This window comes from Triturus cristatus, chromosome 6, assembly GCF_964204655.1.
Source record: "Triturus cristatus chromosome 6, aTriCri1.1, whole genome shotgun sequence".
NCBI lineage: Eukaryota > Metazoa > Chordata > Amphibia > Caudata > Salamandridae > Triturus > Triturus cristatus.
In genome coordinates, this window is record NC_140589.1 from 1,187,449,516 (window position 1) to 1,187,521,604 (window position 72,089).

A 72,089-nucleotide genomic window follows, 5' to 3' on the forward strand; every position below is an offset into this window, starting at 1 on the left:
GTGCAGTTTGCAATTGCCATGTCGACCTGGCAAGTGCACCCACTTACCAGGCCCCAACCTTCCCTTTTTCTACATGTCAGTCACCCCTAATCAATCAATCAGTCATTTGTAAAGCGCACTACATACCCGCGAGGGTCTCAAGGCGCTGGGGGTGGGGTGTGCGCTACTGATCGAACAGCCAGATCTTGAGTGTTCTCCTGAAGGTCAGCAGGTCTTGGGTCTGTCGTAGGCTCAGTGGGAGGGTGTTCCATGTTTTGGTGGCGAGGTGGGAGAAGGATCTCCCGCCGGTGGTAGTTCTTTGGATGCACGGACGGTGGCTAGTGAGAGGTCGGCGGAGCGTAGCTGTCAGTTGGGGATGTAGAAGGAGAGACGTCTGTTGAGGTAGGCAGGGCCGGTCTTGTGGAGTGCCTTGTGTGCGTGGATGAGGAGCTTGAAGGATATCCTCTTGTTGACGGGGAGCCAGTGCAGGTTTCTCAGGTGGGGGTGATGTGGCTGTGGCGTGGTACGTCGAGGATCAGTCGTGCCGAGGCGTTTTGGATGCGCTGTAGTCGTTTGATGAGCTTGGTTGGGACTCTCGCGTAGAGGGCGTTTCCGTAGTCGAGTCTGCTGCTGACGAGGGCCTTGGTGACTGTCTTTCTTGTATCTGTTGGGATCCATTTGTAGCTCTTGCGGAGCATGCGGAGGGTGTTGAAGCAGGAGGAGGAGACGGCATTGACTTGCTTGGTCATTGAGAGCGTTGAGTCGAGGATGATTCCCAGGTTGCTGTGCGTGGTCTGTGGGTGTCGGGGCTGTCCCCAGTACCGTCGGCCACCAGGAGTCGTCCCAGGCTGAAGGGTTGGAGCCGAGGATGAGGACCTCCATCTTTTCTGAGTTCAGCTTCAGGTGGCTTATCTTCATCCGGTCGGTGATGGCCTTCATTCCTTTGTGGAGGTTGGCTTTGGTGGTGATGGGGTCTTTGGTGAGGGAGAGAATCAGTTGAGTGTCGTCGGTGTAGGAGATTATGTTGAGGTCATGCTGTCGGGCAACGTGTGCAAGTGGGGTCATGTAGATGTTGAACAGTGTCGGGCTGAGGGAGGATCCCTGGGGTACGCCGCAGATGATCTCGGAGGCTTCGAAACGGAATGGGGGGAGGCGGATGCTCTGGGTTCTGCCTGAGAGGAAGGATGTGGTCCATTACAGAGCCTTGTCTCGGATCCCTGCGGCGTGGAGGTGTGCGCGTAGTGTGCGGTGGCAGACGGCGTCGAAGGCGGCAGAGAGGTCTAGGAGGATGAGTGCTGCGGTCTCACCGTTGTCCAGCAGGGTCCTGATGTCGGTGGTGGCAATGAGGGCAGTCTCGGTGCTGTGGTTGCTGCGGAACCCTGACGGGGAAGGGTCCAGGATTCTGTTTTCTTTGAGGTATCGGGTTAGCTGTCTTTTGGGTCTGCCTTGGGTTTTTTGAGTAGGGCGTTGATCTCGGCATGTTTCCAGCTCTCTGGGAAGGTCGCGGTCTCGAGGGAGAGGTTGATGACGTTGCGCAGGTGGGGTGCGATGGAGCTGCTTGCTTTGTTGAAGACGTGGTGCGGGAATGGGTCTGACGGAGAGCCGGAGTGGATTGTGCTCATGGTCTTGATGGTGTCATTGATGCTCACGCTGGCCCATGCTAGCAGGGGGTCGTGGTCAGTGATGTGAGGAGAGTATGTTGTGTTGCTGTCTGTTGGGGCTGTCTGGGTGTTGAAGCTGTCGTGGATGTCTGCTATCTTGCGGTGGAAGAAAAGTGGCGAGGGAGTCGCACAGGGCTTGCGATGGAGGGATGTCGTTGGTATTGGAGCTGGAGTTGGAGAGTTCCTTCACGATGTTGAAGAGCTCCTTGCTGTTGTGTGCGTTGTTGTCCAGGCGGTCTTGTTGTCGAGATGGTCTTTGAAGGAGGTCCTAAGGTAGGCCCAAGGTACCCCTGTGGGCAGGGTGCTGTGTATGTTAGAGGTAGGACATGTACTGCTATGTGTGACATGTCCTGGTGGTGAATTACAGTGTATTTCATTTTTCACCATTGCAAGGCTATCTGTTCCCATAGGACAGAATGGGGGGTTTGTTTATTACATCTTATAAACCTAACTGGCCCTGGGAACAAGATAGGAAAATAAAGTGTAGTATGCCTGAACACAGAATGTTAAAATGCATCTTTTAGTGAGGGTGATTTTTACATTCCGTGTTTGAAAATAAAACTTTTATTTTCTTGTCTAACCATCCAGTGTGCCTCTGCTAGGCTTGTGTATTGCATGTCTAGCTTTTGGATGACAGGGGCGGGAGAGGGGCAGCGGCTCCAGAAGTCTGATGAGTCAGGGCTGGGCTGAATAGACCTGGGCTGCATTTAGAGTAGTAGGAGGAGATTTCCTTGCACCTGAATGGACATGGTCTGCCTTGCACAATGCTGCCTCCACCCCCTGACATGAAGCTGCACCAGTGAGGAAAGAACTGGTTTTGGCTGGGCACAGACACTCTCTGCCTTCAGAGAACAAAGGATTTGGTGGTATAAATATTGGGACCCAAACCCCTGAACTTTAGAACTCTTTTGGACCAAGAAGACTGCCAAGAAGAAGAGCTGGAGAAGCTGTGAGAAGGAACTATCACTTTGCTGTGTTTGCCTGCAGTGGCTGCTTCTGTCTTGGCCAGTGAAAGGACTGGACGGAGCTTTCTGCAATCTATTTTTGTGAGTTTCTCGAAGGGCTTGAGGTAGAGCTTGCCCTATGTTCAAGAAGTTTCAGGAACAGCAAAGACTTCAAGTTCTTCTGCCCTCAGCACTGGGGACTGTGTGTTTTGTGCTGCAACAGAAGAAAAAGCAACCTGATGCCGTCTACGATGCAGCTGCTGACTCCGTGTCCTGAAGGCACCGCAGAGGGCACCGCCACAATGCTGCACCGCAACCCTGGTCTCACCGATGATGCCTGTTGACGTCGCCACCGAGCTGCTGCTTGCACCACAACCTGTGGGCACCGCACTCCGCACCACCTCGCTTCATGATGCCACCTTGGTATCCATGCCAAAATCGACGCCGCTGCCTGCACAGTGGTTCGAGGGCACCGCTCATAAGGGCACACAATGCACCGCCCTCATCCCGCACCACAGCCTTGGCCTACCGACGCCGGCACCATTGACTCCAGTTTGTCAGCCGATGACAGCGCTTCAGCAATGACAACCCTGCTGCTTGCACCGTGACATGCCAGCACCGCGATGAGCACTCCATCACTTTGCACCATGACCCTGGTCTCACCAATGATGCCATCTGACACCGCCATCAAGTCGCTGCTCACACCGCGACCTGAGGGCATCACACACCACACCGCTGAACTTCACACTGCAGCACCCGATGCCTGTTGACGCCAGCGCTCCTGACTTCAACCGCAAGGAGTTTGATCTGCAACGCTTGTGACTTTGAGGGCCCAATGACTTGTGCACCGATCTCCGGAACCGACACCTGCGGTCGCTGTGCTTTCAGAAGCTCAAGGAGAGGTCGGCGATGCCCTGCATTTCTGAAGGTACTGTTTTGCGGGTCTTCCCGACACCGTAGCTGGTCTGCGACGCCCCGGTCATCCAGAACTGTTTGGATTTGTTTGTTCACGACGCCGTGATAGCCTGGATGGAGCAATTGACATCAAGGAACTTTATTTCAAGTTTATTTTGATAACTGAAGAGTTCTAAAGTACTGTATTGTGGATATTTATCGTTTTTGGTCTTGTCTTTAGTATATGAAAATATTGGATATTTTTTCTAAACTGGTGTGGTGTCCTTTTGTAGTGCTTACACTGTATTACTGTTGGTTATGTGCAAATGCTTTACACACTACTTCTAAGATAAGCCTAACTGCTCATGCCAAGCTATCAAGAGGGTGAGCAGGGGTTATTTTAGGAGTGTAACTCCCATATCCTGACTAGGAAGAAGGGTCCCTATTTGGACAAAGGTACCTATCTCTGCCAACTAGAGACCCCCATTTCTAACATTCATATATTCTGGTTCTACCCGGGGCACTACTTATCCTTAGAGCGACCCTGGTGCCAGTGCATGAGTTTCTGTGGACATACTTTTGTGTGTGCATTGATGTTCTATTGCCATGACATGTAGCATTCCATGCTGTGGTGTACTTGCACAAACATTTATGCATGCATACATATATATGTACCTATGGCCATTTCGAATCGTATTTGAAAGTTGAGTTTGTCCCTGTATTTAAAGCTCAGACGTTGGATACCTTATGATGGCATTTCCTCATTTACCATGCTCAACATGCTCCAGGACACTTTAAACTGAATTGAAATTCGCTTGGTTGTTATGTTAATGTGTAGGGGTAGGTGTATAACTTACCGGCGGCAACGTCCGTGACGGTTCAGATTCTCATATTTATCGATGATGTATGATAGAGGGATGACATGCACGATGGGCTCCATGCCTGCACAACAGATGTTGCAGTAAGTGTGTTGTGAAGATTTTCAGCCTTGAAAACCTTCCCTTTTGTCTGCTCTGATGAGGTGGTTGGACTGAAACAGAGGAAGCTTTGGAAATATGCATCGTAAAATAGGGTGCATTCCAGGGCCGGAAATTGTTACGATCTGCTCCATTCGTCCTTTTCGAGAGCTTCTCGGGTGGACTCTCCTGTTGGAGTCAGAGGAACCATGTCTGTTGGTAAGCCATGTCTTTTTGAGTATCATAATACTGCAGTCGGAGTAACCGCTTCCAACGCTACATCAGTCAGTCAGACCAACCTCGACAAGAACTCTGAGGCACTTCCGACCGCCATCGTTATTGGCCCCAGAGTATGAGATAAATTTAGTGTGAGATAAAGAACCCAATAAGTTGAATCTCACTCTAGCTCTGCAAGGTTTGGCTCTTCTGCCCATGGGTGCCTAGACATAATTCAGTGCACCAGCTCTTGAGCATGAAAGTTCACGGTATTGTAGATCCATGCTACCCCACTTGACAAGCTTGCCATTATATGGGCTTATTTATGAGAGCCCTGCATCACTATTCACCTTGTAAAGTGGTACATGCATGATGCAGGGCTCTGTATCAGATTTATGAAGCAACGCAAAACCATCCTGCACAAATTGATGTGTCACCTCACCATACTCTGCGCACTGGAGTCGTTCTATGGGCGTCCCGTGGGTTTTCCCGTGAAACACCCATGGAATTCGATGCTGGGTCAGATTACAAAATCATTTAAACATGAGGAAGTGCCAAATCCTTATGCCTCCTGAGGTGAAGAGTAACGAGGAGAAATATGTTTATTTCTCCTAATTATTTCCTCGTTCTATGTGTACTGCATTCTGCAGCATACATAGAAAGAGGAAAACACCTCTTAGGACTGTTTTTGTGCAGGAAAGTGCCCCTTCCTGAACAAAAACAATCCTGCATGCAACTGAGGCACCCTTGCAAGGGTGCTCACATTAGCGCTAAGCTGTCAAAATGGCCCCAGCGCAAGGAGAAAGGACAGAAATGTACCGTATTGCATAAATACAGTACATTCCTGCCCTTTCACATTGGCTTAGGGCAGCACAGCAAGGTGCCTTGCTGCGGTGCCCTATGCCAAAATTCAGTAAGTGAGTCCCGAGAATGTCTGTACTTCCTGTGTTGCTGACAGTCCCATACAGGAGTCAGGGACTCAGTGGTAATTCAATCCCAATTTCAATCTTTAGAATAGCACACACAAGTGTTTTACAAAGAGAAGAAACAATATACCTTTATAAGTGTTTATTTCAACAGTCTCATCCTGTTGCTTAGTGCATGGCTAATAACCACACAGAATTTGATTTGATGAGCACTAATGCATGTTAATAGCAGTGAGAATATTATGAACATTGCTAACGTGATTGGAATGTTCCCTGCAACCTAATACCCTAAAGACTACTTCTATGCACTACACTAGGAGAGCATGGGGTAGCTCACTATCCTCTGGAGTTTCTTGGAATCCTGCACACGGCATACCTGTTCACAGAGGAGAAGCTGTACTTATCAAACTTAAGTCAGGAGAGAGTGGTTCCTCAGAAATAAAACACACATCAACTGGGCTCTGCTCCTTTCTTTTCTGCATCAGCTCTCAGCAGAGGAATGGGTGCTGTGGCAGCATTGCAGCCTGGTAGGCCCTCTTACTATAACCTGGGGTGAAGACATCTTTGATTCTGTGGCCCATTCATTGGTTCATATAAGGATGACTACTGACTTTAACCCTACATTGGGGGACTTTCCACTTAGACTGAGGTATAAGAGGTATGAGTCAGCATGACAAAAATAATTCAACTCTGACTGCATGTTTATATTGCACATTCACTTTCAGACCTTGAAATGCAGATATCAGGGAATTGCTACAGACTTGCATTGCCTTAGGTGTGAGGAAATTCATTGTTCAGATGAATTGACACTTTCACAAATTCTGCAAAAGATAATTGCATGCAGATTATGGTCCAAAGGTGAATATAGTACTTAACGCAGATTTTACACCGTGATACAATCACAACGCGGTCGTTACAACGACCGCGTTGTTACATCGCAGTGCCATTACAGCGCAAGTCATTACAACGACTTGCGCAAGATGGCGCGCTGGACTGAGCAATAGTATGATTTAGTATTCCAACTCCAGTGTGTGAAACAGTAGGGAAGATGTTGGAATAGTAAATTATACTATTACTTAGTCTAGGGCGCCATCTAGCGCAAGTCGTTGTAACGACTTGCGTAGTAATGGCACTGTGTTGTAACAACGCGTCCGTTGTAACGACCGTGTTGTGATTGTATCACGGTGTAAAATCCACATTGTTAAGGTTGTTTCCCTCCAAAGAAAGACAGTCTAACTTAACATGCTCAAAATGGAGTCTAGTTTTGGGAGCTTTATGACATGGCCCTGCTCCCAAACTTAATAGGATCAGAGAAATCACAGGTAGGGTCATACCTGATTCATACCCTCATATCCATGTGCAGTTGTCTCAGGAATAGCACTAATGGCGTTTCCACACCTATTGAGGTCATCTTCGCTTCTAGTCTTGATCGATTCACACGATCGAAAGCCGAGCTTAAGTCCATAAAGGCTAGATGTGAATAGCCTTTCTTCTCCCTGGTATATATTTGTTAATTCAGAGATACAGATTCAGGCATTGTTCCATGGTGCCAAGCCCTTCACGAATTACAAACTGTACTTCAGGGAAGATGAAGTTAGCCTTGGCTCATATCTCAAGCCGATCAAGAAGGATTCTGCCTATGACCTTCACTGTGTAATCTATCATGGATATGGGCTGATAACAGTTAAGATCTGCCTTTTCTCCCTTTTTCTAAATCTGTACAATTGTTGACTTGGAACAAGACTTGGGTAGAACGAGTTGGGTGGTACTCCTCACTATGTTCACTAAAGGTGGGGCCTATAAGTCAATATTTTCACTGAAAACATCCATAGCGACTCCATCGGGTCCAAGGGCCTTATTCTGTGGGTTATTTTGAAAGGCTGCAAGCACATCATCAAGTTTAAATGTTAAACTACACTGTTTCCCCATTTCCAGTTTATTCAGTTCTAAAAGGGAATCTCCCTTCAAGGCAATTGGTTCATAAATATTGGTAAAATAAGCGACCCACACCTCGATGAGAATGTATGCATCAGTCATAGCATTACCGGTATCTTTAGAAAAGAGTGCAGTGACTAATTTCCTGAATGAGCAGGTATAATTTCTTTGTCAGGACATCTTTAATGCCTCGCATGCTACCTGCCAAATGCTATAGTTCCTCTTGCTAATTACCCACTTATATAAGGATCTGCAGTGCTTAATTTCCCACGCATCATGGGGAGTTTTCTTGAGGGCAACCTTAAGGCTTGCTACGCCATAGAACAAGCTTCATCAAACCATCTTACCTGCTTAGCATCTCTTTGTCTAGAGGAGAGAGTCATTAAATTAACTGTTATTATACAAATGGTGCTCTAGAAACTCAAAATTGTGGACGCATGGCCACTTTCCCCCTAGCATGTCTGAAAGTCCACCACATTCTGCTTGACAAGAGCAGATAGAAGCAGGGCAGGATCAACCACACCCCATTTAATTAACATACCTTTGTTTGTGGGCTTCAAAGGCAGCTGACCTTATTGGCATTTGTCCTGGCCCACCTCTGATGACTAAAGACAGAACTAATGGTTTATGGTCACTAATAGAATAAGCATTGGAATAGCCAATAGGTCTCGCTTTTGGTACTTTATAAATGTTTAGCCATGCAGCACACTATCCTGGGTGCTGTGCCACCACGGATTGAAGAGCTATACAATTGCTGCACACTGGATCATGCAGTCTGGTTTAGGAATACATCACTATGGACAACTGTAGTTCAACCGTGCCTTAAAAACAAAATAGGAGGGTTTCAAACTAAAACAAGGAAAGGGGCTGTAAGAAGGAGTTGAGTGTCTGGTTAAAGACATTTTTTTTATGGTCAAGGGTATGAAGGAAAGACAGACCATGAGATGGTGAGTGCTGCTAGAGTTTCAAAAAATGTTTGGTCATGTGTTCATTTGTGGGCCTTCGAGAAACCTTAGCTGGTTATTTTTCAGTTGCATATTATTGTACCTGGGTGTTAATCTGGTATTAATTAGGTATAATAATGGCCCAGATGGTGTAAACCCATTGAAGGTGACTGCTTTCTGGAGCAACCACAAATGGTCAAAAGAGAACACCAGAAAAAACTTTTTTACAAGGGGAAAGGGAGCACCCAAAGAACAAAACGTGATTTTTACTGGGGTCCTGAAGCTATTGCATAATGTGGAATGCAAAATAACAAAACAATGAAATTATCAACAGAACGCCCGGGCCAACATTACAAATCTGTATGCGTTTTTGCTTGTTACAAGCAATGTTTGTAGTAGTATGAATGAAACTGAAAGCCCCTAGAACATGTGATTTAGTATATTCAAAAGAACTTGGCTAACTCAAGGTCTAAACATTTGGTTGGGGTAGCTCAGCACAGTGACGTCACTCTAGACTGCGGTTGGGAAACCGCAGGATTTTTGCCATTCTTATTTCCCACACTCCAATATCTTTCGGAGGGGGCTTCAATGACGCCCCTTCCTACATCCACGATCATCCTCTCTCTAATAGTACATTCTAATTATAAAAAGCATGCACCATCAAGCATGCTTCTCCTGAAATACTCTTACAATATTGAACTACCTCCTAATGTACGCCTCTCTGCCCTCCTAAGTGTGTGCAAGACCGATGGAAAGAGCCATTCCCAGACATCTGCTAACTCATGAGAGAATATTCTGACCCACTGATTAAACAAAAGCCAGAAGTGTGATGGAGGTTCCTTCAACACAGGGTCTGCTTTCTATGAAGTTATTTTACTACTGCCTCTCTACCACAGTGTCACTTTCCACTTCCTTCTGTGCCTCCTAACTGGATGGGTTCCTACTTTAACAAGATAGGGGAAAATTGGGATGTCTTGCCAGATAAAAGAGTGGAAAGGATGAAGTGTGTACAATGTCGGCAGTGAACAACATATAGGTGGGGAGATGCATGGAGGGTCCCGCACATTCCAAGTGCAGCTCTCAGTGTTCGACATTAAGGCGCTGTTATAATAAAATAAAGCGTTGCCGTGCACTGACACCGTTCCATGGAGGGCAATGGAAAGTTGTGTCCTAAGAGCCCGGATGCAATAACCCATTGAGAGCGCAAGCTGCATGGATTGCCTCTAAAGTGTGCTTCAGAGTGGGCCTGGCACACCTACCGACAGAAGCATCCTCCATGATCCAACTCCCTGTGTTTGAAAATCTGGCGATTGACCGAAAAGAGCAAATCGTCGGACTCAGAAATGAAGGAATGAACACGTCTCCAGAAGAGATGCTAATCCATTTTGAAAAGCACTCAGCTGCCCAGCTCGGGCTTCCCGGGGCTGACATTCCCTTGGAGAGCTGCACCATGGCCCTTCCTGTATCCAACAAATGCAGAGGGGGTGGAAGAGACTCCCTTTGTGTGCCTCACAGTGCCCGTTCATCCCCTGAGGGGGCTAAGCGAAGCAGGGTCGGTCCTGGTTAGTATTTGGATGGGAGGCCAACTGGGAATCCAGGTGCTGAAGGCTTTTACTCCCAAGTTTAAGTGTGCTATTCTCGGTGTTTCAGCTTAACCATGTTTAGGCAGGCAGCGCCAAGTTTCGGGGGGTTTCCCCTTAATTTTCTTAATATACCCAGGGTAGAAATTTTAAGGAGCAACGAGGGAAAAAAAAAAAAAGTTTGTCGCATCACCCTGTTCAGGTGGCTCTCAGCACGTTATGGGGCTAAATACTGCCTTTCTTCAGCACAGCAGTGCAGGGTCAAGGACAATTTGGGAGGGGAGCCATAGTAGGAGGCATGTGCAGGGCACGAGTGCTCTACAGCCCACCCTCCCACCACTGTATTTTCAAAGTGGTGGGATACGTTGGCACGAAATGTACACATGGATTGGGGGTGATTAACGTGTCATTGTCTTCATCGGGGTTGGATATGTTCTCTGATCCACTATCTTTCCTTGCCCGCTTGTTGCATGCATAGTACCCCCAGTGGCACCCCGCTCATCCCCCTCCCCCAAATTAGGTTACCCAAAGAAGACACAAGAAACAGTTGTAGTTGGGTAACAAATGCTGCAGGATTTATTACATAATTCCAGGATATGTAATCGGTGGGTTATCTTACGGGCGATCCAAGGGCAGGCGGCCATCTACTTCACCTGCCCCGCCTGATGAGCCGGGCAGCACGGGAACGACCCGCAAGTGCTGCCCCCCCAAGTGATTCTTTTTTCGATCACGTGCCGTTGAGATTCTACTCACACCCCCCCTCTCGGGGCGGAGCGTCGCATAGCAAACCCCCGGTTGTTCAGGCCCACAACCGCCCACAGGCCTAGCGGGGCGCCGACCGGCTTCCGGGACCTCTCTGGAGGCTCCTCGTTTTGGCTCAGGCACCACGTGGTGCCGCGCAGAGGTACCCTTTGTACCGGCCTGCTTCCAGATCGCCCTGTAACTCCGCCTGCAACGAAAAGAAAGACATTAAAACGTTCAGCCAAAAACCCCACCCCACCACACCACGCCGGGTAAGCGGTAGGGAGGGTAAAAAAGGCGAGGTGGGCGACAAAGAGGTCGCCAGTGAGGGTGGGGGAAGGCTAAATAGTCTTCCCCTCACACCTGGGGCCCGGAAGTGACGCGCCTTTCGCGTCACTTCCGGCCCCCGACACGGGGGGGGGCACGATCAGGGACCCTGCCCCGCCCCCCCCGAAGTATGGAATGGGGAGGGGTGACCGGGGCCCCGGGGCCACTAAGGCGCCGACCGCCGAGTGGCCCCCTGCGGGGGCCGCGGTCAGCGGCATAGTACCCCCAGTGGCACCCCGCTCATCCCCCTCCCCCAAATTAGGTTACCCAAAGAAGACACAAGAAACAGTTGTAGTTGGGTAACAAATGCTGCAGGATTTATTACATAATTCCAGGATATGTAATCGGTGGGTTATCTTACGGGCGATCCAAGGGCAGGCGGCCATCTACTTCACCTGCCCCGCCTGATGAGCCGGGCAGCACGGGAACGACCCGCAAGTGCTGCCCCCCCAAGTGATTCTTTTTTCGATCACGTGCCGTTGAGATTCTACTCACACCCCCCCTCTCGGGGCGGAGCGTCGCATAGCAAACCCCCGGTTGTTCAGGCCCACAACCGCCCACAGGCCTAGCGGGGCGCCGACCGGCTTCCGGGACCTCTCTGGAGGCTCCTCGTTTTGGCTCAGGCACCACGTGGTGCCGCGCAGAGGTACCCTTTGTACCGGCCTGCTTCCAGATCGCCCTGTAACTCCGCCACAGCCCTGGAGGCGGCTAACCGTCGCAACCAGGGCCCCCCACCAACCTAGCTCTTTACCTGCACCCGCTATTCACCAATGCTTCGCTTAAATCCAATAAAAACAGGTCCATGCCTATTTGGGAGAGGTGTACTCCATCCAAGTCGAAGTACCCCTTTACATTTCCCCGAATCATTTCATGGCGAATAAAGCCCAAACCCCTTTGGGCTGTGAACTTACGCATTGCTCCATTAATGCGCCTCCTGGAGTGCTCTACCGCTTCCAAGGATTTAGCTCCCCGCCAGGACCTGCGGGGGATGATCTCTGACCACACGATCTCACACTCGCCCAGACGCTTGCAGATTTCCCCTAAGTCTCTTTTCATGGCTAATAACAGCAATCGTCTCCCCAGGGTAACAAGGTCGTTACCGCCCAGGTGTATCACCAACAGGTGGGGCAAGGTGGACCCGTGTGCTCTTAGTCTCTGCTCGATCTTATTCCTGAGTTCGAACCATCTCATCCCCGGCACCCCCATCCATTCCACTTTGGTCTGAGGGAAGTGTCGCATCCACTTTCGGTGCAATGCCCATTGGGCCGCCCGGGCGACAAATGAATGCCCGATCACCCACACCACTCGTCCTAATAAAAGAGGAGACATGGTGTACACCAAGTTATTTAATCAGAAAGGGTGATTTCAACGATACACACCATAAATCACAAACACATTACTAAAAGCTGCCTCACGGGCGAACGTATACCTTATAGCAATCAGATTCCCAACGCCCCAGTTTCTTCACCTGAGCGGCCTCTAATCCCGCCAGGTGAGCGGCGGTGGCAGCGCCAATGCGGAAGGAGTGGCTGGAATACCTTCTGTCCGGCCGGGCAAACCCCGCCCTGGTTAAACTGGCCCTGATCACCTGCTCGAACTGATATCTAGTTACAGGGGTACCATTTGAATGCAGCAGGAGATAACCAGGGCCCGGTGGTCTGTGCTCCAAAAACGCCTTTACCCATTGTACTGGGCAGAACCTGGGGTCACCTAGGGGCTGGAGAACTACCCTGATCCCCCGCCCCGCCTGATCAGTCTTGGACTTGCGTAAAAGAATGGTCAGTGACCCGGAAACAGACACGTCTGAAAATGCCAACGCATCCCCTGAACAGTCGACCCTGGACCTAGCCACTAACTCACTGACTCTGAAAGCCCCGAAGAATGCTAAGCAGAAAGTGGCTGAAAACAGCGTGGCCTCGTACTGAGAGTAGGTGACGAACTCAAGAGCCCCTAGCATGCCTTTCAGGACTTCGAAATCTATGGGCGCTCGATTGTCAGGGGCCCTGGGCTCCTCCCTAGCCCAACCCTTCAAGGCGGCCCGGATGGGATAGGAGTTAGTGGGATCCGCCCCGCCAGACAACCTAGTGTCGTGGCTTACAGCTGCCAGGTGACTGCCCACCCATGAACGGCTCTTCCCTTGTCCCCTAGCCCACACCAGAAATGCTCGGACCTGGGACACCAACGCAGCCCCTGAAGTACCCAGTGCTACAGAAGTTGCTCTGAATGTTGCCATGTGGGCGTTGTAACGCTTCCTGGTACCTGGGGCCAGAGCTCTTTCTCCCATCTCTTTCAGGCTCAGTCCCACTGCAGGATCCTCCATAGATGGTCCGGGAATGGGGTCATCTGCGCTCTCGCCCGCGGCCAGGCCTCCCTGAATCGGAGCCACTGAAAACGAGAAAGAGCGTCAGCTGCCACATTTTGAATCCCCTCAATGTGCCTGGCTTTAAACTCCACATTGATGCGCAGGCAAGCCCGGACCAACTCCCTTAGTAAGCACAGCACCAGCCGGCACCTGGCGGACTGGTTGTTAATTGCCTGAACGACCGCCATGTTGTCAGACCAGAACACCACCTTTCTGTCTGACAATGCCGCCGGCCATAGGTGTAATGCAACAACAATCGGGAAGAGCTCCAACACAGTAACATTCTTGGTGATCCTACGCCTGCGCCAAACATTGGGCCATCCCTGCGCGCACCATTCTTCGCCCAAGATAGCCCCGAAACCTTCCCTGCCTGAGGCATCAGTGAAAAGACAAAGTTCCTGACTATCAATCCAGGGCTGTTTCCAAATCACCGTCCCATTAAAGCAGGCGAGGAATTCGCTCCATACCACCAGATCCTGCTTCAGCCCTGTCCCCAGCTTGACCCAGTGATGTTTCTTTTTTATACCAGCGGTTGCCCTTGCTAACCTACGTGCAAAGACCCTCCCCATGGGTATGACCTTTACCGCAAAATTCAGGGTTCCTAGCAGGCATTGGATTTCGCCTAGAGTAGCCTTGTCCCTACCCAGTAGATCGCAGATCTCCTGACGCAAGGCCTGTACCTTATCCGCAGGGAGTCGGGACACGCCCTCTACCGTGTCCAACTCGATGCCCAAGAATACCAAAACCTGCGCCGGACCCTCGGTCTTACCAGGAGCTAAAGGTACGCCCAAGTGTCCTGCCAATTCCTTGAAACATTGCAGCGCCCGTGCACAATCTTGCGAGTCAGCACCCCCGATGAAAAGGAAATCATCCAGGTAGTGGGTCACTCCCTCAATGCCATACCTGTTTGTTAGGGCCCACTGCAGGAAGGAGCTGAACGCCTCAAAGTACGCACAAGACACTGAACATCCCATGGGCATACACCTATCATAAAAGACCTGGTCCCCCCACTTGAAGCCCAGAAGGTGTTGGCTGTCCGGGTGTACTGGCAGGAGCCGAAAGGCCGATTCGATATCGGACTTGGCCAACCAGGCTCCCTTCCCTGCCCTCCTGATCATGTCGACTGCCAGGTCTAGGGAGCAGTAAGACACTGAGCATTTACCTTCGTCCAACCAGGAGTTCACGGAGTCCCCTTCTGGGTGTGATAGGTTGTGGATAAGGCGGAAAGCCCCTGGCTCCTTTTTTGGTACCACCCCCAGGGGAGAAATCACAAAGTGGGGCAAGGGGGGGGAAGAAAATGGGCCCGCCACCCTGCCCAAAGACACCTCCTTCGCTATTTTATCCCGCACTACCTCCGGGTTTTCCCTAGCTGACTTCTGATTTTCCGCATCCCTGCTCACTAAGGGGCCTTGATAAGGAATGCGGAAACCGTCTAAGAAACCCTCAGAAATGAGGGACCCTTCCTTGCCAGTGTACCCGCGGAGTGCGCTGAGGAGGTTATTTACGCAGATGGGAGAGGGCCCTTTCACATGGTCGTGAGGGGCTAGGTCATGCGCGCTGGTGGCTGTGTACGCAGGGGGCCAGAGCGCAGGAGGGGGGGAAACCCCCGGGCTACTTGCTGGATGAAAGTTTGTCGGGGGTGTCGCGCTTGGAGCATGCAGTGGCGGCATGGGGTGCCCCGCACACGCTGCAGTTGTGGGAGAAACGGCATGCTTTGTCCCAGGAGCAGAACCCTGCATTGAAGAGCCTGCAAGTTCCAGGAGACCGTGCCCGAAAGCCAGGCCTGCGACCCCCCCCACGCCCGCCCCGAAAGGACTTCCTGCTCTCCCATTTCCTCTCCTTTTTATCCTCCTTCTCTTTGCTCTTTACACCGCTCTCTGAACCTGACTTTGTCGCAGACCCCTCAGTATGCTTGCCCATGTGTTTTACCCATAAACGGACCTCCAACTGGTCCCATTCCAGGTCAGGGCAGATTGCTCTCTGTCTGCGGAAGTCACAGTCGTAGTGATACCATCCCATGCCCCCACCCTTGGCAGCCTCTTCAGTAATCACGCTTGCATAGTGGAAAAGGCCAGGCCCTTCATCTGGGAATTTCTCCACTATCACTGCCGCAAAAATGGCAAAGGCCTGACCCCAAGTCACAATAGTTTTAGTGGGATATACATGATACCGCACCCGCTTGTCCTCTTCCTTGTTGCCCATCCTCCTGGTATCTACCCCCTCCGCCCCATGCATGAGGAGGGTGAAGATATCAATAAATTCCCTGCGCCAAATCCCTTCTTTGGCCACTAGAGGGACCATCCAAGCGAGTGAACAGCGGCCCGATACTAGCGGGGCCGTGGTAACTAGAGGCTTAGGTGCTACGGCTAGTGTTGGAGCCGGCGTCGGTACCACTGGGGGAACCACTACTGTTGTAACGACCGCACTAGCCGCGCTCTCGGCCACAGCAGCAGCTGGGGGTGTGGGCCGTGGAGGAGGTTCCAACGCAGCCGGCGGCTGACACCACACCTGCGTGAAGCCCCCCGGCGCCGGGAAGACAGTCGGCGGCGGTGGGCGGCCGGACCAACCCCTAGGGGCGAGCTGGCAAGCAGCAGACCGGATCTGACCTCGGCCATGAAGTCTTTTAAAGTGTCTGCAAGCTTACCCAAATCCTCTGTTGAGGCAAATGTCGCCTGGGGCGGGCCAGGCAGTCCGTTGTGTGCCCCCGTCCCCAAGCTAACCGCCGCCTGGGGGTGTGTTGGGGCCTTGTGGGGGGGGGCCGCTCTATTCCGAGCCGGTGGCTGTTCTACCGGAAAGTCTTTGCTCGTCGGGCGGCGGATTCTTTTCGACCGCGACGGGCCCGCAACCTCCCCTACATCCTTATCCGTAGCCGGACCGTCCATCGCTATCCCAGAGTCTGGGGGGGTACTGGCTTTCAATAGTTCCGTCGCCCAAGCTAAACCCTTGGCCCTCGTCAGCTCCAGGAAAGCGGCAATCCGTGCTTCCTCCGAAGTGTCCGTCGCGGACTCCTCAACCTGAGTCCCTGGTGTGAAAAGGGGGGGGGATAATCCTTGGCTGTCCATCACTTAGCAGTTGTTCTCTCTTATCTGTAATCGGGAAAGAGAGAAAGTTAACCGCCTGTTCGTCCCCTTTGAGGTTAGTTCTTCGCTCCTGAGTGCCACATGCTACTCCGAGAGGTACCCCCCTCCCCCAACTGCCCGTACTTACTCCCTTCCGAGCCCCCGAATACGAATGATCTTTTTGGCTCGCGTCTCTCAGTCGGCAATTAATAAACCTCCAGTCACCGAAAGCGTGGAATGTACTGAAAGAAAAAACCAGAATAAGCCCCAGAAATATGCATACACGAAAAGGCGAGACTGAAACGCAGAAAATTAAAGGGGGGGGGGGGGGGGGGTGGGGGGGGGGAAGGACACGGGTGCTCGTACAATTACTTTACCATGCACACCCCGTTCGCTTTTGGACCATTCCCCACCTCGAACCTGGCCAGCAGCATTGAGTTCGCTGGCGCCCCACCCCCATACTACAGCCTGGTGGCCATTTAGCCCCAAAATCACTGTCTCACGTGAAGCGAACATGTCCAAAATCATTGATTCGCCTTTATATTGCGTGCGCTCTTGCAATTATTGGCGCACTTTACATTACATCTTCAGCCACGGGGCCCGCCTTTAACATCCAGGCAACTACGCGATCCCCTGCCGGTGACCCGCGCGCGGCATTGCTGCACACCAAACCCTTGTTTATTTTGCCGCTTACATATTGCCTGGGGTACGATGTACTGACGTCCCTCTCGCTAGACCTGCCTTGTTGCCTGGGATCGGCCCCCCGCTTCTTACTACCTGCACCCTTGCAGGGGAAAGCAAAGGGAAGGCGGCTACCCGCTCCCTGCTGGGACCCCCGAACCCGCCTACCGTGGGGCCGGGCCTTGGCTACGCTTGCTGGGGGCCGTTCCCCCCGCCGATCCCACTAAACAAATCAAACCTAGCAGTGGCAGGCCGCCGAGGGATACAATTGCATGTGTATGTATACAGATTTGGCCCGTATATAGTCAGTGCTTGCATGAGGGCACCGCATGTACCTTGCACTTCAGGCCCCGGGAGACAATAAAAGCTTTGGCCGGGATCACACGGAACAGACGCGACACCCTGCCCAACCGGGCCCGGAGCAGACGCGCCCCCGAGGCTCAAATGCTGGTTCCTGCCGTAGACGGCAGACCAGCCTGCATCCCATACCTCTCCCCAGGCTCACCGCGTGAAGACATACGCCGCTCCGCGATCGCTGCGGCGACAGAGTGTCAAGAAGGTGGGTTTACTCGCGACTTCAACGGGCAAATCGTAAGCCTGGCCCCCCGCCTAAAACCGTTGAGCACCGCGACCCCCGTGAAATGGCACCACTTATGCGAGGTCGATCATTAACACCCTACCCTGTTTAAATGCGGCCCTATATAGCGCGAAGGTTATTTGAAGCGCTTTAGCTGTACCCCCGTTACCAGATGTCGGTGCCCTGGCGCACACGCGGGCCACGGCTCACCCCCACCTATTTATAAAGCGTAACTTCACTCTTTAGCGCGAGATCAACCCGGAGGTATTGGAGCCCATCGCGCCGCATCTACATAAATATCGGCACGGGGGGAATAAGTGATATACTCCGCATCACAGGAATGCAACCGCTGCCCCGAGACTCAAAAACGCCCAAACCATTCGATATTGTGGACCCGAGCCCCGGCCCTGTGTACGCTTAGCTCCTAAGCATAACTTCAATATTGAGAGCGAACTCAACCCATAGATATTGGAGCCCGTCGCGCCTCATTCCCCCCCATATAAGCACGGGAAGAATGAGAGACATACCCCGCATCGCAGGCAGCAACCGCGGCCCCGAGACTCGAAAACACCGACTCATACGCCTATGAAGGCCGGAGCCTTGGTCCCCAACTACATTAACTTTTACGCACCGTATTTAACCACATACAAGCACGGGGAGATAAAGCGACCGGACGGGGCCGGACAAGGGCTCACACTGACCCCTGGCCGCAAAGAGAAACATGTTATACCCCACAACCAAGATGGGAGCCAATATGCCCCCACACGCAAGATGGACGCCGCATTCCCGGCCGGTTGCGTCCTGCGATCGACTCCTCGCGCCCACCCGCGCTAGGCATCGTGGCAGGGAGACAAACAAAAACACAGCTTCCCCAACCATCGCACGCCCCGGTCAACGTTAATAAACACGAGCCTTGCTCCGAGCACGGTCCCCCCCCGCCCGTGGCACTCCGACCACAGGGCCCCGTCTCCTGGTACTGCCCAGGGACAGGGCCGGGGCGAGGGGGCAATCCGGCAACTCACCGCCAATATTAGGAGTTCCACCGCAAGGCAAAGACGACAACCCCCGCGAACGACGCCGCGTCCGATTCGTCATCACAAAAGGCGAGGTGGGCGACAAAGAGGTCGCCAGTGAGGGTGGGGGAAGGCTAAATAGTCTTCCCCTCACACCTGGGGCCCGGAAGTGACGCGCCTTTCGCGTCACTTCCGGCCCCCGACACGGGGGGGGGCACGATCAGGGACCCTGCCCCGCCCCCCCCGAAGTATGGAATGGGGAGGGGTGACCGGGGCCCCGGGGCCACTAAGGCGCCGACCGCCGAGTGGCCCCCTGCGGGGGCCGCGGTCAGCGGCATTCTCCTGCTAGGGGGCCAATTATCAGCTGTAGTTGCACAGCTGATGAGGGGGCACAGTGGGTGGTTAGCTTTGAGGGTTTTACGTGCGCACGTAACGCGTAAATAAATCCAGTTTGTGCTTCGGGGCAAATTAGTTCCTACCGTGCCAAGTGCATTGTAATGCGATGCGTCAATACCGTTGGTGGGCTTCTAGGCTTATCACTTATCTTCCGAGCCTATGTACAAGGGAAGGCGGTGCGCAGGCTAGCGCTACAGTAGGGCTGTATTTATTAAATACAGAGAGCAGACCATTTAATAAAAGGATTGACAATGCATCGTTTTAAAACCTATACAATCGAAAGTCTAGTCATCCCTGGTCATCTTTTCATGAAAAAACCTTCTCCTTCACCCCATGTTTTGGAATATATGAAGAGAACTTGTTGCTCAGACCTCACCTGGTTAATTATGATAGTAGTTTCCCAGAGTTCACCAGAGGTACTTGTGGGTACGTGATTAAACAACATTGTTCCCGCGTTGAAATGCACAGGAGGCAGGGTTCTCAACTGCTTATTATACAAGTGCACATTTCTGTGCCTGCAGCATGTGGTCCGAGTCTTGGCTCGAATCGCAAAACGTTGATCCTGGGCAAATCCCTTCTCCCCTGGGTCTACAACATTTGACCTTGTCCTTGGAAGGTCCTCACGTGGTGCGCTCCATTACATGCTGGGCGGGTTCGCGCTAGACAAAGCGGCTACAACTAGTACAAAGGATATCAGGCAGAACTCGGTTAAAAGAGAATGAAGCAATGTAATAACCTTGGGTTCAATACATTGATTGGAGTGTTTACTAACACCGCATGGCGTCTGACCGACATGTTCCTAATTTCTGTATAATAGGACAGTCTACGACCATGGGTGACACTTCACCTTTACTATTGGGCATGCAGGTGGTTAGCAGTCCAGGCGTTCCTGCTTTGTTCATTAAAATGGCCCGTACCCGACTGCATATGCAGGCTGTCAGTGGTAAGTATTATGCAGTTAGAACTTGGCTGACCCTGAATATGCAATCTTTTAATACACCTCAGATGTGAAAAGAGCTTGATGGGTTGGAAACACCGTTCAATCACCGTGACTGTATTGAGTTGTTTCCCTAACAATAGTAGAATTGAAGAGCGCTGTTCGTACAAATGGAACCCTTTTGACCGCCAGTGGTCACCTGCAGGCTAGCGGCATATCATATACATTTATGAAACAGGAGGTGGTACATGAACGATGATATTAAGAGAATTTTAGGCAGGGGAAGCCCCCAAATTAAAAAAAAAAAAAAATACGGACGTAGGGTAAGCAGAATGGGGTATTATTGAACAGGACTATGCCTTTCAAATGTCGTACCTTTGAGGGGCCATGGCCTTTCCATCCCCTCTTGGTCCCTGACTAGGGGAGGGGGGGAGTGAGTTGCGATTAAATGGATCTTGTGCTCCACATACAGGCCTTGGGCCACTTTTTGTCACTGTAGTAGCACAATCGGGATACTAGGAGCATTACAATACGGTGTAAAGGATGCAGGCCGTTCCTACAGATCCCCAATACACTGCTCTATTGTGCAGACCACAACAATGGATTCGATAGAATGTTTACACCAAATAGGCCAATTTGGGATAGAGGGTTGGTCAACTTGTGGGGGTTGGGACGGGTTACTGGGTATGCCTTGCCAGGACAGTGACACACACTTTACACGAACTGGAGCCTCTGTAAACGTATGATGGAAACACAAACTGGTACATGGTACTCTCCCCTCCAACATGTTGCTGGGCATTATGTTGGCAGGATCTGTGACTGACAGGCAAGGGCATCAAGGGGCCGTATTAAGCAACAAGGTCAGTTGCATGGTGAACCGAGTAAGTTGGCACGCCGCGAAAGGGTGCGGTGGCGCCACAGTGGGCACAATTCATATAATTTCGTGGTCTGGAACAAACCAGGTCAGGAGTGCATACACGTGCACAACAGCACATGCGGTAGTATTATCAGTTGCCCTTGGTAATAAACTTATTTGGGGGCCCCTGTTTGGAACAGCTTTGAATTTGATACAGTCCAGCTCTTTCATGCCTACTTTGGGAAGTTCTGACAGTGCACAGGCATACTCTTCAAATTTCTAAATGTGTTTCCATACAATATTCGGGGATGGTGACGTGTTTGCAATACGGTAGCACAGTAGCAGCTCACAAATAGTAATGAAATTAATAGGTGACTCTACCAACTAGCATATAGGAGGTTCTGTTTTGATCTAAAAGAAACCTTTTAGTGATGTTGTAAGGGTGGAACACATCGCCCAAGTGGCGCATGGTTAAACTTTTCAAGGAGGCACCCTGGGCTCTGGAATCGGAGCGCTGTGGGTCGGTAGTGCGACCGTTGGTGTTAGTTTTGCTCTCACAGGTTGAGAAGAATAAAAAGAGACTTGTACTTGGTTGGCGCCAATTCGATAAGAGACTGTGTTCTTTGCTAGCACATGAGCCACCTGTCCAGAATCGTTGCATTTTCAGTATACTACTACACCAAAGCCATATTGGGGCGTTTCGCATTGTTGGTGTCCTGTGCTCGAGAGGGGCAGATTCGGGCCTCCTGTCCCCGGGTAGGGGAGGGCAGTGCTCTCTCTAGATGCAGCTGCTGCTTGGGGGGCCTTTGGGGTGCAGTTTGATGATGGCACCATGGGTCAGTGAGTGGCGAGCTCAGTATGAGGCGAAGACGGCACGAGCCGGTTCCCCCCTCAGCACAAGATGTGTACATCACGCAAGGCTTGTAGTTTGCAGGCGCCCATCGCCTGTTTTTACGGTGCCAGGCTGTTCAGACTGACTGTGTATATTTGTGATACTCTGCTCCATCTGGGCTCATAGCAGACCAGGCACTTTGACTCCCAAAGTATCGTATATATGTTACTGTATCACATATGCACACTCCATGCTCGGGAATATCTCACAAAAGCAGCCTTAAACCTTGTTCTTAGAGTTTCTTGTTGGTCAAATGGGCGTAATTACTGATATCGGTATGTCTCCCTCATCTTCATGGTTTGATTGCTAGCAAGAAAGTGTCATTCATAGTCTTTTAAAGGTCACTCTTAGTGCACTGAAATTATGGTAATGTCACACTTAGCAGTTGAAACCTAGGCAGCCATGGGTGAGGGCGGCTAGCTCTCGGTTGGCTATGCAAGAAAGCTATAATTGTGGCTTATTTATCTTATGCAACTAAGAAGCATTGACTAAGCCAACAGATGGGCTTGTTGTAGGTGCAGTGCTCCTTTTGTAGTAAATATAGGGAGGCAAAGACATAGCGGTTAAATACCAGGCAATATGCAGCACATTGCCTGAGCGAGCTGGGTAGCCCTGCAGATTAGTTGGGCCTGCACGAGCCACACATAAAGCTCCTACATTCTGGTCCACACCCCTATCACAAACTGAGGTAAGGCAACCATTCCTTTAGAATCCCTCGCTTAATCTGTATGTACTCTGTCAAAATAGTGGGCAAAGTTCACCCGAGATGCCAGGCATTAATGCTATATGGGGGCCTTCGTTGTCTTAGGCAAGTAACCAGAGGTACCGAAGCCAGTAGCACTAGCTTACAGGTTTATGTATTTGGTGGATACAGCTGGACAATGGCCACCAGCTCATCTGTGCATCATTCTCCCTCAAGAGAGCAGGCATTATTTGAAGCCCCCATCCATCGAATGCATATATTTAATTTTATGACACTTCCTGATCTGATAAAGTAGCATGGATAGGGAGCAGAGTAGTCGGACAGCGTTTGTGGCTTGACACTCAAATCATGGCATGGTCACACATGGGGGGATGCACAATAGACATACAGTCACACAAACCAGAGGGACACCATTCAGTTGTTCGACACATTTCAACAACAGAATTGCCTGCGCAAATGTCTGGTCGATGCAGCAGAGTAGGTGCACTCTGTATACAAGGGCATGCGACCGGTTGCTCATGTGAGAGAAGACACCCGCCCTATAGCCGGGGAGCCAGGCATTTGCAGAAGTTGCCATTTAACTAGTGGGTTGTGGTGCAATAAGCTGGGGGGAACATGGGGTCATAGCATAATTTGGCTACAATGATTGAGGAATGTTTGTTTTGGCGTTCCCACTGCTCGGGAAAGGGCAGGTATTCGTACATGTTGTTCCCCCCTCCTATACGTCAGGTACACGAGGACACCAGTGCTTAATGTCGCCTATCCCATGGAAGGATAGTCACCTAGGGGCGGACAGGCCATTGACATGCCCTGACAGGACAGTGATAGCCACTCACACTATCTGGAGCCTCTAGGGAGGATTTATGTTGGAAACACAGACTGGGGTGCGTTGGGCCCATAACCACTCACCAAAGTTGCAGGGGGCATCATGCTGTCAGGTGTCTTTGAGGTTATGGGCAAGGGCATTAAAGGGCATTAGCTTGTGACTAGGCATTTGCAGGGATGCAGAAGGGTCCCTGCGGATCCACCAAAGGGACTGCAGTGAAGCACGTGACACAGAACCGGGTAGCCTGACACCACTACTGGTGTAAGTATCAAGGGTCACAGGTGGATAGCAGGGACTGGGCATCTGTGACCAGTTGAAGGTTCAGCAAGCAGGGTGGGCTAAGTAAGTTGTCAGTCCACGAAAGGGTGCAGTGTCTAAGAACGGGCACCATTCACATATTCCTCAAACCTGTTTTGACACCATTACAATGTTCACCAGGGAGCAATCCAAAGAACTGTAAAATTGTCTGGTCAGTGGGGCGAAGTAATGCACCCTAAAAGGAGACCACAATGTGCAAATCAGCAACCAATTGGGGACAGGTGAACTTTTGTGGTCTGGAATCACCCCCAGCTCCTGTGGCAGGGAGCTCGGTTGGGGGAGGCGATGGAGCCTGCGCGCAGAAGGGTCATCTGAACTATGCATTAATTCACTGAGCAGAGGGGATTTGGCTTCCTTAGACATGGGTTGCTTCACGCCAAATTCACAGGGAGCTTTGAGGACAATGGGGAACATCTGTCCAGTTAAGCATTGACCTATTCTTGCTGGATAGGGGGAGAGGCACCATAAATAGCTAAAGGTAAGGCCGCTACTTTGGGCAAAAGGACACCGCTTCAAAACATTAAGGCCACAGTTTGCAAATTAAGCACCCAGTTAGGGACATGTGAACTGTGGTGGTCCGATATCCCTCCCCGGCTCCTGTGGCAGGGAGCCCGATCTGGGGAGGCAATGGAGGCTGCACGCAGGAGAGTCAGATGCGTGATGTGTAAATTCACCAAACAAAGGGGTTTGGATTCATAAGACATGGTTTGCTTCATGCTAAATCCACAGGATGTTTCGAGGACAATGGGGTACATCTCTCCAGAATAGGCATGGACTTGTTCCTCCTGGACCTAGGGGATGCCCTGGAAATAGTGGGATGTAAGTAGGAGCGCCGGCCTCTGTGGGGGGCCCTGGCAGCGACGGTCGCCACACCCAGGGCTGTGGCGGAGTTACATGGCGATCCAGAGGCGGAAAGGTACTCAGGGGTACCCTCTCCAGGAGCACAAAGGGTGCTGAGGCCGAATATCCCCAGGAAGTCTGTGCGGTGGACCCTGGGGTGCGACGGCGCCCCATCTGTCCTACGGGCGGTTGGAAACCTGTACAACCGGGGGTTGCTTGAACGCTCCGCCCCTCGTAGGGGGGGCGTGAGTTATATGGTGGACCAATGTTTCACCGGAAGTGGGAGGGGCTATCCCCTCACCACAACCGCTAAGCACCGATTGGCTAAGACCACGATGCAAGTTGGCCCATCAGGTGGTAGGCCGCGAGGGGCGGCTTGCCTTTGGATCGCCTGTAAGATAACCCACCATGTTGGCATATTTGGTATGCTAATAAACCTGCAACAATTTTCTCCACCAAAAAGTTGTCTTGTCTGCTTATTTATGCTACCTGTATGTTGCTGCGGGAGGGCTGGTGAGTGTGGCCGATATTGGCACTATGCCATCAGCATACACATCAGCCCTGTAAACCCACTCTGGGTTCCTCCGCCACCCCGCAGTACTCTTCTTTCGTCCATTTACACACGAGTCCCCTAGTCTGGCTTAGCTGATTAACATATTGTGCTAAAAAAGATTCCAGCACCTATAGCCTGTGAGTGCAAACCACATTCATTGAACCCACCTGACGATGTACAACATCAGCGGCATCCCCAGAGGTCAGGAGACAGAGGGAACAAAGAAAACAAGGAGGTATTATGATTTCTTTTTTTAGAGAGCTAGCGCGGATGTGGCTTAATGGCCTAAGCGGATGATTTTGAAGCTGGAGAACCATGTTTGAGTCAGGCTCTGTCTGAAAAGTGTTGCTAAATAAACCGGGTGAAAAGCAGCACTGGGCGGAAAAAAGAATAGTTCTCTTAAACTAATAGAATAGCACTGCAAGGGTAATGATATTGCACTTACCCGTTGCTCCTCTGCTGAACAAGGGAAGTGACGTATCGCTAGCTGTATCAGTTATGAGGCAGTAAAAAGAGCGACACAGGAGCTTGACCAATGGTGAGTAGCCGAAGACAGTGCATGCGTGCGGATGATGGACCTAAAAAATGAAGTTTGATCTAGTAGGAAAAAATAAGATCAAATGACTTATGTTTTTTGACACAATAATATAATCAATCACAATACATACTCCCCCATCTTGAAAAAATAGCTTTTTGCAAAAGTAGTGGAAGGGACAATCTCAAGATAAGACTATTTTTCGTTTTTGCATGATTCTTCTCCCAAAATTCGTTTTCAAGATGCAGGTAGTCCACCACTTCATTGCTCGGATTTCCATAAACTACATTAGTGGAAACCGAACAGAGCCATGCAATAAAATCACGTACCCAAATAAATGCTTTACCGTAACACTTTCCAGGGTAAAGTAACTTACATCAGTTATCAAACAACCCTTTGGGCACCCATCTCTAGACGTGACAGTTGGAGTGGCATAGGAAATATCGTCATCTATATGATCTGCTTAAAGAGTCCAGGTCTCCTGCAAACAAACAAAGTTAAAATTCCTTATGTATGTCACCCAATCTGGATTATCTGTTTTACTGATGAATCCAGCCACATTCCATGAGACAAGAATTGTATTGTGCATCCTTAATGTGAGGTTGTACCTGTTATTTCAAGAGTGGGAGATCCCATGGATGCAATCTCAGAAACAGAAATTAGGAAGCGAGGGCTCTCAACATAGGAATTAGGAGCAGAGTTGCCAACCTCAATACTGATAGTATCTGCCACTAATTTTGTGAGAACATAAAAGACAAAAAGGGGGATTTTATGATAGGGACTCTGATTTATTCTACAGTCAATCAAACTGTTCGAGGGAACCCAGGATGTAGAAATGTGAAAAGAACCTGACACCTCTCAGTGAGGCTGATTCACAGAACTAATCTGAGACAAATCCTAAATTTACTACTTTTGGTATTCACAGAAGGCATTTAGTAGTAGTAAAGTTAGGATTTTATCTTAAGTTAGAATTTTGTCTTAAGTTAAACTTAAGTTTGTCTTAAGTTTTTGTCTTAAGACAAAACCCTAACTTAAGACAAAATCCTAACTTTACTACTACTAAATGTCTTCTGTGAATACCAAAAGTAGTAAGTTTAGGATATTGTCTCAGATTAGTTCTGTGAATCAGCCCCTATGTGTTGCAGTTGTGGGTCATCGAACAGTTTACAGGTTTATAAAAATAGCCTAGATGTAAAAGCCTGATTTTATTTTGGGACACATAAGAGCAGGTTGACCTATATAATAGGTAGCCAACAAGTCACTAAATTTGACCACAATACAGTCCCTCATCTCTCTTTTTATTCCATTTACATCAAATGGAATTTTCCTGACTGCAATTAATTCATCATGAAGGTAACAGAGGTTGCCCACATGTTTTCCCAACCAGAGTGTTACCTTGTTAGGTCTCGCCTGACCCAGCGCATGCGCTGGTCTGGCAAGACTTATTGAGAGGGCTCCAAAAAGTGCTACCAGGCCAGCCTAGAGCTACAGTGCATGTGCGCGCGTGCGCGCGCCGCATTTACCGCGATTACTTTCACTTTCGCGGCCGCTTTGATGTTTGATCGCGATCACTTTCACTTTCGTGGCCGCTTGGCATAGCCAATAGGTCTCGCTTTTGGGACCTTATAAGTGTTTAGTTATGCAACTGTTGCATGGCTAAACACTTATAAGGTCCCAAAGGCGAGACCTATTGGCTATGCCAATGCTTGTTTTTAATTGGAAGCAGTCTACTTCTTGATGAGGACATTGAAGGGGAATTTATTTTAGAATAATAACCAAGGTGGTAATTGACAAAGTTCAGTTAAAGAAGATTTGATCACCTTCAACTTTACAATGCGGGGTCTAATAATAATAACTTACCAGTCCCTTCAAGCGCCTATACACACATTTCTCTAGGCCTGTCTGGAACACCAATTGGTGTTGTAAAAATTGCAGGCTATTTTCCTATGACCTTCCTGTAAAGAGGTGTGAAACACAGTGTTGCTTGAATTAGAGAAACATTTGGTTTTTATACATGAGGGATGAGGAATATTCTTTTTGTTTTTGGCAGAGGGATGTGAGAGGGACTCATTTAAAGAATGCTGTATGTGTCCACTTTCAATGGTAGCGGGCCATATAAACCCTGGGGTTAGTATTAATCTCACCAAATTGCCATGTCCTCTAATTGTCCTCTGGCTCCCCCTTCATCAGGTGGGCAATCCTGGTGTCAGACACAGCCACCAGGACATCTGATAATGTTTTTTGGGTTACCACCAGCCTTTCTTTAAGGGACACAATTTCAGTGTTTAACACAAGTATAGCATTTGTTATAAAATTATTAATAGTTAGGGTCTATGTAGACCAAGAGTGCCTCAGCTCATGCAGCCAAGAGGGGTGGCCTAGCCCACCTCCTCTGGGCTCTGATGGATGGCAACTCTGTGGGCAGTTCCTTACAATTTTGCTATGGTCATATATACCTTTATAGTAGCCTGAGAGTAAAAGAGGTTAACAACATTTTAAATCTTAAAGTAGAGCGCGATCATTGGGACCACACAATAAAAGTCTGAGTCAGTCACTTGAAGTTAAAAGGTTTATTCATAACTCAAAGCCAGACTAATATAAATCAATTTGAAGAACGTACTGTAGAAGTATAAAATGATCAAAGGAAGACCAAAGTGTTTTATAATATTGGTACTTTCAACAAAGAACATATAATGATGTCTAGCCGCGATACAGAAAATAAGGAAAACTATTTGATAATTTGACAAATGGTTTTGATCCTTCTCATGCATGGAAAAGATTTGCAGCATCTTCCAAACCCCACACTAACCTAAGGCAGGGGTGGATTCTCCATTGGGGCTCTGGGGTTGCGCCCCCTGAAATTATTTCCTTCACATCCCTATACAAATATTAAATAGATCCATTTATTTAGAGATACAATCATATCTCTAAACAAATCAATGTATTTAAGTGTGGGCTGTCTTTCCAATGCTGCCTGCCCCGCCTTGCTCAAAATCAAGAGATGGAAGCCAGGCAGTAAAGCAACTTTCTGAAGTGGGACGGATGACACATGGCTTACTGTTATAAAGCCCTTCATGATGAATCATTGCCATTGTAGTCTACGCCGGTATTCTCTAAAGGCCACTGACACTGTTAGCATCATGGTTTGGAGAGTGGAGAGTCTCCCTCCCTGCATGAGAGCAGCTGTTGTCATTCACAGGCTTAGATCCCACCCTTTCCCATTCATCACACATAGTAGTGGATCAAAGCACTGTGCACTTGTGTTTTGGTGGCTTGTCCTCAGTAATCGTAACTGTTAGTTTGCTAATCTTCTGTTCTGTATATTGCACTGAGACCCCTCGCCACGCTAATCTCCCCCACTGTGACACCACAGGCCTTGCTTGCAAGTTGCTAGCTCTGTTAGAAATGGAGATGAAACGTTTGTTTCCCCCGTGAGATGGATGCAAATGACGAGCTGGCTAGGGTTCTTGTTACCTTGTGAAGTTCATCCAAATATCCGAGTGAAGGGCAAAGCAGACAAAGTGCCTCAAGAGCATGGAGCTCCCACCCTCCAGCTCTCGGAGTCACACAACGGCGTGATGTCGTCCTTTTGTGGAAATGCTTCAAGAGCACTGAGCTCACGCGCTCTGGCTCTCTGAGTCACACAGCACCTTGAAGCCGTCTTTCTGTGGAAGTGCTTCAAGAGCACGGAGCTCCATCCCTCTGATTCTCTGAGTCACACAGCGCCATGAAACCATCCTTCTGTGGAAGTGCTTCAAGAGCACAGTACTCCCTCTCTCCAGCTATCAGGGAGCCGAACACATTCCAACTCAGACAAGACCACCAGCTAGAACTACATGAGTTATCTTTGACCCCTGAGGGACCCCATCTAGCTATAGTAAGACTGAGGTGTAAAACTTTCCAATCACCATCCGGGAACCCTCAAATTTCACTTTGAAGTCACTGGAACTACACTAGTGCCTGGATACCCTGATGGGCGATTAGCCGAGCTCTATAAATACTGTTTGGTTGATTTTTTGGCTAACCACAGCCCTCAAGGCTTCCCTGACGCTCTGACCCTGAGCAGCAAAGCACCTCACTGATGCTTAACGACGGGCAGCAGTGAGCATGTGGTGCTTGTCTCTTCTGTTCTTATTACTTCTCCTTTACCAGTTTGTAATTTCACTGTTACCCATGTCTTGTACATACATCCTAAGTGTTCTCTGGGATTAAAAGTGCTTTGAAACCCTTAGGTCTAGTACGTGCCCTATAAAACAGCAAAATAAATAAAGATTTCTAACCAGTTTAAGTTTTGGAAAGTTAGGAAAGAGAAATAAGCATTTGCAATGCAGTAGGTCTTGCATTTTAGAAACTTTGACCTATTGGCTCTGTAAATGGCAATGCCTTTTATTATTGAAGGTTTTTTAAACACATAAATGAAAAGCATTGTAATTTACAACGCTAATAGCTCAAAGTCTCACAATTGAGAGACCTATTATTGCATTGCAAATGCTTGTTGTAATAGTGGGACTAAGGGGTGTGCAAAAACACAAACAGTAGTTTCTCTTGTTTTTTTATTTTTTATTTTTTGCACTTTATAGCATGAGAGGAAATGGAGTTCACTGTTGAGATATTGTAGCCAATGTCAACTCGGTGGAATTTGAAGCGGTGATTAGACACCTCCACAGCAAGCACTCAACCAGCTGAGCTAGCCTGGTCAGGCTTATAACCTATTTAACAGGCTGAACGAAAAGGCAAGACTTGTTCTCATTACTGCGGTTAGGAAGACCTACACATGCCGAGGTTTACGGTCCGCAGTAAATAAAGTGGTTATCTCTCCGAGGGGTGGTGGTGAGACCGTGAGCAGCATCTTGTGCTTGTAAACATTCCAGGGTGGCTGACCTCTGGCAGCCCAAATTGTATCTCCATCATGTACCCTGAGAGGCTGCAGCAGCCCTTCCGGCTCACACCTTGCCAGCGGTGATAGGCGGTGTTTGCTGTACCGGATCTCTGCTTTTCAGACCCAGCCACAAAGACCTACTATTGATTTTTGTTGTTGTTGTCGTCCACGATCGTCTGACAAGTTGTTCTCTTCTGTGGACTATTATCTTATTTGCACCAGCCCAGAGGGGAGCCATGGAGCAATAAAATAGAAAAACACACAAAGACATAGCAAGAACATGTTTTTTTTCCATTTGCAGTCACATAATCTTTGTAATTATCACTGCGGGTCTTGTTTAAGACTGGTGTCAGACAGAAGCAACAGTGAGAAACAAGCGACACACATGTCCAACCTCCCCTAAAAGGAAGCCCAAATCCAATCAAACATTCTACCAAAAAAAGCCAATTTGCTGGTGTTCCCCAATCGACAAAGAAATTAGCAAAAATGCTAAACAAAATACGACAAATAGAGTGGGAGGCAAAGCAGAGGTAGAACTGACAAATTGTGTCATTAAGAGGTGGTGGGAGGAAGAAATGCAATTGTTAAATGTAGGAGCTACAGCGCCAAAGCTGAATACAGATAAACAGTAACTGAGCAGAAAACCAAGAAAAAAATTGTCCCCCGAAGAAGATATAAAGAACCGTAGCGGAATGAGACAGTACTAAATCACAGATCTTTGGGAGAAACAGAAGAGAGAAAGGAGTGACAAAGAGGCAGGACTGTCCACTAGAAAGCAGGGATTTTTAAAGGACACTGACATAGACAAATGAAAAGCTATGGTAAAAAAAGGGGATGGACTTGATGCACACAGACTGATTACATTCAATAAACAATGGGGCAACCCAGTATCCCTCAGAACCTGGGCATGGATATGTAAAGAAAAACAATGGTTCTGTCGGTGTAGAAGCTATTTCTTATACAAATGATCAATTCACTCAGTTATTCTCAACAATCCTCAAATGTTCGAATCTGAGTTTAGTTTAAGGAACACACAAAAACACAAAAGCAATACACGTTGATGGGTATTATGTTATTTATATAAATTGCCTCATTTAAATATACCCAAACAATTATAAGAGTTGTCAAACACAAGGTGCAATATAAAGTGATACGTGTTCAAGTGACATATTGTGCTCAGTGGTAAACTTAGTGCATATTATGTAAAAAGTGACTAAAATAGGTACAAGGTTAAAAAAGGAAAGAACGCCAGAATAAAGTGGAAACCCAATTACTTTGCTGCTTTAAACAAATTAATCTTTTGTACGCAAAGTCTTGATGTGGACCAAGAAATATCGTCGACGTTTCAACCCAAGGTATGTACTACGAAGTAGTGAATGCGGGTCTTCATCAGGACAGAGGTGGGAAGCGAGGGATGACAGCCTGCGGATAGGAAAGAGCATGAATTAGGTGTGTTCCATACCTATACACAAATGAGTCCTGTGATGGGCAAATCTGAACGGTGGCGAGAACTCACTACAGATACTCAGTTAAGCATCAAGGGCACATGAGGATCGAATATGTGCAATCTTGGCCCCATCGTCACAATTCTGAAAGCAAAGAAAGGGAAAGGTCGGGATTGATAATTACAAGAATTCCCGCTGAGACCTGCCAGTAATTGGCGGTCCAGCAAGTGTCTGCTCAACAGTAAAAAAACACACGGTGTGGTTATGGCTCTGATGGTCAAAAACTCACCAAAGTCGGTATGATGGCGGGAGTGGGATACGGAAATGTTCGCTCGTCTTTAAAAGCGCGCTCAGGCGCTTACTTGTGGTGATGTAAATCAAAGGATGGTTCTGTAGAGAAACAGCCGGGAGGGGAATTAAAATTAGACCCACTCATTCGGGCATAGCGCACTAGAACACTTGTACCATTTCAAACGAATGGTCCCTTCGCAATCGCTTACCTGGATGTGTTTCTTTGATAGTTATAAAGATTTCCGCTGAAACATGCCTGTAATTGGTGGCCCAGCAAGTGTCTGCTCAACTGTAAAGAACACACTGTGTGGTTATGGCTCTGATGTTCAAAAGCTCACCAAAGTCAGTATGATGGCGGTAGCGGTATTCGGAAATGCTCGCTCGTCTTTAAAAGTGCGCTCGGACACTTACTTGTGGTGATGTAAATCAAAGGATGGTTCTATAGAGAAAGAACTGGGAGGGGAATTAAAATTAGACTCACTTGTTCGGGCATAGCGCACTACAACACTGGTACCATTTCAAACGAATGGACCCGCTGCAATCGCTTACCTAGATGTGTTTCTTTAGGCACCTCAAAAAACGTGTGGCGCTCTCAGGCATTAGTCCTGGCAGAAGGCTGCGATTCGTCAGAGAGCCTCAATGGCAGTCCACAGATATGGCTGCCAAAACGTGCACAACCTCCGCGTGCACGTAGCGTTAGGTTGAACAGCAGCTAGATGCTAGTAAGCCTGGTTGCTGGGCAACCGACTCTTTGGCCGTTTAGGGTACATGAACAACTATGACAATCAGAGAACACGCAAGGCTTAAAAAGTGGCGTGCATAGAAGAGTCAGATACAATTCTATAAATTGCGGGGGATCGGAGGCACATTTATGTCTACAGAATGGAAAATTGAAGATCATACATTGGTGCACAAATTTAAAGCATCACATGGTGGTTACTGACTGATTGCATGCACATTTGTAAAGATTTAAAGTGCTCATGCAGTCTATGTGACATCGAACGTTAAAAACAACACATGTCTGTCATGGAGCAAATAGAAAGAACTGTTACAATATTATTCACAGACAGGTTGCGGTTGTAATTGTGGATGCTCACGAAACTCACATATATGTAATTAGTGCAGATACAATTAAAAACATTATTTATAAGCAGTGCACCGTTGTTGTTGTTGTTGTATGCACTCATGTAACATGTCAGTCAATTTTGCAGATGTAAAGACTGTGAAAACATTTTTTACAGACAGCGGACCGTTGTAGTTGTGTCAGGCGCTCATGCAACTTTACACATGATGTGTGATACATAGACGTTCTGAATTTATAAATGCATGCTTAAGCCACATTAACCATATATAAAGTACGATACATGAAATCTGAAATTGGTCATGGCAGCTTGGGCCACTTGGGTGTTTTAATTGGCCCATTTGTCTTGAGGTCTCTTCAAGCTTGTTAAGTCCCTCCAATACAGTATTAAGGGAATGAATCCACCTACATTCCTTCGAGTTGAAGGTCACTGATACAGACCTCCTCTTGGATGGGGACAGAGTTTCTCAATTACCCACCATCGTATGCTCTCTGGTGGATGGTTATGCACCACAAAGTGATCGACTAAAGGGGCTCCCTGTACCTTGCACCTTACTCTACTCATGTGTTGTAATATTCTTGCCTTTGCTTTCTGGGTAGTCTGACCCACATAGAGTGGATCACACGGGCAACGGATGGTGTATATCACGTTGGTGCTATTGCAATTGGAAAAATGCGGCAACTTGTGTGTTTTGTTGTTGTGTGTGAAGGTGGATCCTTCAATGGTCAGGGGACAAGCTTTACATTGGCCACATTTATGATGTTCAGTTATTGGCTGTAGGCCCAGATGGCTCCTGAGATCCAGTGGTTTAGGGGGTTCAATGTATTCTTTGACCACACCACTTTTTGAGCCTTGTGTGTTCTCTGATTGTCATTGTTGTTCACGTACCCTAATCGGCCAAAGAGTTGGTTGCTGGGCAACCAGGCTTGCTAGCATATAGCTGCTGCTCAACCTAATGCTACGTGCACACGGAGATTGTGCACATTTTGGCAGCCATATCTGTGGACTGCCATTGAGGCTCTCTGACGAATTGCAGCGTTCTGCCAGGACTAATGCCTGAGAGCGCCACACATTTTTCGAGGTGCCTAAAGAAACACATCTAGGTAAGCAATTGCGACGGGTCCTGTGAGAAGTTGGCCTGGTATATGCTGTCCACTAATTAAAGTGGACACCATGTACCAGTCCAAACAACCTCTTATGGTGATAGGTTAAAGACAACCTTTATTGAAAGCTATCCTAGTGGTAGCTATGGGGAGCAGCCTTCAGGTTAAGTCTTGAAGGAATGTAAAGCAGCTTGCTTTACCAGTCTATAATCTCTTGAATGACCAAATGAAAGGACAACCACACCAGGTAAATATTTAAAATATATGTATTTAAGATAAAACACAGTCAGTATTCAACAGTAAAAGCAAAAATACATGTTTGGGCCCTAGGGGCGTAACAAACCATATACCAATAAAGTGGTATAAGAACCACGACTGAACTAGGCACAAGGCCTAGAGCCTGTAGAAGTGCTTGGACCACAAGGAACCACCCAAGGTAGTGACACAGGGGACCCAAGGGGGATGCGTGCAGTGTGAGAACACAGCCACAAATCGCCGTAAACTTCTATGGGGAAAGTCGCGGTTGGAAATTAAGAGTTTAAGGACACTTAGAGAATGACTATGAGCGAACCCTTTTGGACTTAGATGTGTCTAGGGCCAACACCCACGGGAACACCGGAGTACTCGAGTTACCTGACCCAGGGAAGCCGGGTGCATAGGTGTCTTTTGGTGTCGGGTCAAGTCGCTGTTTTTTAATGGAAGCTGGCAAAGAAGTGCGGCTGACGTGAAGAGGAGAGGTGTCCAGAGAGATCCAAACCTGGATTGAGGATGGAAGGAAACTGAAAGCAGAGGGGACAGAGTCTGGGTCACTTACCACTGACCAGGGGCACGATAGTCCAATGCCCACAGAAGTCGAGTGCTTCAGGTGAGTTGACGGGTGTCTTGATTCTTCAGCCATGAGGTCCAGGAGGCGTCGACGATGACCAGGAGCTGGATTCGAGCTGTCCCATGAAGTCTGTCGAGTGCTGCGGTGTCGGCGACCAGATTGGACCCAACAAGCCTTGGCAACGGCAAGTAATGGCAAGTAACGTGAAAATAGAAGGACGTCGGTGCAGGCCAGCAAGGTCTGGGGGACTCACCCAGCGAGGGTAAGTCGGGGCATGTCTGGAGCAAGCAGGAAAGCCCAATCAGAAGAGGAGTTGCCTTCATGGGGACCCACTAGCCAACGGGCTAGCGATCGCGAAGGAGCCTCGAGCGGTCGCACTTGAAACTGGCCCACGGGTCACTCGTGGAGTGGAGGTCAGAGATCTTCGGTGCAGGAGGTGCTCAAGGCTGGGGCTACTCAAAGCCCAAAGCACAACTTCAAGGAAGACCAGGAAGATGATGGATCGTCAAAAGATCACAGTGTCCAGGGGTCACGGTTCCACGTCACCCATGATAGCCACGGGCCTTAGCTTTGCTGTGGACTCAGGGTAGCCTCGATGAAGTCTGGAAATCCACCTCTGGTGATGCAAAGACTTTGGCGTCCAGCAGGAGCTTCAGAGTTACAGACCGGACAGTTGCTTCTTTGGTGCCTGCCAAGCAGGGGAGTCACTCCTTAACCCCAAGGGAGATTTCTTCAGTCTTCTAGTGGAAATAGAAATTCGAAGGTCCAGGATATATGTTGCAGAGTTTCGTCCAGGGTAATCTAAAGTCTCAAGAACTGGGTTCCCATACTTACACTAAGTTTGGGGGATGGACATACTCTAGAGACCCACCTATGGGAGGGTTTGGAATGAGGGGTGGTTACACCCATTTCCTTTGTCCAGTTTCACGCCAGAGCAGGGGCAGGTAGCCCCTGCAACCGGTTTGAACTGGACTATGCACAGGGACACCAAGTGTGCCCCCAGTGCAGGACTTCAAAGCGGCAGAAAGTGCTCCGCCCAGCCCCAATACACATCTGCCTGTCTGGGTAGGTGGTTACAGCTCCCTGGGACAGGAAACCTATTGTCCAGGCCTCCCCTGCCAGAGTTTCAGTCAGCAGCAGGAGGCCAGACCTGTGTCTGTTGCAGGGGCATACATTTTGTGATGCAAGGGCTTTAGAAATTCTTTACCGGGTAGACCAGTGTGAACATGTCTCTCCCTCTAGAAGGGTGGAATGCTACCCCCACCACCAGAACTGGCAGGGGGGTAGTATTCCAAAGTGTTTGACACCAAACACGACATGTTTCCGTGCTGCCAGTGAGGAACTTCGATATCTGATCGCGATCGAACCGACCAGCCATTTTGTGCTCCGCCGCCATTTTATGTTGCCATCACTCAGGCAGCACGGCAAACAAAGTCTATTCTGCTTTTTCTGCAGCCTGGTGTCGAAATACGCCTTTTACCTCTATTTGAAAAGCTGGTGTTAGACCTAGCCGAGTACACTAATCCCTGTCTGGCTTTTCTAATCCCCGTCTCAACTATCTGTTGGTTCACACTATTCTTTCCTAACCTTATCTTATCGACTGGCCTTCACTGTCTTCTGCTAGCATTCTCTCGTTTCACAACTGTCCTCCAACACACACAAACGTATCTCGCCACCTGCAAGTTAGTTATGAATCTGTTAATGAATTAGCTTGAGGGAGGGGTGACAAACATAGTTGGAGGAGAGGTCTCTTCGAGTCATCCGACACTTTTTGTTTTCAAACCTTTCCTATTGGTTCTATCTTGTTTTCTAACTCTTCTTATTGGCTCTTTCTTGTGTGTTCTGGGAGTGCTTTTGGTTAATAAACACGAACATTATATGGTATTTAACGCTATGCGCCACAGAGTGAAGTGGCAGTCTCCTGAGAACCTACTTTGTGTACTTCTAGGATAACTGTACTAGCTGCAGCTAAATAAATCTGATCTTCTAACGCCGACAGAGTGTCCCGTGTCTCTGTGTAGCTAAGCAGGAGAACTCCGGAGACTTTGGGCGTACCCTGCGCCGCCAGGCCCAAAAGATTCTGGTTCTTCAACTGGCGCCCAACGTGGGGCGGCTTCAGTGGTACTGGTTCTGCTCGAAGGTCGAGAGGAACCCCGCAAGAAAATTCCGGAGGGTTTGCGAGCCACACTAAGCGACCCCAGTATGTCGAAAGTGGTCCGAAGGTCTTTTGCAGCGCGGTTACTCCTTCCTGACGGCTACTGACGACCGCTACCCTGAATGCCGCCCTGCTTTGGCCCTTCCTTTGATGATGTATGGTAAAGCAAGATGATAGACGGGCCTCTGTTGGTGGAAGAAGACGTCCTTAGTTAAGTATTTTCGTGGGTCGCGCCCACAATTTTGGTTCTTTGATTGATTTCTTTGGGTACTTAGATTTATCCATTGCAATAGATAAAGCCGAGGGTAAGTGCATTTGTGCTGCGTAAACTGAGTTTTACTCCCTTGAAGTTTGTGAACAGTCCGGGGACATCTCGAGATGCCTGGTCTGACTAAGTTTGGAAGAATTTGTTGTCTTGGTTGTAATAGGGATTCCCGACTTGAGGACTCTTGTCCGATTCCTTCGGTTGGAACTCCCACATATGAGCTCTATTCAAAACACGGCATCGGCCCCATTGCCTTTAACGAGACATGGACCCGATACACGAAGAAAGATGGTGTTCTAAAATGGCCAGAAAATGGTAGTTTTGATCCTGATGTGCTAGATAATTTGGAAGCAGTTTTATTTAAAAGAAAAGCCCGGCCGGCAATGTTTGACTCTTTCCGCCTTTGGCGTAAGGAAGCCAAACAGAAAGAAATTAAACAAGCAAAACGAGATAGGAAAGCACAGGGTATGACAATTATACAGGCTGCCCAACGATTTAAAGACGATGAAATTGACAATGCGACTGAAATTTCAGAAAGACAGCATCGTATGGCGATAGATAAATGCTATCCGGTGTTGCCTGTTTCTCCTTCTGATAATAAGAAAGATATAGAAGAAGATCCCCTAATGTCCCACTTATTAAGGTTGCCTCAGCCCTATGCGCAAAGTGCCAATGTACCTCAGCCATTACAGCTTGTGCAGCCGCCAGCGGTACTTCCGCCTGTTCCGGCTCTTTTGCATTTGCCTCCTCCAGTATTACCGCCCTTGCCGGTTTTACCGTTAGCCTCAACTTCTTTGCCCTCATCTCCTGATCTTAGATCTCCTTTGCCTTCTGCTCCTCCTGCAATTACCAGTTCCTCTCTTGTCAGTTCTCCTAATACTTTGTCTCCAATTCTCATGTCTAATTCTCCTTCTGTGCGTAAGCGTCTCACAGACACGGTTACTGGTATTCTATCTCCTTTCTTTGAAGCTTTAAATGTGTCTCCGGTTTTTTCTCGAAGACAGTCTCGTAGTCAGTTCCCAGATTTGAGGAACGAGAGAGGTTGGACTCTCTTGCACGAAAATGGATCAAGAAGGGTCCACAATACAGTGTGCTTGATATTATGCCTACCTTTTTGCAATGGAATGCGCCTACGCAAAGATATGTTTTTAACGTAATGTGCGACACTCTCATTAAAGAATGGGAAGATGGAGTTCGATTCCGATCCCACAAGATCTGTTAAATGTTCAGACTGATTTTGAAAAAGGACTTATTGTGGGTTCTAAGGTTGAGGAAGCTGTAAGGACGCTTATCTCTTATAGATCCTTATTGTTTTCTCTGAATTTCCTTGATTCCGATCCGTCAGTTAGACTGACGTTGAAAAATTATCCTATGAGAGAAGTTCCTCCAGTATGGAAAGAACAGGTTGCGGGAGTAGGTGGTAATGCACCTATTCCTGCTCATTTCCAACGTATATGGGTACATGTCCCTTGGAAGAGATCTGAAGTTTTGGCCCTTAAGCAGACTCTACCGGATCCTCGTAAAAACCCTGCAGGTTATTATAAAGAATTATCACAGACAGTTGATGCTTGTATCATGAACCTAGCAGATATTGACATGCTAATGGGAAATGTAGTCCCACAGACAATATGGGCTAAGATTTGTAGTGAGGATCACGCGCAGGAACTAGGTGCTACTTGGGATGTTATAACTAATACAGATAGAGACCAAGTGGGTGGCGCAAAGCCTGACGCTCTGATCTCGGAACTCCCTGGTAGAATCATTACGTTAATGAAAACTATGATGCCTGCATTGAGAGTTAATTGGGATAAACTAGCAGCATGCAAACAAAAGAAAGATGAAAGTGTCTCTGACTTCTTTACTCGTTTCGAGGAGACATTTATGACCATCGTGGTCAAGACATGGCTACAGAGGGTGGACAGCGATTGTTTGTGGACAAATTTGTATTCAATTTGCTTCTCGAACTGTCACACAAATTAAAAGATTCAGAAAGTTCATGGGCGGTTTCTTCTTCTGCCCAGATATTGGCTACTGCGCAATATTATGAGAATAGGGAAAAGGAAGAAAAAGAAAAGCAAGAGAAAAAGACGAAAGATTTAAAAACAAAGGTTCTCTTGCAACAAGCCTATATGCCATGTTATGCTCAGCCTCAATTTCAGCAGCCTCCGCAGTTTCAGAGGTTGTATAAAAAACCTGAGCCATACAATCCACGACCTTTGTTAGGTCCTAATCAATGTGCCTATTGTAGAGAGGAAGGTCATTTTAAGAGTAGTTGTCCGGTTTTATTGCAGCGCAATGGAGCGTTATCTGCTCCACGAGGTCGTGCTGGCCTTCAGTCAGCAAACAGAGGTAGAGGTCGGGGTGTGTTGACTCAAGAACAGCGTGCCCTTCCTTCTCCCAATTCCATGAACTACTTTGATCAGCAAAATGTGAGGTCTGCACAGTATTACAATGAAGACCATTATGTTGAAGGCGAGAATGAAAGTCTTCATGCTAACTAGGACAGCCATGGACAAAGTAAGGGAGTTGTGCCAATCCCAGTAGATCAAAATGGACCTTATGTTAACGTCACTACAATGGTGTTTCAGAGCCATTTCTTCTGGATACTGGAGCAATGAGAAGTTCTATCATTCATTCTAAACTCCCTGGGGCACCTTTGTCTGGCTTAACGAATGTTTCCGTAGGATTTTCAGGCGCCCCTGTTCGTAACCCAGTTTCTTGCCCTTTGCCTATTTCAGTTGGTCCTTATGATTTGGAAGCTCCACTTCTGTTGACGAATGGTTGTGGTGAGAATCTGTTGGGTCTAGACCTATTGAAAAGAATGCATGCTACAATATATTGTTCTCCTTCTGGCGTACATCTTACTTTAGGACCGAAACTGGCCTCCCCAATGTATGTGTCCAAAGATCAGTTTCCACCTGAATTACTTTCTCTTCCAGCAGCGCTTTGGGCCATGGGTCCGAACGATGTGGGTAGTCTTGAGATTCCGCCTTATGTTGTCACTCTCAAGCCCAATGTTGAATTACCCCGCATCCCACAGTATAAAATTTCTACTGAAGGTGAGAAAGCGCTTTTGGGAATCATTCATGACTTGATTCAGAAGGGTGTGGTTGAAGAAACAAGAGGTAACACATGCAATAGTCCTATTCTTCCTGTTCTCAAACGCACTGATCCTTCTCAGCCTCCTGTGTATCGTTTCGTAATTGATCTGCGGGAGGTAAACAAAATTGTTGTCCCACAATTTCCTGTTGTTCCAGATATCACTGCTCTGTTGATAATGATACCTTCCACAGCGACTTGGTTCTCTGTTATTGATCTAAAGAATGCCTTCTTTAGTATTCCCATTGCAGAAGAGAGTAGGGACATTTTTGGCTTCTCTCTTGGAGGCCGAAGCTTCCGGTTTAAGCGCGCACCTCAAGGCTATTGTTAAAGTCCCTCTATTTACAGCCAAGCTTTAAAATGTCATCTTGATACTTTTCATTTGCCGTCTGGTGCTGCTCTTATCCAGTATATGGATGACTTATTAGTCGCCGCCGATTCAAAAGATATCTGCAAAGATGTCACTATTGCATTGTTACGCCACTTGTTTAAACTGAATCACAAGGTTTCACCTTCCAAACTACAATATGTTTGTCGAGAGGTTACCTATTTGGGTCATCTCCTATCAAAGGAGGGACGACGATTGACACCAGAATGAATTCAGGCGATTAAGCGAATGTCTGTACCATCCACACAAAGAGAAGTACGTGCCTTTCTGGGTATTACTTCTTATTGTAGACAGTGGATCCCTAACTTCTCTCTAATTGCTAAACCTTTGTTGGCACTCACTTTAAAAGATACGCCTCACCCCCTTCCTTGGACTGATGAGTGCCAAAAGAGTTTCACTGAATTACGTACCGCACTGTGTTCTGCTCCTGTACTAGGCACTCCAGATTACACTAAGCCTTTTACGCTCTATGTTCATGAGAGAGAAGGTTGTGCATTGTCAGTTTTAACACAACAATTTGGAGACAAACAGCGGCCATGTGCCTATTTTTCGGCTACGTTAGATCCTGTAGCTAAGGCATTGCCTAGTTGTCTCAAAGCGACAGCAGCAGCAGCAATTTCTATTCTGCAGTCTGCTGGAGTGGTGTTGGATAACACTCTCATTGTCATGGTGCCACATGCAGTGGATACTTTACTAAACAGAACGAAAACGCAGCATCTCACGAGTGCTCGTCTAACTGGATACGAGCTGACGCTCTTGGCTAGTCACGTACACATCAAACAATGTAATACCCTGAATCCAGCTACTCTGTTGCCCCTTCTAGATGAGGAAAATGTTGAAGAACAGCATGATTGTTTCTTCCGCACTGAAGAGACAAAGGGAAGAATTGACCTGAGAGACACACCGCTAGAGAATCCGGATGGAACTCTATGGGTAGATGGTTCTTGTTTTAAAATGCCTAATGGAGATACAGTTTCAGCCTATGCTGTAACTACTTTACATACAGTTGTGGAAACTGCACGCATTAGACACAATTCAGCGCAAGCAGCAGAATTGATAGCATTAACAAGAGCTTGTGTATTATCGGAAGGGAAAAGAGTGAACGTATATACACTGACAGCCAATACGCTTTTGGTGTAGCGTTCAACTTTGGGCGTCTCTGGAAGGAAAGGGGTTTTCTCACTTCACATGGCACCAAAATACAACATGGTCAGTTAGTGACTGATCTCCTCGAATCACTTGCCTTACCCACCCAAATAGCGATCGTAAAGTGTAGTGCACACAAAAAGATTACGGATGATGTTGGTCGAGGAAATGCGTTTGCAGACGAAATAGCAAAGAAGCCAGCGAGAGATTCAACAAGTCGAATGTATGTGGCAGGTCCTGCGAATTGGGTCAGAGAGAGAGGAATGTATGAGAATACAGTGGAAAGTGTAAAAGCGATTCAGAAAGAGGCTTCAGAGAGGGAGATAAGCAAGTGGAAAGAAAGTATGGGAATGTTAGATGAGATGGGTTGTTGGGTGGAATTATCTGAACATCAACGTTGGCTGTTACCAGATGCCTATGTTCTCCCAGTGGTTGCTATGGCACATGGTCCAGCCCACTTAAGTGCAAAAGGTATTTGTAAACTTCTGGCTCCAGTTTGGCAGAATGAAGGTATCCCAAAATGTTCAGACAATGTAGTGAAGCACTGTATTGTTTGTTTAATGTACAACCCGGGAAAGGGAACCCTAACTCCAGCGGGTCACTTTGCTCCTCCGACATATCCATTTGAGGTGTTGCAAATCGATTATATTCATATGGAGCGATGCATCAACCTCAAATATGTTCTGGTGGTAGTATGCGCCTTTTCAAGATGGATAGAAGCATACCCTCTAAAAGATAACACAGCCCTATCCACAGCTAAAATCCTTCTAAAAGAATTCTTCCCCAGGTATGGTTTGCCGTGCATTGTCTGGAGTGACAATGGGAGCGAATTTGTTGGCCAAGTCATGCAGAAAGTTTGTGTAGGTCTTGGTATCAAGCAAAAGTTCCATGCGGCAAATCATCCACAGTCAGCGGGTTTAGTAGAATGTTACAACGGAACCTTGAAGTTAAAGTTAGCAAAGGTTCAAGCAAGTACAGGACTCAATTGGCCCGATGCTTTGCCGTTAGCTCTGCTATCCACCAGAACTGCAGTACACTCTCGTTTGGGACTTAGCCCATACGAAGTGGTGTTTGGTCGTCCGGCTAACGTATGGGGAATCCCTCGCCCTAAGAAATACTCAGACTTGCCATATCCAATGTTGATTGACTATATGCATGATCTTACGACTAAATTGCGTGTTCTCCATCAACAGGTTCAGAGTGCTCTGCCGAAGGCTTCCACAGACCCAGGTCACTCCATCCGACCAGGTGACTGGATATGTGTGAAGAATTTTCAGAGGACCAGCAATTTGGAACCCAGATGGCGGGAGCCCCGAATGGTCCTTCTCACCATGAGGACAGCAGTTAAAGTCGAAGGAAAGAAAAATTGGATTCGCGGTGTGCATTGTAAGAAAGTGCCTTTGCCTTTGCCCTCCGATCAATGGGTACGCAGAGGTGTTAGTGACTGTGAAAGTGAAAGCGTTCCACGATTCGTACCCTTCAGCGATGCACACCTGAATGGGACACTGTCTGAGAAAGAGGACAACGACATTTTACAGGAAGCAATTCCATCACATCGTCGCTTGGATACGACTAAACCACGAACATTGTTCCAAGACCAGAGTGTTCCGGGGAAGAAACGATATGATTTACGACCTAGACTAAAGAACATTTAAAAGATTTTTTCTCTTGTGTAGTATTCTGTCCTGGTTGCAGGGTCACGGTAGGAGTCTGAGTCACGACCTGAGTAGTGGCAATAGGCCTGCAGGATCTACAGTGTCATAGGACGGTGGAACATCGTGATTTAGCGATTGAGGAAGATTGCCGTGAGCATCCATTAGAAAGATGGAAACTACACTAGGCAAAAGAGAAAGAAAAGATGAAATGAAGAAAGCATCCTGTAAAATAATGAACAGTCGTTTCAGCATAACTTTATGTGTTATTATATCATTGTGTATTGTTTTGGCATTTGTTGGTTGGATTATTTATGCTTTGCAGCCAAAAGTTATCTCCCCTTTTCCCTCTTTGTCTTCTCCTACTATCTCTCCACATCTCTTTCATACTCTTCCTCCACATGAACTCATTAGAAGAACTGAATACTATAACAATTACTTTATCCAGCTATTATATCAGCATCAGTTAGTGGTCAATACAACTGACTGTTGGGTGTGTGGGCTTATGCCACACACCACAGAGAAAGGAATGCCATATTTAGTTCTCCCGTTCTCTTATGAAGGTTCTGCTTGGGCTTACTTCGTCATTTTCTCTAATGCTTATCAAAGCAAATTCAGACAATTCGTTAGTTCACATGTTAGTGATCCGGATTTTAGTCATAGTTCTTTGATTAAGGGTATGGTTGCTATGGCTAAAATCATGGAAAATAGTAAAATCTCCGTTGACGAAAGAAAAGCGTACACTAACTGGAACGTCACTCAATATATGTCTAGTCTTAGTGACAAAGTTAAAAAAGGAAAGTCTTCGCCGATTTGGACTATACCACATCAGGGCAATTTCTGCTTATAGATAAACGATCGCTCTTCTAACACCATACAAAGGAGTAACTGCTCCTACACGTACGTTTATTCCTCTCAGAACTCGCCTCCGCTAGTGCCGTCTCAAGGCACCTATTTCATCTGCTATAATAGAGCTTATACTTGCTTACCAACGGGTTTCTCTGGTACTTGTTATATAGCCTTTCTTCTTCCCCCTACTTACACCGCTTCCGCAACTCATCATCGAACCCGATACGGCAGAGGGATTATTGATTCAAAGGACACAGGAGGACAAGAGGGAGGAGATTTCCTTAAAAGATTTCTTCCCTTCTTGGGTCCAATGGCTAACAGCAGAAATATAAGGCAACTGGTCCGTGTCGTAGAAACTACAATAGACATCACTGTAGGTGCCTTAAGCAACATCACGGCAGAACTACAAGCGGATCGTCTTATGACATTACAAAATCGAGTTGCCTTAGATTTTGTTCTTGCCGATCGTGGTGGAGTATGCAAATTGATCGGGTCAAGTTGCTGTATTTTCATACCTAATGACGCTCCGACAGTATACCAAGCTATCTACAAGTTGCACATAATCTCTGAGTTTATTCATAAGGACGAAGGAGATTGGTCTTTTACGGAGTGGTTTTGGGGACTACTGTCCAAATGGGTTTGGAAAGCATTGACGTTTCTTGGTATAATTTTGACCATTATTTTCTCCTGTTGCCTTTGTATGCACTGTGGTCCCGCTATCTGTGACCTCTGTGCTACTATGTGCATCCAAAAACCCAAACCACAAGTAACAGAAAACATAAGAATGATGTTACAGCAACAGCTCGATGACCTCATGGCTATTGACGTGGACTCAGATTAGCATGAGTCTATCTTGCCTGAGTTCTGGCAAAAGGAGGGTCTGAGGAACTTCGATTTCTGATCGCGATCGAAGCGACCCGCCATTTTGTGCTCCGCCGCCATTTTATGTTGCCATCACTCAGGCAGCACGGCAAACAAAGTCTATTCTGCTTTTTCTGCAGCCTGGTGTCGAAATACGCCTTTTGCCTCTATTTGCAAAGCTGGTGTTAGACCTAGCCGAGTACACTAATCCCTGTCTGGCTATTCTAATCCCCGTCTCAACTATCTGTTGGTTCACACTATTCTTTCCTAACCTTATCTTATCGACTGGCCTTCACTGTCTTCTGCTAGCATTCTCTCGTTTCACAACTGTCCTCCAACACACACAAACGTATCTCGCCACCTGCAAGTTAGTTATGAATCTGTTAATGAATTAGCTTGAGGGAGGGGTGACAAACATAGTTGGAGGAGAGGTCTCTTCGAGTCATCCGACACTTTTTGTTTTCAAACCTTTCCTATTGGTTCTATCTTGTTTCCTAACTCCTCTTATTGGCTCTTTCTTGTGTGTTCTGGGAGTGCTTTTGGTTAATAAACACAAACATTATATGGTATTTAACGCTGTGCGCCACAGAGTGAAGTGGCAGTCTCCTGAGAACCTACTTTGTGTACTTCTAGGATAACTGTACTAGCTGCAGCTAAATAAATCTGATCTTCTAACGCCGACAGAGTGTCCCGTGTCTCTATGTAGCTAAGCAGGAGAACTCCAGAGACTTTGGGCGTACCCTGCGCCGCCAGGCCCAAAAGGTTCTGGTTCTTCACCAGTCCAAAGTTAGCATTTACTGCGAGGTTATAATGCACTTAAGAGTATATGGTCCGGCTGCACCACAAACAGCATCAGAGGAGGTACTCCGAACACTGCAGAGGGGCTCTGCTCATGCAGGGTCACTCTCTCACATAAAAACCAAGCACTCTGCCTTCAGGATTGTTAAGGCCTGCCATAGGAGTGACTTATAGGTTTTATATGTGTGTGCAATGATAGTGATATAGGTAACCTATACCACAGTAAGGGGTGCATGCATCACCTTACCCAGGCTGCAGTAGCAGACCTTTGGTGTCATTTTGGAGTGCTTCCCAGGGGTGGCAAAATACATGCTTCCGCCCCTGGTAGGCCTCTGAGGTACCTATGCCCTGGGTACATAGTATACCATATACTAGTGACTTATAAGACACTCCAGAATCCAATTAAAGATGTACCTAATGTACATTGGAAACCATTTTAGAGAGGAAGCAGCTAGGCTGGGGTCCTGATTAGCAGGGCCACAGCCAGACTAAGGTCGAAAAACAGTGAAACACCAGCAAAAAGTGGGGGTACACATGTGAAGCAGATCCTACTCTCCTACAGGTCCATTCATTTGAAATGGTACAAGTGTTCTAGTGCGCTATGCCCGAACGAGTGGGGCTAATTTGATTTCCCCTCCCGGCTCTTTTTCTACAGAACCATCCTTTGATTTACATCACCACAAGTAAGCGCCTTAGTGCGCTTTTAAAGACGAGCAAACATTTCCGAATACCACTCCCGCCAGCATACCGACATTGGTGAGTTTTGACCATCAGAGCCATAACCACACAGTGAGTTGTTTACAGTTGAGCAGACACTTGCTGGCCTGCCAATTACTGGCAGGTCTCGGCGGGAATTCTTGTAATTATCAATCCCGCCCTTTCTCTTTCTTTGCTTTTAGAATTGTGACGACAGGGCCAAGATATTCAATCCTCATGTGCCCTTGATGCTTAACTGAGTATCTGTAGGTGAGTTCTCGCCACCGTTCAGATTTGCCCATCACAGGACTCATTTGTGTTTAGGTATGGAACACACCTGATTCATGCTCTTTCCTATCCGCAAGCTGTCATCCCTCACCCCCCAACTCTGTCCTGATGAAGCGTCGCATTGACTACTTAGTAGTGCATACCTTGGGTTGAAACGTCGACGATATTTCTTGGTCCAGATCAAGAGTTTGCGTGCAAAATATTAATTTGTTTAAAGCAACAAAGTTATTGGGTTTCTGCTTTATTCTGGCCTTCTTTCCTTTATTCCCTTGTACATATTTTAGTCACTTTGTACATAATATGCACTAAGTTTACCACTGAGCACAATATGTCACTTGAACACGTATCACTTTATTTTGCACCTTGTGTTTGACAGCTCTTATAATTGTTTGGGTATATTTAAATGAGGCAATTTACATAAATAACATAATACCCATCAATGTGTGTCGCTTTTGTGTTTTTGTGTGTTCCTTAAACTAAACTCAGATACGAACATTTGAAGATTGTAGAGAATAACTGAGTAAATTGATCATTTGTATAAGAAATAGCTTCTACACCTGACAGAACCATTATTTTTCTTTACACAGACTGATTACAGCAGGTCTCGAAGAGATAGCTGCGCTGTCTAGCCGACCTAAAAAGAGCCTATTGTTTTGAACATAAAATAGATCAAAGTAAATGTATTGCAAGTTGCTTTGATGTTTTTGCAGCAGATGTTTCACCTGTGTGACTGCAGCCCTCAAAGGTTGCAGTTGTATTCTTCTGATGATGTCACAACTTGTTCATGCCTCAACCTCACACCGTGCTGTCTAGACAGAGAGGTTTGGCCTGAAGGGAGCAGCAGGCGGGCAACACTTTACAAGGCAGGGGCTTCCCTTTTAAGCATGTGAGATAGCACCAATTATACAGCATGGCTCATCAATATAATATGATTCAAACTTATGGCTATTGGTAAATCAGCCACAGGTGTGTTCAAACGTTGATGTAGCTCCTTGAATCTATTTTAGAGGGTAGCACTACAAGGCCACATATTAGGTTCCTGTCCCATCTGTCATCAAGAAATGAGGTATTCTAGAAAGAGTCGGTTTTCACTGTATGGCTGGAAACTTCGCTTTCAGCCGAATCGAGTCCCTCCAAGCTTGGAGTGCAGGTAATGGCCTGTGACTGCCTCTATTAACTTCCTATACGTAACCTTTATGTGTCTGCCTAGTCTAGGTGAGAGGTTGTTTACTCCTTCCCTTAGCAGAGATATTTGCTTACAATATACAGTTATCTGCTGTATGGCATTAAAACTGCCAGATCTTCATGCCTTGAACAACATTAATGCCAAAAACATGGATTGATGATTTATGAACAATGAGTGTTAAAAACTTAAGGCAATGCATGTCATCGATTCAGTTCTTCTCTAAATTTCAAGTTTTACTTAATGCTGCCTTCCTGAAGAGTTGACTATTTAATCACGTGTTTCTTTATTTTTTCCGTGCATACTTTGTGCTGTGCAGGTGTTTCTTGATGGGCTTTGATTGAGAGCACTGATGCTGAAGCCAAAGCAAAGAGACTGTCAGTCGGTTTGCCTTTCTGCAGAGCACACAGAACAGTGGTCATGTATTTCAGTTGTAAATGCTTTTTTGTGAAAATGTGTGTGAAGGGGTTGCACAGATGGCAAAATATTTACAGGGCAAAAGCAAAAGTGAATACATTGCTTATATGTGAGTGAGTGAGTGAGTGCAGTGTATGTTTGGACATGGTGAAGTGAGGGAGATAGAAGGAATTGCATTTGGGTAAGGGTGAAAAGAGGGTGCTGTAGAGAAAAGAGAGATGTGCAGATCTTTTTTTCATTTTTTTTCTCTGGAGGAGGATCCAGCCTAGACCCCACGTTTCTCCATTAAGTTTGCCCACATCGATCACTACATAAAAGTCATACCGAACTTTTTTGCCCCACTACTTTCAAATGTCAGCAGCCACCACTATCATAAGGATAGGGGAGACCCTATTAAAACAAGGCAGGAAGAACGGTGTCAGCATCAGACCCTCTGTAGAAGTCCAATAAGTAAAGAATCATATATCGCATGATACCACACAATCAGAGATGTCAAGAGAGGTCTGTACGTCTCCAAGTCTAAAGGGAATCTGACTAAACCCAAGGTTGGTTCACTAATTAAAATGCACAAAGAACATTCGAGAAAACATGACCTCATACACATCATGATTTGTTTTCCAGTACCCAGAAAAGAATGTGGCACCTTGAACACTACTCCCATATTCCAGTCACCACTTCCAAAGTGTCCTTTGTTTCTTCCTTCATCTGATAGTACCAACTGGAAACACTCCCTTTGTTTTTCATTCAAACAAATTGACCTTGCCAGCTCTTCCTTGCCTTGCTATCTCTGAAATGCAATATGCTTTTAACTAACTAATGAATGCCTTTGGCTCATACCTGCAGAAGAGAGAAACATGCAGAAAAACCACTTTCACGTTAGTATTAACTGTCTCGACTATAAGCTTAAGGCCCACAATCACACTAACTTAACATTTCTATTTAAAGAATATTTGTTCTAGAATTTACATATAATCCAATAAATGAAATCTATAATAGTGAATAAAACTATATCGTGCTGTAAACCCACATGTGTCACAGTAATTATTACATGTAATTTTTAAGCAAAAACAACAGCTGGTCACAATTTATAAAGAAAGCATTAAACACACGTGATTTATTCTCACTAATCCCTGGCAAATGCACTGCTTTAAATGTATTTTAGCACATCCCCTCAATCTAAACCTATAAAAGATTAATACCAGCATTCCATATGTTTCTGAATAGGGAAAACGTTAATATGCACACACACCTGTGTCAAAACATACAATAGATGCAGTTTCTAAATCTTTGGTGCACCTTATCTCATTAGTGTTATTGTGTCACACAAGTACATAAGGCCTAGTGTAAATATATATGGCCTTGCAAAACGTAAAAGGATGGAACCTACATTATGCTACTCCAAATCCCCCCTCTGATGGTGATCAAGCATCACAGATTAGAATCATATCATTATCAGATTAGACAATTCAAAACCTAGTGGTCTTGAGCATCTTTCGTCTAGACTCCTCTACACACTTCATATCATCAAAACATCTGCTCTGACCTTCTTCTAACTCCACATCTGCTCTTTTAATCTACACTTCCTGTCTCACTTGTGCATGCTAATATCCCTTAAAAATTAGATATAGGAATATCACACAAAGGGCAATTATCAAAGGGAGTTTCACACAGAATATTTGCCTTCCCAAGCTCACAAATCATCTGCTTATCGAAGCAAACCCATTACCAATAGCTTCTCAAGCACCTGTAGCTTGCAACTCTTTCAAATTCTTTGTCAACCCGAATATATTCTTAATATATTTGTCCAGGTCCTTACTATAGTCCGGAATATAAGTACAGCATTGCTGAACTTTCAACATATGGCAACCCTCTTTAGCGAGCTAAAGATCTAATACAAGTCAGTTTTGCAAGATCATAGACTTTATCGCAATCATCTCAGTATTTACAAGGAACAAGGAATTTGCTGTACTAGTAGCCAACTTGTCCACTATTGTAGACAGCTTTCTAATTCTCAAACAATTTAGAATTACTCCCACAGATGAGATTATGGTACCAAAAATCTCTCCTACTACTTCTGTAGCACTAACACCTTGTTTAGTTCTGGATTTCTCCTTCCAGACAGGATCACTAAAATGTTCACATGATATATCTTTGCGAAAACTATGCCATCATAACAAGTAGCATGCCATTCATGTGGCAATTTGAAATATACATTTTGTCCACAAACTTCAGGAATCACAGGATCATGGCCTTCAGGTAACAAGACCTTTTCCCTCTCGCTTAAAAAATATGTTCACATTCACTCTCCCCTAGAAACAATGGATCAATATAACTCTGATCAACATGTATACAACATTTTTCTTTGTTGTTTCTAATCTAAAATGAAGGCTTGTACATTTCGTTTTTCTGATGTTCAATTTTGTAAGTTTTAAGATTCTGATCCATTTGAGTTTGAGACTTTGAGGTGTATATTTACAATGAAGTCGCTGGAGTGTGGTGTCAGCCTCCTTGGCTTAACACCACTTCTGAAACGCAGGGCTGCACCATATTTACAACAATATGGTGCAACTGTGTGTTTCCCCTTGCGCTGGCGCTAACTTTAGCACCCTAGCGCCAACGCAGGCACCCTTGCACCATAGTGCAAGGGTTTCTGTGTGGAGGGTAAGATTGTTTATATGCAGGAATGTGTCCCTTCCTGCACATAAAGAATCTCTAAATGGCGTTTTGTCACTTCTATGTGTGCTGCTTAATTCAGCACACATAGAAGTTACAAAATGTTATTTTTTAGCAGCTTCTACTACTCCTAAAACGGTACTAACTGCATAAGCAGCTCTCAAATGTCCTCCGTGATCTTGAAACATGAGACATTCACAAACTATATGTAATCAGATTCAGGTAGTGGTTCATCTTGTATATCTGGTTTTGGCTTGGTGCATAGTTCAGTGACATTGAGAAAGTCACGCTCAACTTTACCATCATCATTATCAGGAAGGGGTAGCAAAGTGGCAGGATTCAAAACAAAAGATCTCTTTATTCACATGTTCAAAGCCACCAGTCTGATTTGCTCATACTGGGTCAGGCGGTTGTTCATGAGATGCTGTATCCTCCTTCTAGTTAACAGGATCTCTACAGAATGAGGAACATAAACAGCCACAGGCACCCATTATTATACTTTTGCACCTTTGGATGGTGACAGCTGTTGCCGCCACTGTTTTCAGGCATCCAGGCAGCACTGCAGCTACAGTATCTAACGTGGCTGAGAAGTAAGCAACTGGTCTTCGGGCTCCTCTCTGGTTTTGTGTTAGCACTGAAAGGGTAACGCCCTTTCTTTCACTGCAGAAAAGTGAAAACACTTTTTTGTAATCAGGCATTCCTAGTGATGGGTGCAACAGAGATTTCCTCTAAATTCTAGGAAAGCAACCAAGCAGTCATTTTCCCAAGGCACCAGATCCGATACATCCTTGCGTGTCAGCCTCTGTAAAGGCTTGGCAATTAGGGAAAAGTTAGGTATCCAGTGACCATAGTAGCTCACCATTCCCAAAAGCATCCTAACGTCTTTCTGTGTTGCTGGCCGATTCCTGTGCATAATAGCCGTGATTCTCTCTTGTGACACATTTCTTGCACCTTTCTAAATGTTATGACCAAGATATATGACTTCTCAGGGGATGCCCGGTTCTGCTGCCTGCTGCTGCGCATTGCTGGAGGAACTTACTGTCCTATAAACCATGTGCCCCAGGAGGAGGGGCCATCACCAGTTTTCACACACTCTTAAGCTCTCCACTTCTGCGATGCGGGACGTCCGGTTCTGCTGCCTGCTGCTGCTTGTTGCTGGAGGGACTTATTGTCCCATAAACCATCTGCCCCCGGAGGAGGGGCTTCATCAGTCTTCACCCACTCTTGAGCACTCCACTTCTCCCGGGGGCCCATCCTGCACCCATCATCACCCGGAAGAGGCTGGGCTGGACCACCCCTCAAATAAATTGCACCGGGAAAGATTCAAGAAGGTACTGTGTTATACATATATGGTTTAATTATGTCTGATCCAGAACATTGGTTGGACGTTGTTCTACCTTGTACATATATTTAAAACGGAGGCAGGATAACTGAGTTGCGGTCCACACTGACTGTTCTTTAGGAATTATGTACATATGACCGATATGACTGCAATGGCCCTGGCCTGAATAGCATATCGAACTGATTCTAACTGAACTGCAAGGGGGTCGATCGCCTAATTGACTCCAATTTTGAAGTGTAACAGACTATATTACTTTTTCTTGTTGGAGTGGAGGTGGATGGGCCATCTATAGCCAATGTTGTCCCTTCTCTGTCACGGGAGGTGCAGTTAGAGGGGCCCCCTAGTCCCAGGACTGTTGAAGCACTGCTTTCTTATCTCCTCCCAGAGCCAGTGCCAGATCCCCCACCAGAGGACTCTTTTGTTCCAGCTTGTCCCCTTTCACTAAAGAGGAAACAAACATGAAAGAAAGCCCTAACGGTGGCTGGTGGTCTGAAAGCCCAGACAAGGTCTAACACGAGGCTCTCAGAGGTTGTTAATGATCCTAGTTCCTTTGTGGAGAAACAACTGGCCCCACGAGTAGCCAGAATAGTAACAAGAATGGAAGATTTGCTAACACCAATCTGAGAAAAATTAGACAGTTTGATTGTCGAAGTGCAAAAGAGTAGCTCTATCTTCTGGGATCCTCCAAGATGCTTTATGAGGGGGGATGTTATAGCTAAGTCACTACCATCTACTATGGCACCCCCTCTCTTGGTATTCAATAATAAGGCGAGTAAATGCCAAACTGAGAAGAGTTATAGGGGGGACACTACTATTGAGTCTAACCACAGGGGCCACAAGACTGTACCTGCTTCTTTGGGTACTGTGAGATTTACCATAAAGCAGACCTCAGGAAACAAAGTACACTCAAACAGAGTGATATCCCGAGTTGCAGCCCTCAACACATAACCCAGCGGGGACCAATGTTGTTCATAATGGGGTTGCCCTTGTCTCAATAAATCTGCCCCCAGAATGTTGCCCATATGTGGCAGTTCTAGTTAATGTCCCCCTGTGACATGGTCAAGTAGAAAACCATGACTCTTTGAAGAAAAGAGTGGTACACTGGCTTCATAGGAACTGCCAATACCCAGTTGCAGGATTTGGAAACATTTTAATAACTAGAAGAGTGAGCTGGGTCAGCCCTATGAGGAAGAATCTTAAAGGGGATTGCATCACAATTAACTTCCGAGATCTGAACTGGGCAATAGATGCCCTAGCGAGGGTAATCCTCTCATTTCATGTGAATCAGAACATGTCACTCCAGCCTTGGGGTTTCTTTTATAGGCACTTAAGGTATACCCAGTATCCTGAGGCAGATATTCGTAATCTAACCATGGCCCCAGGCATAGAATCCCAACCCTATATACCTTTGCGTGTATCTGATTGGTTCCAAGTTCTGAGCTCCTTGCAGGATAATGATTGATAAGACTCTGGTAATAGCTCAATAACTGAGGCTACTATCCAGAGGGATAGGAAAGGTGATCTTGGCATGGCCCATATAAGTGTTATCTCCATTGAAGAACCCCTATCTGCCAAAGTTCAAATTATTGATCCCCTACATGTGGTGAATACCACCGTAGATAATATTTGCCAATATGACGAAAAGCATTACATGTCATCTATTAGTAATTCTGGCTATGAATTGGAGGGTGGAATTAATATTGCATCAGGGAATATTGGAGAATTAGAAAGCAAACAGGGTTCCCTATGTAATTTGTTTACAGGAAACATGGTGTATAGCCCCTATCTACTTTGAGGGATTTTCTTCTTATTGGTAAGAGGCGGTAATCTCCCCTGCTGGTATGGACAAGGGGAACTTTTGATTCTTATATCAAACAAGCTTACTGTGAATGTTAAGAAAGTTGCAGCAATTGGGTCACATTCACAAGTATTGTGGCTAACTTTCAAAGGAGGAAGGGATCTGATTCTGGTCAATTTCTATAGCGGTACAAAAGGGGGTGGTGATGGACGGAGCATCAGAACCAATCAAACACTCACACCCAGTCCACAGATCTGGGTTTGATCCATCACCGTTCTTTAGCCCACTCTGCCACCCCAGTTCAGACATGGCCATATGCAAATCAGTCTGACCCTGTGCCTCATGGGAACAGTCCAGCCCGAACTGCCAAGCCATGCCTTCCCTGGACCGGAAACAAGCTTCCTAGGACCGGTTTCTGGCATTTCAGCCGTCTTCAGCCAGGCTTGCTTGAATCCAGTGGCAAAGTGAGCAAGGGACTCACGTCTGAGCATACCCTGCCAACTTATGGCGAACAAAGCGGTACAAAAGGGGGTGGTGATGGACGGAGCATCAGAACCAATCAAACACTCACACCCAGTCCACAGATCTGGGTTTGATCCATCACCGTTCTTTAGCCCACTCTGCCACCCCAGTTCAGACATGGCCATATGCAAATCAGTCTGACCCTGTGCCTCATGGGAACAGTCCAGCCCGAACTGCCAAGCCATGCCTTCCCTGTGCCGGAAACAAGCTTCCTAGGACCGGTTTCTGGCATTTCAGCCGTCTTCAGCCAGGCTTGCTTGAATCCAGTGGCAAAGTGAGCAAGGGACTCACGTCTGAGCATACCCTGCCAACTTATGGCGAACAAAGCGGTACAAAAGGGGGTGGTGATGGACGGAGCATCAGAACCAATCAAACACTCACACCCAGTCCACAGATCTGGGTTTGATCCATCACCGTTCTTTAGCCCACTCTGCCACCCCAGTTCAGACATGGCCATATGCAAATCAGTCTGACCCTGTGCCTCATGGGAACAGTCAAGCCTGAACTGCCAAGCCATGCCTTCCCTGGACCGGAAACAAGCTTCCTAGGACCGGTTTCTGGCATTTCAGCCGTCTTCAGCCAGGCTTGCTTGAATCCAGTGGCAAAATTTCTATAGCAACTTGTTTGACTCAACCCACGGGCTGCTGCTGCCTCCAGTCCTTAGTAGAACCTTTTGTAGTGAGTACTATAGCAACTCATCAGCACATCAGCAGCAACCAACCAACAATTGGTTTATGCAATAGGCATGCGTCCATCTATGCATTTTTTAGGACTAAAATAAATGGAAATGCAGACTTAGTGAACAATTGGCCCGTCAAAGGGGGTTGATTCATCAATGATTTGATTTTGAATGAGATTGAAAAACTTAGAAGAAGCGATTGCCACCAACAAAATGCCCAACTAGATATTTTACTATTTTTGATAGGATAGGACATACTACTGTCTACTCTACTATAGTACCCAATTTGTAGTGATGTATGTGGTATATGTATGTATGTATGTATTCTATTTTCTCAATCTTGCTAGTGAAAAAAATTAATACAGGGAGGCGTGTATGGCATCTAAAAATGTGTAATGTTTTTTCTAGGCATACCGACCACCAGTGCTTGGGCCAGCGGTGGGGCAGGCGATGCCAGCAAGAAAGGAGCTGATGTGGCAGCTTCTGCAGGGGTGGGTGAGCCAGCAGCAGTTGAGGGCGGTGGTAAGTTGTACTTATATTCCTTACTTATTGACAAAAGTTGCACAGCCTCTGCAAGGGTGTACTGTACTTTTGTGAGAGACTAAGTTGTTGTGAACAACTGTTGAAGAAGACACCCTTTACGTAGCATTATCAATAGCATTAGCTGCGGGAGTTCAGTAACTAATGGCCTCTTCTATCTGACTCCAACTCAGCTGGGAAAGTTTTATGAAGAGGATTAAGAGTAAGCCTGGGCGGAGATCGCGTAGGCGTGTTATGCGAGCCTACGCGAAGTTGCAAAAAACTCTGCAACGCTACGCGGAGTTACGCGAGCAAGCGGAGTTGCTTGTTCCATATGCTCGCGTGATGTTTTTGACATTCGGTGACACGGATTGCGTGTTTGGGGAGAAATATCGTGCAAACTTCGACACGCGGTCGCTAATGGGCCCTCTTGTTTTCCTACTCTTTGGTTCTGGGGCCTGTTTTTCATCCCTCGCTAATCTTTTCAATCCTTTGTTTTTTACACAGTTTTTATTCTTTTTTTATTTATTATCTATCCCCCTCTCACCCTAAGAGTATATTTTGCGTTTTATTTCTACTTTTACTGTGGTTTTTCTACTGTTTTATATTACTTGCTTTTTCACTTTCCTACTTCTTCTCCTACATTTTCTTTTCTGCCCCACCCTCCCAGAACCATGGCTAAGGCTATTACTACCTCTAGTAGTAAGAAGGGGAAAGACAAGGCTACAGCAGCGCCAGAAACCAAGTGCCACCTTCCTTGCGGCAGATGGTGCCCAGAAGGGGTGCAGCCCAAAGCCCTTTTCTCCAAGGTGGAGGTGGCCGCGCTTGTTTTTTTTGTTCAGCGTCACCTCCCCTTAACCTTGGAAGCAGGCGACAGGCCTGGCTCCCCTACCCAGGAGCGTCACCGCTGGTGCCCAAGGGTGCGCGGAGCAGTGTTTCGCTGCTCTGGGGCCCGTACTGTATTGCTGATAGAGACTAAGTTGTTGTGAATAACGGTTGAAGAAGACACCCTTTACTTAGCATTAGCAATAGCATTAGTGGCGGGAGTTCAGTTACTAATGGCCTCTTCAATCTGACTCCAACTTAGCTGGGAAAGTTTTATGAAGAAGACTAAGATTCACACGACCTTGATGGATGGGTTGAAAGAAAAGGGAAAGAAGGTTAGAAGGAGGAAGGACGGGCGATATGTAATATAAATATGTCTGGCAGAGAAGGATATATGGGATGCATAGGTGGCTTATAGGAATCGGATGCATGGGTGGTTGAAGGATGGGTGGAAGGCAAAAGAAAGGCTGCCTGCCTGCCTGGCTGGGTGAAACTGTATGGGTGGTAGGAAGAATCCTCTGGGGGGTTTCATGGGTCAAACTCAAAGGCAAGCAAGGAAGGACGCATGGAAAGTGGTAAAAACAAAAATTACAAATGTATGTTTGTGGTGATAGGTTTGTTAAGAGATTATTTAAGGACAATGATAGCCATGTTTACTTTAAATGGATGGATTCCTGGATGGTACAATCATCATCATAGCATAGATGGAGACTATCACTGGATGAAGACAATGTAGAAGAAAAATAAACCATGGCAGAGTAGCAAAGCCAAGGAGAACAGAATAAGAGATTTGAAATAAAAAATATAATGCTAGAAGAGCAATGCAATTATAAATGGAAAATTCACTGTTAAGAGAAACAAGGACTGTTTTTTTTCAAGGTTTTTGATTCAAGGTTGTATTTCAGAATACTCCCTCGACTCACAGCAGATTGCAAGAACAGCATATATATTGTGTATGTATATACTCACACCCACCCACCAGTATGAAGCGCCTCCCTCCAACTCTGAGGCCCACTCCCTAGTCCCTACCTATGTCATTTTCGACTGCGTCAGCCTGCCATGGGTGGCCTATTGGCTGCCGTCGTCTCATATGTAATCAATGATCATTCGGATCAGATATCATCTGCCTTGTTGTAGTAGTCAGGGTGAAAGTGAAATTGAGCAGTTGCTATTGATGTAACAGAGTATGGCCATAATAGAAAAATAAGATAATTGTGTAGTTGTGGACTAGGCTGCCCCACCTGCAGACAGTAAATAAAATAACGTGAGTCTGCGACACAAGTATGTCTGTCTAGGGTGCAAGCTGACTGAGCTGGCATGACTAATTGCCCATGAGGTTAAATTAGCTAAACAAGAGAGAGAGATAGAGAAAGACTTTTCTACTCCATAGTGCCAAGTAGTAGTAATATCTGAAACTACCACAAATGTTAGAGGCAGAGGAAGTGAGAGGATACCACTAATGTTATGTACTGTGCTTTCTAGTGCTACTGTACCACTATGTGTATAATTAATTTTGTGCAATCAATCAATCAATCAATCAATCAATCAATCATAACATTTGCAAAGTGCACTACACACCCGTGAGGGTCGCAAGGCGCTGGGGGGACGCTGCTACTGTTCGAAGAGCCAGGTCTTGAGAAGTGTCCTGAAGGTTAGAAGGTCTTCGGTCTGCCGCAGGCGGATTGGGAGGGTGTTCCTTATCTTGGCGGTGAGGTGGGAGAATGATCTGCCACTGGCTATCACCCTTTGGATGCGGGGGACGGTGGCGAGGGGACGGTCTGTGGAGTGGAGCTGGCGGGTGGGGGTGTAGAGGCTGAGTCGGCTGTTGAGGTACGCTGGTCCGGTGTTGGGGAGTGCCTTGTGTGCGTGGGTGAGGAGTTTGAAGGTTATCCTCTTGTTGACAGGGAGCCAGTGCAGGTCTCTCAGGTGGGGTGTGATGTGGCTGTGGTGAGGGATGTCGAGGATCAGGCGTGCGGAGGCGTTCTGGATGCGTTGGAGCCGTTTCAGGAGTTTGGCTGGGGCTCCTGCATAGAGTGCGTTTCCATAGTCCAGTCTACTGCTGACGAGGGCCTGGGTGACCGTCCTTCTCGTTTCGGTGGGGATCCACTTGAAGATCCTGCAAAGCATGCGGAGGGTGTTGAAGCAGGAGGAGGAGATGGCATTGACCTGCTTCATCATGGAAAGGGTAGAGTCGAGGATGACCCCTAGGTTGCGTGCGTGGTCGGTGGGTGTAGGGGGTGCTCCTAGTGCAGTCGGCCACCAGGAGTCGTCCCAGGCTGAGGGGGTGGATACAAGGATGAGGACCTCCGTCTTCATCCGAGTTCATCATCAGTCAGCGGCGGCCTTCATTCCTTCGTGGAGGTTGGTTTTGGTGGTGCGGGGGTCTTTATGAGGGAGAGGATCAGCTGGGTGTCATCAGCGTAGGAGATGATGTTGAGGTTGTGCCATCGTGCGACGTGGGCGAGCAGTGCCATTTAGACATTGAACAACGTTGGGCTGAGGGATGAGCCTTGGGGTACGCCGCAGATGATCCTGGTGGCTTCGGAGCGGTTGGGGGGAGGTGGACGCTCTGTGTTCTGCTGGAGAGGAAGGAGGTGGTCCAGTCCAGGGTTTTCTCTTGGATTCCGGCGTCGTAGAGGCGTGTTCGTAGTGTGCAGTGGCAGACCGTGTCGAAGGCGGCTGACATGAGTTTTGTTTCTTTTTTAGATATAGCTACTCCTTCCCAACCAAACAGGAAGGAGTTAGCAGCCATGGCCCGGCGCCAGAAGCTGGAGGCCATCTGCAGAGAATATCAGTGGCTGATGGCTCTAACAGAGGAGGAGGTGGCAGCAGCTGTATCCTCCTCCTTTGGCCTGGGCCCCAGCCAGGCCCCCCTAGTGGTACGGCGCCGTGGTCTGGCAGTCACCCGCAGCACTTCATCTTCATTCAACACTGCTGCCCCCCTGCATGCTCCTCCGGATGGCGCGCCTAGAGGAGCGGGTAAAGGAGGTCCTGGTGATTAACCGGCGACTGCGAGCCCGCCACTAGAACTCTACCACCTTGCCCCTTTTAAAAACAAATTTGGGTGGGTGGGGGGCTTTGGGTAAAAGTTGGGGTTCATATGGACAATGGACTTTTGGAGTGGACAATCTTTGGACATTGGTTGGGGATAGGGAGAGGGGTGGGTCAGGCATTGTGGGTTTTTCCAATAGTTTATTTTGTTAGGGTAATACATTATTTATATTTACTTTACATATGATGTAAATATTTTGTGGGGGGGTTACTCTTTTACTTCACACAGTTTCCTTTGCTGCTGCAGGGCCGCCACCAGTTTTTGATTGAAATAATAATCTGCGATATTGTAACACACCAACAATTAGATGGGGTACCCTCACTTGTGACTTCTCCTATTAGTACTGTCAGTCTCTTCTCCTAGTCTATACAGTCTGCAACTAGACATAGAAGAGTGTGGGTGTGTGAATTAATGAATTAATGTCCATATTAATTAATTATGCCTCCCCCAAACTTCTTCTCTTACTTGTGATTGATGTTTATTCATACTTAGGCAAAGCAATGGCTGCATGGTGATGATGGTTTGGTTTCCCAAGATGCCATGGTGGTGCTGGTAGTAGTAGTAGACACTGACAGTGACAGTAGCATTTGCAAAAAAAGAAAATGAGACAGTCAGTCGCCTGAGGGAGACTCGGGAATGAGTAATAAAAGTACAGTACACATGAAGACTGGCAAACAAGAAACCATGATGATGAATGATAAGCAATGCTAAAGTAAAGTAAAACATAATAGTGGCGGGGATAGCCTAGTACAAGTTATAAACTGAAGTTGACTCGACCTATAAAGTGGACAAAAGTAACCTTTAGTGCTGTAAGGATGATGAATTAATGCTGGCAATTATAATTATGATGGATTATGTTCCTATGTAAACAAAATTTACTCACAAATACTGAGTATGGGTGGGCAGGCAGAAGAAGATCCTCGCCCTGCCTTGAGTTAGTGTTGCTTTCACCACATCCTCCCCAGCAAGTGTGTGATCAATTATTGGGGTACATTTAATTTAGTCACACCTCAATATAAATCACACAGCCCGGGGGAAGAGGGTTAGGGTTTGATGAATGGTTGGGAAGTGGTATTTGAGGTAAAGGTTTTACAAAGACAAACACTACACATGGACAACACACAATCTTGGCAGACAACCATCATAAATCTGTTAAGGGAGAAAAAGGAAATGCATGCATGATGATGACTTGATGGTTAATAATGAGTAGTACTAGTCTAGTAGTACAGGGCAGCAGTATATTATTAATTATTATTATTATTATGCAATTGCCTTGCCTGTCTGTCCCCAGAGAGACCCAAATTACATACATTTTATGTTCTGTTGTACCGGGCTAGCAAAGAAAATTAAAAAATAGCTGTAGGGGTCAAGTATATAAGCAAACATATTAAACAAAAACACACACAGTTGTAATGATTGAAGAGAAAAAATGTATCAAATTAAAAGATGATGATACTATTAGTTACTATGTTATGGCCAAATTGGGAGTTGCATCTCTGCATTCCTCTTGGTCCTTCCTTCCACGGACGCTCTGTCCTTCAATCTGGGGTGCCACTGCCTACCTGGCGGATGCGGAATGCTAAGGTAAGTGTGAATCGTTTTCCCCAGTATAGCACAGGGATATTGAAAAATCAAGGAGAAAAGTTAAGTTAAAATGCATAAATTAAGGAGGGGTGCAACAAGAACCTTTCAGAGGCGGCATGGCTGGATCATGTCTACTCTGTTTCTAGCATTAACCTACAACAGGACAGAGCAGGCCCGCAGCGCCCACACAACCTCCATTTAGCTTAGATTTTGAGCCAGACAGCACTGAGCACACATATACAGCAACATAGCATTTTTCAAATTAAGGGTCCCATTAGTATGGCGGTTGGAAAATCACCAAGACCGCCATGGTAGCAGAAAACAACCGCCCGCTGGTACCGTAGCAAAACCAGCAGTCCGATCAGGACCAACTGCGAAAAATAACCAACCGCGGCAGAAAGAGCCAAATAAAAAACGCCCGGAGCGGGCGGAGAGGGTCAAAAGCCATACGCGGCTTACGGATTTTCGGCGCAAACACACCAACCCGCCGCCACGATAGTGGAGACACTGCCCGGTAAATTTGGAAATCCCCGATGTGCCCGTGGTACGTTCCACTGTCTCCGACCGCCACGGTCGCAAACAGTGATGAATGGGAGATACGGCGGAAGGCTGTAGCATAGCCACCACTGCGGACGTTCCGTGAAGAAAATGGTGGACAATATGAAAACACACAACATGGCCACCAAGTGCACACAGCAAACTAGTCCTGCCCATAAAAACACATAGCACATCCCAAAGAAACACACCCATGGCAAATCAGAAAACTACAAATCCCAGTACAACCCACACAAAACACCTGACAGCAAAAACCCACTTTGACACACCCACATACCTGAGAATAAAACCAGCCCCTTCCCTGACCACACTCCTTTGCAATACTCCACAACTGAAGGGAGAGGCAAATCAGAACAGCACACAGACATCATCAGCGCCAACACCACATCCACACCTGCACCTCTAACCCCTTTGCACATCACACACCATACACATCACCACCACAACCACCACTCCCACACCTGTATCTGGATGTATGACGTTACAACGCACACTTTTACAACGCATGCACTTACAACGCATTTTTTACAACGCATAATCCATTACAACGCACTACACTTACAACGCATGACACTACAACGCATTTTTAAAAACTACCATTACAACGCATACCATTACAACGCATAATATTTAATTGCATTTAAGGTAAGTATTAGATAGTATAGGGGTAAAAATTACTTTTCTAACTCCAGGGGGTGCAACAGTAGGGTAAGTGTTGGATAGTATAGGGGTAAAAATTACTATTCTAACTCCAGGGGGTGCAACAGTAGGGTAAGTGTTGGATAGTATAGGGGTAAAAATTACTATTCTAACTCCAGGGGGTGCAACAGTAGGGTAAGTGTTGGATAGTATAGGGGTAAAAATTACTAATCTAACTCCAGGGGGTGCAACAGTAGGGTAAGTGTTGGATAGTATAGGGGTAAAAATTGCTATTCTAACTCCAGGGGGTGCAACAGTAGGGTAAGTGTTGGATAGTATAGGGGTAAAAATTGCTATTCTAACTCCAGGGGGTGCAACAGTAGGATAAGTGTTGGATAGTATAGGGGTAAAAATTACTATTCTAACTCCAGGGGGTGCAACAGTAGGGTAAGTGTTGGATAGTGTAGTGTAATATTATGCGTTGTAATGGTAGGCGTTGTAATGGTATGCGTTGTAAAGGTATTTTTAAAAAATGCGTTGTAGTGTCATGCGTTGTAAGTGTAGTGCGTTGTAATGGATTATGCGTTGTAAAAAATGCGTTGTAAGTGTAGTGCGTTGTAACAGTTGCGTTGTAAAGGTTGTTCCCCCCTGTATCTCTAACCCCTTGGCACATCACACACCATGGCACCACTGAAAATGCCAAAATTCACAGAGAATGAGTTGAAGGTTATGGTAGATGAGATAATCAGAGTTGAACCACAATTGTTTGGTAACCTGGTCCAACAGACACTATTAGCCACAAGAGCACAAATGTGGGTAAGGATAGTTAATAAGGTCAATGCAGTAGGGACCACCCTGCGCAACAAAGAGGAAATACAGAAGCAGTGGCATGACCTGAAGACTGTTGTGAAGAAGAAGAGGATGAAGAAGAAGAGGAGCAAGAACCGTGAGCTGGCACAGATGACTGGCGGTGGGCCTCCTGTCCCACTAAAAACATTCACTTCATGGGAGGAGAAGGTGCTTGCCATACTGCATCCAGAGAGTCTCTCAGGGATAGCTGGAGGAGTGCAGGCTGGTAAGTACAAACAAATGTATACCATCACACTGCTATGTACGTCTTGCACAACTACAAAGCTACACTTCCTAGGCCCAAGTCCATTAGTTTGAACCACAATAGCCAACACAGGTCACACAGATGTAACATTCACTCCATATGAATCACCCCAAAGCTACACAACATTGACAGGGTGGCATGTGTCCAGGCAACCAGCATCACAACTCCTACCATGCACCTCTGTCCCACCCCTGAGCATGATGGAGCACTCCCTCCCACCCAGATGCATTTGGCAGCCATTGTATGGACCCCCCTCACCTAACAGGTAGGTAGCCATCTTTCCAGGGAGGGCTGTTTGGGGGTGGGAGGCCTGCACTACAAATCTCACCATGCACCCCTGTCCCACCCCTGAGCAGGGTGGAGCACTCCCTCCCACCCAGATGCATGTGGCAGCCAGTGTATGGTTCCCTCTAAACTAACAGGTAGGTAGTTATCTTCCCAGGGAGGGCTGTTTGGGGTGGCAGGCCTGCACTACAAGCCTCACCATGCACCCCTGTCCCACCCCTGAGCAGGGTGGAGCACTCCCTCCCACCCAGATGCATGTGGCAGCCAGTGTATGGTTCCCCCTCAAATAACAGGTAGGTAGCCATCTTCCCAGGGAGGGCTGTTTAGGGGTGGCAGGCCTGCACTACAAGCCTCACCATGCACCACTGTCCCACCCCTGAGCAGGGTGGAGCACTCCCTCCCACCCAGATGCATGTGGAAGCCATTGCATTTTCCACCTTCACCTAACAGTTAGGTAACCATCTTAACATGGAGGGGTCTCAGTGGTTGGGAAGCCTGGACTACAACTCACACCAGGCCCACTTTAACCAAAGCTCAGCAGGATGGAGCACTCCCACCACAGCCATAACCATGCGTCCTCCATTGCATTGCTCTCCACAAACTTACAGGTAGGTAGCCAACTTAACAGGGAGGGGTGTTTATGGGCGGGAGGCCTGCACTACAACTCCCACCATGCAGCCCTGTCCCACCCCTGAGCAGGATGGAGCACTCCATCTCACCCAGATGCATGTGGCAGCCATTGTATGGATCCTCCTCACCTAACAGGTAGGTAGCCATCTTCCCAGGGAGGGATGTTTGAGGGTGGGAGGCCTGCCCTACAACCCCCACCATGCACCCCTGTCCCACCCCTGAGCAGGATGGAGCACTCCGTCCCACCCAGATGCATGTGGCAGCCATTGTATGGTTCCTCCTCACCTAACAGGTAGGTAGCCATCTTACCAGGGAGGGTTTTGGGGGTGGGAGGCCTACACTACATCTCTCACCATGCACCCCTGTGCCACCCCTGAGCAGGATGGAGCACTCAACCACATACACAGAGAGATGTGCCACAAATTCCACCCAATTGTCAGAACCAAACAGGTAAGTAGACAGTGCATGCACCCAGCCATTCCTCACAAAAAGCATGTTGCCATATGACAATACCAGCATTCTCAACACAACAAAATTCACACAGATCCTAGTGCCACTTACAGTGTGCAGCCAGCCAAGTGAATGTAACTATCACAGCAACCTAAGTGTGACTCACCAATTCACATGTTGATGAAAGTTGCTGCACAACAATGCACAGCACTGAATACCATGTGTAAGTGCCGTGGGGTCAGAGCATCAATTACCATATAAGAACAAAGAAAGCATGGGTGGCAATACAAATTGAGGTTTGCACATGGCATGACAAAGGAATGCATGTGATAACAATGGCCAGTCCATGCTCAGCTGTAACCTCTGCCAGGCAGAGTGATCAACAAAGGCGCTTCACATTAAATTGTTGTGGCGAAAGTCGTCAGATGACAACATGTCCTTGTAATCACAAAATATGCACGTTGTGCATTGCATGTATTGACATGTTACCATGGACAAGCAACACATGTCCTGCCATAGCAAGCCCCGATGCACAGTAGTGTGCAGACAAAGAATGTGACAACTAGTAAACGGTGTTGTGTATGAACAGTGAATAAGGTACATCTAACACCATGCTTGAGGGGTGCACCTCAATGACCATCTCCCCTCTGTCCCACAGGTGACCAAGAACTGACTGCAGAGGATGACAACAACAACCTGTTGAGCCAGTCTCCCCCCCCTGCAACATAGAATCTCGGATGTTGACTCCCTGAATTCTTTGGATGAGGAGTTTGGAGCCGGCCCATCTGGTGTGCCAGGGTGCAACAGGTGCCAGGACCCCATTGTCCCCCCCACCACATCTGCTGCAACAACAATATCTCTGCAGCCCCCTGCTGTAACGGCTTGTGCGTCCTCAACAAGCACCACCACCACCACCAGTGCTGCCTGCAACACCCTCCCAGCACCAGAGGATGACCACCCCACACCACCAACTGAGGAGCGCTGGGAGAGTATGTGTGTGTCTACAGTGATGAGGCAACAGGTCCATGGCAGCAGGACAGGTGGGAGGACAAGGGTCAGACATAGACAAATGGACATTGGGACCGAAGCCCTGGACAAGATCAACAGAGTCATTGGGGCCTATGGACAGGCCCAGGGACGAAGGGGCTGGACTGAGGAAGATTACCGCGAGCACCTCCTGCTGATGAGGTCCATGGACACCCGCATGGGACAAATTGTGGACCTCTTGGGCCAGCTAGTGGTGGTACTGAGGGACTGTAAGGATCTTACCCGGTCAGAGTTCCGCAGGGGCGTCATGCAACACCAAGTCCCAATGTAGAGAAAGTCCCAACCTTCCACCTCCCTCTCTGCCTCTATCAAGCCCTAGAGCACAGAGGTGGCGGCGGAAAGAAGGGGAACAAAACAAGGATAAAAGGGGAAACACAGGACTGTGGTCTTCTTCCTTCTGCTGTGTCTTTATGCAACTGTGGGTATGTTCGTGAAACAGTGATCTGTGAATGTGAAAAAAGAACAATATCAGTGACTCTACAAACCTATAAAGACCCTAAGACCCCCACCCCTTGTGTAGCTATGCCTATCAGAATACCTAACGGCTAGAGGCCCTCCGCTACCTATGGAGATGCACAGGAGATCAGAAGAGGTCAAGCAAAGGCAAGGCAAGTCGTAATCTGCTACTGGCGTGGATGCAGTTCGACCCTACAACATAAGAAGGACTCAATATAACAGTTCATCAGCTGAAAGTTTAAAGAATCCCAAAGTCCCTCCCCACTTGTCTTACTTGGAGAATCCGGGGGAAAATCACAGTAGACACAAGGCACCTGGAGAGGCTTCTTCGTGTAGATTCCAGACACATCAGCAGGAGAAGTGCACGTAAAGAAGGAGGGGAGAATCTGGCACGTGCTGGAGGTAAGCCCACCACAGGGATAAATGGTAGGACCACAACTGGCCTCGAAGATGGGGGGAGACAGGGCAGAGACACCCGGCCGGCCCGCGGGACAAAATCCGGCAAGGTGGGCGGAGCGCTCTGGTCCCTGTGAGCTCGGATCCCAAAACAGGAAAGTATCCGGAAGGACGGGGCAAAAAGAAAGAGAACAGCGGTACCGCAAAATATACAACAGAGCTCTGCTGGCCGAGAAAAAACACTCAGCAATACGTCCGAATAACGGACTGTCCGATTCGCTCTCCAAGAAAGTAGACGGAGAAGCAAGGAAAGATGAGATTCCAAAACGGACGCCGAAGCGCCCGCGCAACAGGAGCAAACCGGAACCCGGAAGCAGGAACAGGAAGTTCATGGAACAGCCTGGGGCAAACACTAGAACGCGAAGCCCCGAGCCTTCCGAATGGCAGGCTTTTCTACTGGCCTGCCGCCATCGCGCGTGCGCGATAGCCAGACTCTGCAGATGGTTCGTCACCAGAGGAGGAGTGGTTGCGGCAAGCATGACAGTACACCCCCCCTAACGCACCCCCCACGGGTTTGGGTTTCTGAGGATGTCGTCTGTGGAACAATCGTATCAAGCGAGGAGCATGCACCTGGCTGGCAGGTTCCTAGGTGCGATCTTCAATGCCATACCCCTTCCAATGTATCAAGTACTGTAGACGGCGTCTACTCCGTCGGGAATCAACAATGGATTCTACCTCATATTCTTCTCCCCCGTCAACCAATACCGGAGGAGGGTGAGCTGGTAAACGAGTACCGGGTTCCACAGGTTTCAGGAGGGAGACATGGAAAACAGGGTGTACCTTGATGGTTTCAGGGAGTGTTAGTTCCATAACCACAGGATTGATGACTCTAGAGATCGGGTATGGTCCAAGGAACTTAGGTTTAAATTTACAGGACCCCTTCAATGGAATGTATTTGGTAGACAACCATACCTCATCGCCCTCCTTATAGTCTGGTTCTAACTGTCTATGGCGATCTGCTCCTTTTTTGTACGCTTTCTTTGCTTGTTCTAAGTTTGACTGTGTCAGCTGGTGTATACGGTGGATTTCTTGAACGAAGTCACTAACTGCTGGTGCGTTACAAGAGGAGGCTCTAGGTGATAGAAAAGCCTTTGGATGATAACCATGTGAACAAAAAAAAGGAGTGTACTTCGTGGATGCATGTTGGCTGTTATTATATGCGAACTCCGCCACCCATACCATCTTATCCCACTCGCTGCGTGAGTGTAAAGACTGACTTCGCACGTACTGCTCAAAACACTGGTTGACCCTTTCGGTCTGCCCGTCTGTCTGCGGATGATGGCTAGAGGACAGTCTCACATCAATCTGCAGTAGGGAGCATAGCTGTCGCCAGAATCGAGAGACAAACTGGGCACCCCTATCTGAAATTACCACAGAGGGGAATCCGTGTAACCTGATCACATGCTGTAAGAAAACAGTGGCTAGTTCTGCTGCAGTGGGTAATCCCTTCAGGGGGATGAAGTGTGCCATCTTCGTAAACAAATCCACCACCACCAACAAAGTGTTAAAGCCCTTGATAGTAGGGGGAAGTTCCACTATGAAATCTAAAGACACCGTGTGCCAAGGGAAAGGAGGTGTGGGTAAGGGTTGGAGTAACCCAGAGGGGTGTTGCCGCGACACCTTGCTTTGAGCGCATACATGACAGGTCTTAACGTATTGTTCAGTATCCTTGCCCAGGGTAGACCACCAAAAGCGGCGTCGTACATTATCCAAAGTCTTTTTAAGTCCGGGATGACCGGCCAAGGGATGGGAATGACACCACTCTAAAGCTTGTTCCTGTAAGGCATGTGTAGGTAATACTAGCCCTCCCTGTACATATATGACCCCTTCTCTAGTCTCATACTCTGTGGTCTTAATCAACTCCTGCCCCTCGGGACCTTGCTGTTCCCTCACGACTTCCGAAAGGAAGTCGTTCTCGGATAAGGCTCCTATGATCTTGTCTGGCGGGATGATCAAGGGAGGTTCTGCCTTCTCTTCTGGTATCTCAAACCCTAAGCGAGACATAGCATCCGCTTTACCGTTCTTTCTACCCGCCCGGTACTGTATAGTGAAGTCATACTCACTAAAGAACTGTGCCCAACGGAGCTGTCTCATGGAAAGGGCCTTAGCTGATCGTAGAAATTGCAAATTACGATGATCTGTATATACAGTCACCGTATGTTTGGTTCCCAGTAGGTATTGCCGCCACTCTTCAAAGGCTTTTTTAATAGCTAACAACTCCTTGTCTCCCACTGCATAGTTGACTTCTGCAGGGGTTAGTTTGTGTGAAAAAAAGGCTACTGGATGCAATTCTCCTGAGTGTCTATCTGCTTGTGAGAGTACCCCACCTACTGCGACCTGTGACGCATCAGCCTCCAACACAAAAGGATAACTCGGGTCTGGATGTTGCAGTACTGGAGCTCGGGTAAAGGCCTCCTTCAGGGTTTGAAACGCTTTATCGGCTTCGGTTGACCAAATGAACGGGACCCCTTTTCTGAGTAGTTGCGTTATAGGGGCTACTAATCTGGAAAAGCTGTTGATAAAGCGCCGATAAAAATTGGCAAAACCGATGAATCGCTGAATGTCTTTGATCTTTTGAGGAGCCGGCCACCTTGTAATGGCCTCCACCTTTTGTGGATCCATTCGCAACCCCTTGGGAGAGATTATATACCCCAAAAAGGGAACTGATTGTACATGAAATGTACATTTTTCCAATTTGCAGTACAATTGATTGTCTTGCAAGCGCTGTAGAACCTGTCGTACATGTGAGATGTGTTCTTGTACAGACTGTGAAAAGATCAGCAAATCGTCGATATAGGCGATTACACAATTATCTAACAAGTCTTTTAGCACCTCATTTATAAAGAATTGGAAAGCAGAGGGCGCGTTGCAAAGCCCAAAGGGCATTACCAAGTATTCAAACAGTCCATACTTGGTACAGAAAGCCGTCTTCCACTCATCCCCCTCTGCTACCCGCACCAAATGATATGCCCCCCGTAAGTCCAATTTTGTGAATACACGGGCATCTTTTACTCTGTCTAGGAGGGCGGAGATGAGTGGAAGAGGGTATCTGTTCTTGATGGTTATTTTATTTAATGCCCTATAGTCAATGCAACAGCGTAGACCCCCTTCCCGTTTGGGAATGAAGAACAGAGAAGAAGAGGCCGGTGATTTGGAGGGTCGGATGAACCCTAAGGAAAGCATGTTGTCTAAATATTCCCGTAAATACAGGTTTTCCTTTTCCGTCAAGGAATAGACACGACTGAACGGTATCTTGGCTCCTGCTTGAAGGTCTATACGACAGTCATAGGGTCTGTGAGGCGGCAAGGAAGTGGCCTCCTTGGGGTCAAAAATAGCGTTTAAGTCTTGGTACACCTTAGGCACCTCTTCTTTGTTCCCAGTACTTCTACTCTCTTGGTTTTGACTAACAGCCAGGGTGTGTGCCTTGCAACATTCTGGTCGAAACTGTAAAGTGGCCTTATGCCAATCTATGAGAGGATTATGTTTCCTTAACCAGGGTAGGCCTAAGAGAACAGGAAACTGAGGCGACTGAATAAGATCGAATTCCACCTGCTCCACATGATTGGTTTCTAGGAGAACTCTGATGGGTTCGGTCTTCTGTGTTATGGGCCCTGATTTTAACACACTCCCATCTATAGTGGTGACCGTCTCTCCATACCCCTTGTCCTGGGGCTGAATGCGGTGTTCCTGAGCCCATGTTATATCCATAAAGTTCCCTGAAGCCCCAGAGTCCAGCATGATTTGGGTTTCAGCCTGTCCTTGTTTCCATACCAAATCAGCAGGGACAAAAAAATGACCAGAGGAAAATGTGATAGGGTCGGAAGAAGAGACACTTAATCCAGATGTACCCGAAGTCCTTGTCTCACAGGTCTCCGGGCTTCCTAGTTTTCCGACTTCTTGCCTGACACTGGTTTGGTGGGACAGGCCCTCAAAAAATGTCCCGCCTTCCCACAATATAAACAGAGCCGGTTTTCTCGCCGTCGGCGTCTCTCGTCCGGGGTTAAAGGTCCTCTCACTATACCGATCTGCATCGGTTCTGCTTCCTCTACTGTAGAGGGGACTTCAGGTCTTTTCTCCCTTATTGTTACTACCCGAACCTCTGTTTTACCTCCTCTCTCCTTCTTACGTTCCTGCAGGCGGTGATCAATCTGTACTGCCAGATCAATGAGGTCCTTACAGGAACGGGGAAGGTCCACTATCTGAGACAAGGCGTCTTTGATCTCGTCCCTCAGGCCCCTATAGAACAATGTACCACGTTTCTCCTCGGGCCAGTCTGCCTCAACTACTAACTTCTGAAAGGAAGAAATATAGGTGGCTATCTCATTAGTTCCTTGTTTTAAGGAAAGCAATTCCGTATCGGCTGTGAGAGTATATGTGTGTTTATCAAAT